The sequence below is a fragment of the Atractosteus spatula genome, chromosome 19 (genome assembly GCF_055471065.1).
Source record: "Atractosteus spatula isolate fAtrSpa1 chromosome 19, fAtrSpa1.hap1, whole genome shotgun sequence".
Classification (NCBI taxonomy): domain Eukaryota; kingdom Metazoa; phylum Chordata; class Actinopteri; order Semionotiformes; family Lepisosteidae; genus Atractosteus; species Atractosteus spatula.
Genome location: NC_142724.1, coordinates 10,701,588 through 10,762,535, shown reverse-complemented (window position 1 = coordinate 10,762,535; position 60,948 = coordinate 10,701,588). Strand labels below are relative to the sequence as shown.

The window sequence follows — 60,948 nt, the reverse complement described above, 5'->3', positions numbered from 1 at the left end:
AACCAAATATTTACATCTTACTCTGTGAGTGTAGCTCTGAGGAGCCTAGCTGGTTTGCAGGAAGTAACATAACAGACTAAAAATTTCCTTTTGTATTATTTATTTTATATAATGTTTATATTATTTACACAACTTGAACCCATCTACTAGTTATGCCTGTTTCGTATACCTATGCAACTAATCTATGATTACTTTTCTTTCAGAAAGTTTCAGAAAAAATAGGCATATGCTAAAATTACATGATGATATTTGATTTTACTTATTTTAACAGCCCTTAGGGTGGTCTTGGACTAAAATGTAAGTCATTATTAATAGCTTCCAGCAGAGGTCAGTGTAGGAAAGAGAAACTTCTGTTTTTCAGCAAAAATGCAGACTGGCAGGCTTAAAGAAATTAAAAGTAAAATTTAAGACTGTAGTTCTGACACTTAATGAGCAATAAGGTATGTGTTCAGAGATTAACCAAAAACAAATCTGTTTCTTAACTAGTAGTTTTTGTGTCATTTTCTGAGAAAAAAAATAACATACTGTGGAAGTAAAAGCTAGCTGAGAAGAACCCTTGTAAACATATTTGAAAAAATGTGTTTGAACAGAGTGTCTTGCTGAGCATGAAAAAGAAATTCACAATTTTTGCAAGAAGCTAAACAGTGAAGAGGTAAAAATAGGTTACTCATGGGTTTTCATGTGTAAACACACAAATCAGTGTTCATTAAAGTTACACAACTCTACCTCCCTTCATACCAAGACTGTGGAGTTTTTTATTAGGGAGCAACTTTATCAGTTGTAGTAGAAAGCTAACTCTTTCATTATGAAAAGGCATATGCAGTATCTCTTTATATGTTCCCTCTGTGAGGTTAACATGTCCTCCCTATGGTATATTCATTGGTGAGATGACCTCCCTATGTTTCTGTGAGAGATCAACATGTCCTCCCCATATTTCTGTGTGAGGTTAACATGTCTTTCCTTTTTTTGTGTTCTTCCCTGTGTTCTGTTCCTCCCATCTTCAGAAGACAAGCTAGTTATGTTGACTGCTGTCTTTAAATCCTCCTTTCAGTAGGTGTTTGTTTGTGTGCCCTGCGATGGGCAGACATCCTGTGCAGGGAGTGATTCCACCTAAGGCTTTACTGTATGTTGCCAGGGTAGACTCCATGTCCCCTGATACTGTAGGAAGAAAATTGGCTGTCTGATGGATAATGAATTACTGGCTTGCTCTTGGATGGTACTGCTGTTCTATCGAGTTTTATTGAGTGATCAAAGAGAAAAGGACAGTTGGGCAGCTGGAAGAATGGTGTTGTTTGGAAATGACCAAGGCAATAGCTAACCAACTGTAAAGCTGATGACTTCTTTTAATTTTGCTGACATATTCAGTCTAGTTAGGAACATAAACCCATCGTGTTCACACCACTGCTAACTCTTTTTGGTCATCTTTAAAGGCCACACTTACGACAAAAGGGTCTCCGACAGCTAGGAGATCAGTCAAAGTAAAATCAAAGGTTCTTTCAGATTTACTTGCTGCTGCCTGTTTCTAATCATGTGACCAGGCTAGCAGGTGCAGCCTTACCCACTTGAGTGGCCAGCAGTGTTTGTCTTGCTACGTACCGGGGGAATTCCGTTGGTCTACAAACTTCAGCCTTCTACCTAAATCTCTATGTTTTATTACCCCTTGGGATATCGGAAATCCCCCCCATTCAATTTATGAATCACCGTGGATTACACCTAACTGTTCTATTTCTCTAACACAAAAGCGCAGGAAAAGCAAAACAAGAGTCACTCTGACGTTCTGTAAACCAAAGTCTACAGCAATTTCCCCTTCTAGGCTTACATATACAGTACAAGGAAGCAAAAAACGTCTTACCATGAACTATGTCGTATCCGATGTTTACCTCAACCGTACTTTCCATTAATGAGTGCAATTTTCTGTTAAAATCTCACATATACAGTACCTAAAAAGAGATGTATGTATTTATTTTCAGTTGTATTAGGCATTCATTCATTCATCCATTTTCTAACCACTTTATCCAATACAAGGCCGTGGGGTAGGCAGAGCGTATCCTGGCAAACAACAGATGCAAAGCCAGGTTTCCCAGAAGTCACTTAACCTTTCAGTATGTCTTTGAACTGTGGGAGGAAACTAGAGCACCTGCTCAGAAAACCCACGTGAACACAGGGAGAACAAAGTCCACGCACATACAGTAGCATCCCAGGTCCAGAATTCAACCCAGGACCCCAGGCTGTGAGGCAGTAATGCTAACCACTCTACCTCCATGTCGACCACATCAGTGATTCGCTTCAGTGTTAATTTGTTCACATTTTAAAGTATTTCTCATTTTCTTAAGATAATGTTCTTAGATTGTGAAGGCCTATACATAAATATAAATGCTCCATGAAGTACAGCTGCAGCAAAATGGATGATTCTTGGGTCTACAATTCTTTAGTGGCAACAAGGCAAGTGGTGTTTGTAAGAAGGCACAAAGAGTACACAGAGTGTGATGGAATACAGAAAGACACAGTAACACAGGGCTAGTGAATAGCAAGGTTTTGGGGTGTTTTTTAAACTAATATCAATAACAAATTAGATTACTGTTATTGGTTGTGGATGTGAAGAGTGCATAAGTGAATAGTCATTTGTGCTTCGCTAATACCCGAAAAGGAAGATGTTACATATTCCTAAAAAAAGCTTAATTGCTAAGTTCCATATTTCAAAATAATCTGAGACAGTGCTAAGAGAAATAAAAAAATAATAATTATCAATGCATTTGCTTTACATATTTCTATTCATGCTGCAGAACTGAATACATGTGTATTAGTAAATAAAATCATTAAAAGTTGCTGTTAAAAGCTAAAACATGTTAGTGTGCATACTTGATTGGGGGGAAATCTAGCATTAATCTTTATTTCTTTTTTTGATAACATTTAAAGTGCAGTGACTGCTTGTGGTGAACCTGAGAACTGCTGTTGGGTTTCCCCTTTTCATACAGTACAAAATCCTTGGCAAAGGTTAAGTAACATGATACTAAATTTGTTTTATTTTTAACACACCCCCTTTCCTTTAGACCCATCTGTATTTTTATCTCTCATGAATTGTAATGTTTGCTGACATTACGGTAAATATTTCTGTGTACTGTATGTACTTTGTGTAAAATTGGTTTATTAGGAAAGCAGTCCTTTATGCGTTACACTGTGTAAAGTAAGAGGGAAATGTTGGTGACATATAAAAACTAGTCTAGGATTCAATGGAACAAATATACAGGTGGTATCAGTTCCTGTTCTTTTTTTCATTTTTTTTTGTGGATGGCTGATAGAGCATTCAAAGTTTGTGCTGGATTTTCAGTTTAATGAACTATTCCTTGCTGATTTGAACTGTAATTTCTGTCGTTTTGTTCAAAATTGCATGGAAAGTTTTCTGTTTGTGCAGATAAACCTGCTGGCTTGCTTGGTCATTGGGTAGGTAGTTTTGGCACAAGAGTACTTCCCTATAAATAAATTAAAGGTGACAGGCCTGTTTGTGAGAAACGTTGCCAAAGACATGGTACTATAATTGTAGACAAGGATTTTCAAACTAAGGAAGACTAAAGCACACAAGTGTAAAACTACCTGAAAGAGAAGCGAGGAAGTAATGTATGGGTGTTTAGGAGGGAGAAAAGAGCAAAAAGTAACTTTTTGAAGAACGGATGCATAGAGACAGAAAGGGAGTGATTGGCCACTATTCTTGTATATACAAATTTACAGTACCTGCCATAGTTACACCCCTAGTGTATTCTCCACTCAGTAATAAGGGCTTTAAAATTTACAAGCAAAAGTAAAAAAAAAATGTTTCAAGTATAAAACATAAAAACATGGATATCTTGTATGTTAAAGCAGTATTACCATCCTGTGGGCCCCATCATGTCAGATATTTAAAGCTCAGCACGGCTGGGCCTGATCAGTACTAGGATGATATAGTGCTCACGAATCAACAAATGTGGCACTATTGTTCATTTTAAACAAGCCCTTTATTGATAGAAAGAAAGCAACTCTTCAATAATCTTATTGTGTAATCTGTGAATTTTGAGTAGATGTCAAATGCATTGAATAAAACCCAGTAATTCCTTGTTACTAAAAAACAAACAAACTTGAGACATTTTTTAGAATGTAATAATTCCAGTCTTTTAAATTATATTTATAAGGCAGAGGAAAAATAAAAATAACTGAAGTTTATGGTCATCAAGACAGTTTTGGGTAATACTGTTCTTTAAAAAATAACTACAAGCAAATTGTGACTGCATAGTAAAGGAATGGCATTAACATTATTATTATTAATAATCATAATAATAATGCTGCAACAATTGCTACAAACAATTAGCTCCATACAGATGAGTAGGTGACTAGGGAAAGTACAGGGTTTCTATAGTGAAGGAACACCCTTCTAGTTAGCATTCACAATAAAACTATTTCAAATTGTGAGAAATATGTTACTGTTTTTAATTAATTAATCATACAGTATGTATTAATATATATATTGATTTAAAGTACCAGATGTGTATCTGACAAAGCTGAAATTAAGACCTTTCAGATGTAACTACTGTATACGATTAGCAATCACAGAAATGTGGAAGTGTTGTTCCCTGTTCATCCTGTACTATACTTCCTCCAGACAACAACTACTCTGCTCACACAGCTTCCTTTAATTACAATACAGCCTTAGTTTAATGCCTTCTTTGAAAACAATACAATAGTACATTTGTTTCTAAGGGGATTCATACTATTACAGACCCAGAATAACTCAACCTTCAATCCACCTGCCACTCACAAATCACAAACCCAGGACTTGATAAACAGTTTTTATTTGTAGAAGGAAAAAGTCTCGGGAAAGGTAAAGCTGTTGAAAGGTAATGGGTTTGCAATTTGTAATTTTGGGTCCGTATTTTTATTTAACACCTCCAGGATGGTGATTTTCCACTCCTAGTAAGCATTGCAGCTAGATCAGACTCTAGGTAAGAGACTATATGTCATGGTCTAAATGGGTGACATAACAAGATAAATGAACACAATTTTACACAATAAAGGAATGATTTTCTACAATTAACAAATATGAATTTCTCAAATGGTATACATTTTATATTGCTATGAAGAGATTGGTTCCTGGGATATTCCCATCTTCTGTTTTTTTTTTCCAGCCTTGTAAGTTCTTAATTACAAGCTAGTCACTTTTAATTTTCTATTTGAGGTACATTACTAAATTTGCTTACAGTTCTTAAAAAAGGTAATTGGAATGGAAATTGGTAAATGGATTGGTAATTGGTATGCACCCTATTTAATTTCCTGTATGTGGAGGCCGAGCATCCACAGAAACATTGCCTTTTCATTCTGTCATTGTGAAGCAGAAATCACCAAGCACTGGCTTGTTCACCCACTAATAGGAAAGTGAGCAAAGATAGCTAGAGGGTCAGGAGACAAGTTAGTTTTACCCTCCTCCGATGTGATGCTCAGTACAAGAGGAACTGCAGGCTCAGAAATTTGTTGTCAGTGCTTCGTTGAAGAGCCAACACTCAGAAATCACATCTTATTCAGGCATATCAAATGAAATGCAACTGATTAAACCTATACAGAAGGAAAAATAAATAACAGTCATTTCAGGAGTGTGTGTGTGATGCATGTCTAGCTGTTAATGTTCGTCATAAATTAAAAAATGTGTTATCTTGTTTGTAATTGAACAAAATTGAATATCATTCAAGGCACAGTGTGTAATATAAAAGTCCTGGAACAGTTTTGTGAGATACTGAGAGAACTAAATCCCCTCCTATTTTCCCTTTTCTGCCACAGTGGAAAACAGGAAACTCTGTAAAACTGAGTCCAACATAGGTGGGGATGTCTTTCCTATTTCACAACCTTACACTATTCATCAAATCCGAAACTTTAAAATTAACTCTCGCCTTTTCAGATTTGGACTTCAAATTTGTACAGAGGTGTGACAATACATCCGGTCAAAAGAAAAAAAAATCTTTTACAATTTCAGAAACCTAATCATTTTGTTTTAGCACAGATCTTATTTAGTGTTTTCGTATTAAGGCAATAAGCTTTTTTTCCCTCTAAATTAGTCATACTGATCATTTCCACTTTAAAGCAGCCAAATTTGACATAAATCCTTGTTTCTCTTCCACAATAACGAGTCCTAGTAGGATGGCTAGAAGAAAAGTGAAACGTATCCCTTCTCCATGAAAATCAGAAAATATGCAGATGCAATGCTGAAGTTTACCACTGGAAGCACTGCCTAGAATCAGAGAAAGTAAATGATTTCCAAGAAGTCACATGAGAGGCCTTGGAAACATCCACAGTCCTAATCCACTTCCACTGTATGTCCCTCACTTTGGCACTTCTCCATGGTGCTTCCTGTAAAAACAATTAAACATGAAAGTGCAGCCACAAGGACTTCAGATCAAGACTATCTGAAAAACTTACACTCTTTATTTGAATAACAACTCTACCTTAACTAATGATCATACTGAAATAACAGTAAAATAACTTTAGCCTGTATCTAGCAGCTGGAAAAGTAAATACAGTGAGCAGGAAGAGGGGTCTAAGAAGGATCTGGTTTTCTTTTCACACACAAAAGTCCTCCACCCAGCTGACTCAGATGCTAAATATTCTTGTAGATAAAATAGAAATACATACAAGTTCTGCTAAATATTTCTAATTTCAACTGAATTCTCTTTGGTGATGATAAACAACATTACAAACCTTATTGTAGTCATACCACCAGACAGGAAATAATAAATCAGTCATCATATATGAAAACATCAGAATGGCACAGTAACCTCTAATTCCTTTATTTTATTGTCACTATTCGATTTAGTGGATAAATAACCAAAGGATCATGACAAGGAGCACATCAGCAAAAATACCCATAGCAGAGGTCTGTGATCACAAGCACAGTATCGTCTTGGAACAGACTTTTGAATTTAATTAATTTTCTACACCAATGGAAACAACTTAATAGGCACATGCACAGGTGAAGGAGAAAATAACTATAATGCAATGTTTAGAAGAGATGTTTAGAACTTGTATCATACATACTGTGTGGCATTAAATGGCACTAAATATCTGTACTTCAGCCAGAACATCATCATAAAACTATCTTTTTTATAATAGATTTAATATAGTCTGATGATGAATTCTTCAAATATGACCTACTGTACAGTATATACACTCTTGGCTTACTATGGGAAACTACCAAGATATGTGTTTCAAGGGATCGATAACTGATATGCTTTACCTATTATTTTCTTAAGGCCACTAGAGATTCCTTTCTTTCTCAAACAGGTGTCATTTCTGAGACTTGCCTTGCAGAGGACAGAGCATTGGTTCATATTAGTTTCACCTGCCACATATAAATTAATCATTTTTGGTCCATCTGCTTTTCAGACTCATTTCAGTTTTGGTTTAATGCACTCACCTGATATTTAAAGTGTTTGGTGACCTGAACAGAATACTGAACAGAACACTAATAAAAATATTGCTGTCTTCTTAAGAGTGGCAGTGGAAATGAGGTGTGAAATGCAGCCTATTGTAGCTGTCAATCAATTCTGCAAATGCAATGGTGGAAATAGATAGGTTAAGGAACTACAATAGTCTTGCACCTGGTGTCTTATGATCTACTTCACAGAAGAGTTCCTATCAAAAGATAATGTATGCCTGATGATGGTTTTCTGGACAACATAATATGAATTGTGTGCTTTTGACATTCGATAACTGTAGACTAAATCTCTTACAGGCAAATAAGGGAACACAAGATTGGACTAAACGTCCATAAAACCATTGACACAATTGACACAGCTTGAGCTAAGAAGCTGAAAAAGGAAAATCTGGAAAACATCAAAAAGAGTGAATACTCCAGAAGCCGTTGGAGCTATTCTGATTGTATGCCTGCCCATCCATCTTATCAGGTATCCAGCTCTTGCTATAATCCAATGAACAGAATCTATTGACAATAGCACATTCCTGAATCCACAAGGATCTTGGTAGGCTCAGGTTGCCTGTGGGTTTTTTTTGGTTAATTCAGTAGATAAAACTTTACAATGACATCTTATGAAAAAAAAACAATGCCAGTGGGATTTTCAATGTAGCATAGTAGCAACTCACAGTATTTTTGGTTGTATCTTCATCTGCGTCTCTGGTTCTCAAGATCCACCGTTTCATTTGGTGTTTATTCTATCTAAATTACTCATTTCATTGTTGGTTGTAAAGCTGTATTTTGGGAGAACTAAGGTAAGAGAACGATGTGGTAGAATGAGGGATATTTTGCTTGTGGTTTCTGAGCAGTGAAAACCTTCACATATCAAAGCTGCTATTGGAAGGCTGAATATCATCGAAAGTCATTAATGTGTGAACTTCATATTGTATAACGTAGTTTCGCACCAGTTTAGCTGTTAATCTCATTTCTTCAGAGTGGCTCACATATAATTCACACGAGAACAGAAATTACGTTTATAGACAAGCTCAGCAATTTGATGTGACTCAAAATGCAATACAACATAGACATACCTATTGTACATTAGTACCTTAAGACAGAAACTGCCAACAAGACACTTTATAAGTATAAAAATGATGAATCAAGTTCCCGAGTTGTAATTTTAAAACAATATGGAATCAGGCTTTGAAAAAACAGGGTTTCCTACCTGACAGCACTATTGATGGGCATCAGTAGTTCTTACTTAAAGAACTACTGTATATGATATATTAAATATTATACTACTACAGTATAAATATTCTATAAAAATACACAAAATACTAACATTTATATATATGTACAGTATATATATTATATAGAATATTTACAGTGCCTTGTAAAACTATTAACACCCTTCCAATGATGTCTCATTTTGTTCAATTACTGTAGATGTACTGTATAAATGCATACACGTGCTTTCAAAGTTAATATTTTTAAACAAGCTTGAAACTCAAACTTTAATAGCTGAAAGTTAAATGTCTACTAAAAACATTTTATAAATTCTGTAGCAAAAGTGAAATATGTCAAGTTTTCTTCCACTTTGCAATGACAAAGTACTTTTGTTTTTAAATTCAGGTGCACTAAATTACTTTTACAAGTCACACAATCAGTTAAATGACATAAGTCAATAATAGTGGTTCACATGATTTCTGAATAAATACACCTGCTCTGTAGTGCCCTTCAGAGCACAGATTCAACCATGAAGACAAATCAACTCAGCTACTGTAACTTCAAAGTTAAGAAAAGCACAAATCAGGATATGAGTTTTTTTAAAAATAGTTTCCATTTGTGTCTTCTGGTTTATGTTTCACTGTTGATTCTAAGGAAGTCCAATAAGCCCAGTGCCTTTAATTAAGTCACTGCTAGACTTCTCTTTTAGAGACAATAAAGATTTCTTTTAGCTAATCAAAATAGGAAATTCCTTTGAGACCTGGAATATACCTTACCCACTCTGGATTGATTCCAAAGCAGCTGTACTGTATCTTTTTTGTAACTTGGTGGTTAAAATTTAACGTTTATTAAAATGAGGTCTTACTAGGGCATTCCACAATTTTAACATAAAATCCCTTAATTTAAAGTATTCGAATTTACTGCATATTATAATATTACGTGCCTATTTTATAGCTTTCACACACTGTCTAGCACATGAAAACTATGTCAACATAAAAATGTTTATGTTTTTTTTCACACATTGCTAATTTCAAGCTCACTGTTTCCTCTTTTGTATTTCTAGTTTATGTTTTTGCTACATGAAGACTCTTCAATTGTCTGCATTAAATATCATCCGGCAGAGGTGTGCCCTGTGTTGAATTCTGAAAAAGATTATTTCTAATTTATTTTGTGGTGTTTTCTAACCTGTTTTTGGTAACACCCATTATCAGCATTAAAGAGTGATCCTAACACAGACCCCTGTGATACTGTTTTGTTTTGCTAATTGCATCACCCCAATCTGAACTCTTTGTTTTATAGTCTTTAAACAATTCCTAATCCAAATACATGATCAATTCTAAATACTGTATATAGATATATTGATCAGTATTATATATATATTATATGTAATATAATGGTATTTATATCCTGATATTATATACAGCAGTACTGCATATACAACCATATTAGTTGGAAGGAGGACAAATAGTTTGACACACTATCTATTCTACCAGCTCAATCTACAAAACTGAATAATTTGTTAGAACGGAAGGAGTTACATGTAACATAAAACAGGAAGAATCTGGAATATTATTGAAAACACAGAAGTGGTTCGTAAAAGAGTCTCTCGGCTTTTCCCACAAAAGTTGTCAAAAGGTCACTATCCCCTGGCTTTAATGACTCCGCATGACGTGAATTGGAGATTTTCATAAACTCCCAACAGACAGATGTTTTACAGTAATTTGAAAAAATAACCAGCCTGTGATGATGGGTTTCCATTTAGGCAGAAGAAAAAAAAAGTCTCTGGCAAAGAAACATTTGTCATCCTGTTCCTGGTTTGTGATTTGCAATTTGGGGGTAGATTAGATCAAAATCAGGTTTGATTCAATCTGAGCTGTAGATGGATTTTTCTGTCCTGGTATAAACTGCAGATCAAAGCTGCACAGGTACACAGTCAGACAGATTGAGTTTAGATTTGCGGTGAGAAAGATAAGACATTACAAGATTAGATAGATAAACTAAACCGATTGTTGTTAATTCATAGTTGAACAGAAAATGTTCTATTCAGAAACAATTAAGATGCATTGAGCATATGTTTGCTTCCCTCACTATACAATTATTTATTTTGTAGCAGCAACTTCAACTCTCTGTGCTAGTTAAACACAATAATGGACTAGCTCATGAATCATGGATTTATATTTGGACAGATATTATGTTTGCTTTTACGAAAATTAATTTATAAACATAAAGTATAAATAAGCATATACCTACTATTAAAGAATCAAGTTCAAAATCACTCTAATTTGTCCATCCATTCATTTTCAAACCACTTTATCCAATACAGGGTTGAGGGGAAGCTAGAATCTACAGTATCTGGGCAAGCAACAGACACAGACATAGACACAGACACTCAATCACACTGGGGTCAATTTTCACAGAAGCCAATTAAATACAGTACCAGCATGTTTGTGGACTGTGGGAGGAAACAAAGGCAACTAGGGGAAGCCCTTGTATTGTAAACAGAACATTGAAGGTGATTTTTATTTTAATTGTGATACTAACAAAGCCTTCCCTTACATTGGTATACAGTACCTAGGTAATAACAATAGGTTGTGGGTTAATGATGATCAATGAGCAGTCCAGAAACACACAGTATAAGATCACATTAAGACCACAGACAGAGGGAGAGACAACGAGAAAAGGAGAAAGTAGAGGTGAGGAAAGGAGGTCAGACCACAAGAGAGAAGTTATAACTTGAAGCTTACACCAGGCGAGAGCCCCTATTCCATGATCATCCAAACAAAAACCTGATTGGAGCTAATTATCTGAGTCCTGCTAGAGAGAGCTTGCGATTCTGTGTTTTTAGGGAACTTGGGTTTCCTGGGTAAAAGATACCTTGCTTAGAGATGTCTTTCCTGCCTGTGAGTGCACTCTTAGAATAGCTCCCATTTAGTTTGTGGCATCCAGGTGCAGAGAGAGAGATTTAACTGCAAGTTGTGTTACATTTATTTAGAAGGCAGCTTATCTTTATTTGGCCTCTGTAGGCATTATTTAAAAGTTTCATACTCAGTAGAAGTCTGGGGGTTTTTCTGAGTGATAAGAATGCTAGGCCTCTGAAATGCCTTGTCTGTAAATATTGTATACATAAAGTAATTTGTGTTTTATATGTTTTGTTGTGTGTAGTATAGTGTTTGTATTGTCATCATTAATAAATATTTGTTTAACCAAGTGTGCCTGTATTATTACTCTTTTCAACAAAGCTGTGCCAGACAATAAAGAATTCAAGTGCCTCTAATTATACCAACTGCTTGGGTATATTCTAGAAAAATCGGTTATGAACAATTCTTTTACTTATTGGCTAAACTGCTCGGTCAATTCCTGATTTTCACCATTTTTGTAACCCCCCATTTTAATAATATCTAAGAAACAGCTCATTAAATTTGATATCTCAATCCATGCCTGCCTTAGCCTGCATGGACATTTAAGAGTTATCAGTGTAACAATATAAGTTAACACAGTAGAGGTCTGGCCGTGATATATATATGCTGAAGAGAAGAGTTCCTAGAACCAAGCTTTGTGGAACACCAAGATTCAGTAAATCGGTGTCAGATGCCATTAGTTCCAGAGCCACACATTTCTTTTCAACAGAAACCTAGATCCAAAACAAATAAGAGCTACCCTGGAGATTCTAACACAAGTCTCTAAAACGGTTTATGAGTATTTCATGATTAACAGTGTCAAAGGCAGCACAAAAGTCCAGCAGAACAGCCAACACTCCTGAATCTGAAGCAGATCATTCAACACCCTCACCAGGGCTGTGCTATGGTGTTGTCTGAAGCCTAATGGAAAAGTATGGAGAAGAGTTTGTTTCTCCTTAAAAAGTTGTGTAAGTTCTGCAAGTTCTAGAAAAGAAAAAGGCACCATAACCAAACACAGAGTTTTGTGAACATAAAAGATATCAACTGGCTTCATCTCCAGCAGCATTCAGTCTGTTAATCCTACTGCTTGGCTACTCTGGATGTACAGTAGTCCGCTAATTCCATTGCACTTATTCAGATGTTAAGGTTTAAGTACCAACCAAAGATGTGATATCTTATCACAAAGTCTAAAGTCTTTACTCTTGAGGTTTTGTAGCTTTTGATTTTCAGTGCTTGGAGGAAAAACTGAAGGTAGTGGCACACTTAATTTAAATAGTATCCAAAGAGGACAGACAAGTGAAATGCATATTTTTTCACTTGTGATGTGATACATGCATTTCAATAAGTGACTATAATATACTGTATTCAAAGTGTCCTACTTGGGGGACCATTCTGCTTTAAGTGGCATTACTCTGAAAAATTATAACCATTTTCTTGAAGTGAAACTGCCATCTCAGAGTCAGACATTGTTAACAAGTTTATGATGCCAAATGAACAATGAGTGAGACATGCCATCACAGTGTGTTGCTGAATTTCCCAAATGAGAAAATATTGCTACTCAGCTTAAATCCCCTTCATCCTATTGAACTCCAGGACAGGATTCTTGTTAAATTTCAGGTGTTTTTCTGGGTATAGATAAGAATGCAACAGATGACCAGTCACTAGCAAGAGCAACAAGTTACAGTACTTGCAACTAGATGAAGTCTATTGTACATACAGTATATCCAGTCTTATAGTTTCTCTTAATATACAGTATGTAAAGTTGTATATAATGTTAGAGGATAGAGGAAGTGTCATTCTGCATATATTGTAGTTATTACAAGGAATATACTGTACTGTATGAGAACCTATGGGCAACCCCATGCAGCAGTTGGTCAAACCAGACTTAAAGGTACAGGATCCTAGTCAATCTGGCAGAATACATTAATGAGCCAAAGGGAGACGTTACATGTTTTCTCAATAAAATGACAATAGTAGGCAATAACAAAACATGAAGGAAGGTATTCACCTGCACACAATGATTTTTTTTTATTATTCACTGCAATGAGCACATAGGATGTTACCAGAATCTCCTTGGGTTTCTATTTTTTTTCCATTGATTCAACTTTTTCCTGTCATCCCTATACTGGTCATACACGGTCCAGCATGGCCATTTGTACAAAATATATCAGTCAATCCAAAATTGTTTGAGATGGTATTTGGATCAATGGACAATAACTGCTGGCAGTGTGGGAAGGAAAATTACTGTCACTTGCATTTGACACAGTTAATTGCTCCAAGTAGGATATCTGTCCCAACTCACATTGCCATGCAGTTTAATGATGGAAAGAAGCAGAAGCATTAGAACAGGTTACAGTATCACAGTGCCTGCAATGTCAGACTCCATTCCAGATACAGACTGCAGCTTCACAGCCTTAATATCCCTGTCCCCAAAATACATTTTCAGTATGTAATATGACAAAATGGCAAACAGTGGCAAGAACAGGAATTAATCCCCAATCCTATCATGTTATTGTTTCCAGAACAGACAATTTGCGATTTGGATATCTATTCACTTACTGTTCAGATAATATCTGTTAAGTACATGAGTGTAGGTTTACAAATACTGTAGGTTTACAAATACTGATAGAAACAAATGTCCTAGCCTCTCTATGTGTATTTTATGAAACAGTTATGCTATGTATTTGCATTAAAATTGTTATAATGTAAAAAAGCTCAACGTCTTTACAGTCTTACAGTACTCTGGAAATCCCCTGTGCACAGTGATTGGCTGAAGCAGCTCGGGGTTTTGGTGTAGCTAGCTTGGAGAACCGCAGTCGACGATATCGAGCAGTCAGTACAGTGCAGTACCCGACTGAGAACAACCAGGAGAACAGTGCAGAAATGAAGATTTTCCATATCATCGTGGTGGTAAGTACCTGGGCGTAGCGATGTACAGTATGTACAGTAGTTCGTAGAACATAGCTAGAGTTTTGACCATTTTAACTGTTGTAAAAACGACATACTTTCATGTACTTTTAAATATGTCAGGGTTCATAGTGCAAATGCGATGTACTGTAGTGTGTTATTACAGTTATGCTTGGTACAGGAGCGCGTAAGGGTTGTACTGTATCTGTTATTTTCTTTTTAAAAATCATTCACCAGTGTCTAGGTGGCAGGGGCAGGCAGGCGAGACACTGCATTATGACGTTAATGTTTTTACTTTCGATTTCTCTGCACGCAGTCCAATTTACAGCTTTATTGAAATGTACAGCACGTAGTCGTTACTACTGCTACTACTACTAGATTGAGAATCTGGAGAAAAGTGGACGCTATTAAGACTTGGTTGTTGTGTTAGGGGTGTCACCTCACAAGAGAGGACCCAACTCCCACCTTCTCCCACCCATGCAGATGATGTGTTGTTATGGCGTAATAGCAAATACAATTTGCTGTATTTTCGCTTTCTTTCTAACAGAAAGACGACGCATTGTTTTAAGAACACAAATCCTCCTGGATATGTCTAGATGTTACTTTTATTGCATTGACCTATACTTTTACCAGTACTTTCCCCTTTGCTTGTATACAGTACGTATACGAATTATCGATATAATTTATTAATATAATTGATGTAATGAAAAAAAACGACAGACTTTATGCTTCAACTATTTATTTTTTTTTTACCGGCACGTGAAATAACGTTAAAATCCGAGACAGTTCTAATAAAACCGAAGAATCTGTGATATTTAGTAGTCGTACATGCCGTAAATGATCATGTCAATTCTTTTGGTATATCTTGGGCATTGCAGTGATGTTTTTCTAACAGTTTTAAAGCATTTCTATGAAAAACAGTGCTTTTCAATTGAACTTCGGGGGGTATGTTGGGGACTTTTGGTTTAACAGCAGAGTTTTAGAGAGGGACTTTCCGTAAAGGAAGCAAGTTTAACCGCTATGGCTTTATGTCTCTGGCCTTGAGAGATAAATCTCTTCATTTTTTAAACATTTAACTTCTGAATGTAAAATGAATACTGACCCGTATAAAAGACACTTTGCCTCCTTGCATGTGCAGCTGATCTTTCCGTTTCTTATTATTCAATGTTTCTTATTTATTTATTCCAAAAGAAAGTCTTGCAAAAATATTATTTAACGCATTTTATAGGGTGTGGTGTTGATTTCAAAATGTCAGATGTCTTTAAAATCAAATCGATCAAATGAAAACGTTTTACTAAACAGGACGACGGATAACTTTCTACAGTAACTACATATAAAGTTTACTGGTATATCATTTTGTTTGTGCTATCCGTGAATGCAACAGTTCCTATTATAAAAAAAAACAAATGTCAGTATTTCTGCACTCGGTAGTTCAGTGTAATGCCCTCTGTTTATGTTAATCATTTTACATCGTGTGCATCAGACAATGTTTTACAACTTATGTTGACGAGGGTTCACGGCTCTTACAACCAGCAGATTTGCGGCGGTGTTGACACCTGCCGACCCCCATCGTTAATTTCACACGCTCTCTGCTAGCTAGCTCAACAGAAATACATACTTTTGGCTGCTGATTTGTTTTTAAGGTCTGTCTGACTAATACAGCGATTGCGATATGAATGTGTACTTTCAGAAGACAGACAATCACAAAGTCATTATTATGTACACAATTATACAATCGCACCGTTATTGCATTTTTTTTCCCTTTAAATATCCCTGTATACAGGTACAGAATTTATGAAGAATAGACATGATCTTCTTCTGTTTATTTAGAATGTTTTATTTAGAAAAAAAAATAGGTTTTCTGTGCCGTTTCGGTCCTAGTAAAAGTTTCGGGTTTTCACACAACAGATAAGGTGTTATCGTTTTGATCTAACCACATATGAACACGTATGCCATACAGGTGTTTTACAAGGAGGCGTAGCTTGTTTCTTTGTGTTTTGTTTGAGGTTACTTTTGTTTGAGGACGAACCGTAACCGTTAAGAACTGCTTTGTCACTAGTAGCAAAATAGACAAAACAATTTGTGTGCACATTCTGTTTGAAATTGAAAGAAGTTACAGCATATATTTTTAATGCACACTACAGGTAACAAAATACTGTGTATTAACACAGTACGAAGTTGATCACACCACCACATCTGGTTTAAATATTTGGATATAATTTTAAATACCACTTAGAAAATGTCACTATACAGCAGTGCTCTTCAACCTTGGCCCCAAAGAGCTTCGATCCAGTTGTTTTTGTACTGTACCTGTTTCTAAAGCTTGGGAACGCCCACTAATTCCTGGCCATATAAACACGTACAGTATACAGTTCAATTAAGAGAATTTTGATTGTCAGAGGACTGAGGGGTACTTAGAATTGTTTTTCAACAGGTGATTAGTAAATTAATTTAGCAAATCCCTTCCTGCTTAATTATTCACAATGAAGTTGCTCAGAGACTTTAGAAATAATTGTAACTGTAAGGTCCGTGTGATGGTTGTTAACACTCTGCCGGTACAGAATGGAACTGGATGGAGATGGATATTCTTTGTCTTGCCAGTTTATTACAGAACAGCCACACTTCCAACTCCGTGTTCCCATCACACTTGTTCTCCCTTTCTCACTGCTTGATCTCCACATTTCCTTATCACGTTCCCCCCCCCCCCATAACCAATCAGAAGGCACAGAGTCACAGTACCGTAAACCTAGCCACCAATTGAACCAAAGGACTCCACACGTCTCAACGGAAGAAAACGCAAATAGGACCTAAGGTTAAATTATGATTTCATGACCATGCATGAAACCTGCTGCATTGGGGTTTTCCAGGACCTGGATTTCCCAACAGGCTTCAGATCAGTTACTATAGGCATGTTGTGACAGAAAGAGCCTTGCATTCATCCATCCTTAATCAGAAGGCAACTCGCTTCCTGTAAGTGATGCAGCAACCTGGAGCCTATCCTAGAAGCACAGGCACAAGGAAGGACTAGGAGTGCCTGTCCATTGTAGGGACTGGCCTGTATATCTTTAGAAGCTGGGACTAAACTGGTGCAAACCCATGCAGACATGGAGAGAGCAGTTCAAACTCCACACAGAAGGTGCTGCAGTCTAGAAGTGAACAAGGAGTGAACACAGACCACAATGACACCATGCCTCCAAGAGCTTTGCGTGAAACCCCCCCTGCTGGAATAGGTGAATGCATCTTTATGTTTACCGAGCGTGCACTGGTCTGAACAGCATCACTACTTCTGTCTTGAGAACAGTCTGCTGGAATATACTAGCAAAAGAATACAAAATCAAACTCCTAGCATGTACTGTAGCTGCTGAATACAGTAGAACCTATAAAATAAAAATATTCTGGTTAGATCTAGTTTGTTTATATAGTGCAACAACAATGTATTTTAATGTGGTCTAACAATTAGCACCAGTTCCAATTTATCTGTCAATTAATGCTAAACTTACAGTATGTACTGTATTGATTTGTTTAAATTTAGAGGCAAGATTAAAAATGGCCTTTAAATAGTTCATCTGAACCCCAACCTAGTCACCTTTTCATGATGGAGAAAAAAATATACATCTATTATACATCTTAGTCTTTAAAATCAGCTATTAGGGTGGAGCAGTATCCCTTTATCACTTTTACAGAATGCATTTTGTTTTTGCTGTTTGTTTCACCCCAGTTGTATGTGCTATTTTAAAAGGGGAAAACTTGGAAGTTTTTCAGGAGATCAATAAAAAACTTCCAGGCCTGCCTTGGATATGTTAGGCCTGGAGATTGGAAGGATTTGTTCTTTTTTCATTTATCTAGTCAGACAATATCTGTCTAGTGCTGCATCTTCTGAAAAGGTTTAGGGTTCACACTGCGCTTGCGAGCCTATTAATCTTTATCTTAATATAAACTAGAAACTATAAATATAAAGAGAGACATTTACCTATAAAGCATTAAGAACTGTGAAAAAGCTGTTTAATAGAAAGCTTAATATTACACTTTCATTCACCTCTTTGGTTTGTTGTACAGAATTCATATCATCCTTAACAGCAGTTTAGGAAAGTCACAAAGTTATGTACAATAACTCGAGTCTGTTCAGTATGAAAACCTAGTGATTCAAAGGTTTGCAAGCAGCCTTAGTTCAGCTCATTAAACAGCCACTTGTTTGTAATATTGGAGTTTAAGAGCAAAACCAGAAAAATATACTGTAAATGTTGGTATGATGATTAGCACTACTGCCTCATAGGGCCTCAGTTGGTGGCTGGGAAGTCTGTCTTTGCAGAGTTTAAGTTCTGCCCATGCTCACATGGGTGCAGGTTATAACTTTGTGATGGATTTCAGTGGAATTTCATACTTGGGGTTGCTTTCTGTACTACCATTTCTGGTTATAGGAATATATAGAACTTTATATTTCAGTACTTGAAATAGAAGCGGATAAGTTTGATGGGTCAGGAATGATGTTCTTAATGATGTTCTGAAAAAAAAAACAGTTTTGTTGCTGTAACATAAACTACTAGCATTGCTTCATATTAAATAAAGCATCTTATATGGTAATACTTCATTACACTGCAATGATCCTTCTGTTGATGTTCAGTTTGTCCACATTGGAGCTTTATTTGAAGGATAGGGTGCCAGGCAGGACTAAGAGCATGTGACTGCTTTCCAACAGACAGAACAGTAGTGTATTGCAGAGCCACGGAGAATGGAACCGTTAGATACAGCCAATCATACCTGGCAAGTCTGAGAAACACATAAAACACATGCATTAGACATAAAATCAGAAAAAATACATTTTGTACTTATTACTATGAGGGATTGCTTCTGGTTAATTTTCATTCCTTGTTTTTAGGTGTCCTTGATTGCCACTGTTTTGACCTGCGATGAGACAACAAACTATTTGAAGAATGGAGAATGCTGTAAAAAATGTGAGCCAGGTGAGATTTAGTTGTACTGTACATCCAAAGTTTTTATACATGGTGCTTTTGCAACACAATTTATTACTTGCAACAAAGTTTAACACATCATTTTATAAGGTGCATGGTAGCAGTGCAACTGAACTCAAACAGTATAAAAGCAATCAATAATTGAGTAGTTTTAGGTTATTTTCTTGCTTAACCAGGTAGATAGTGATGGTCAACAATGTGGCTATAACTAAGAGTACAAATAACTATAAAAGTGTCTGCATCATCTTGCATGTACAGTATACTTTATTCTTTACAATAGTGAATTTGCATCTTAAATGCATTTTTGCAAGTGTTAATATGTTTTGAGATACAGTGCACATAACAAATAGTGCTGGGGAAGGGAGCTGTGGACGAGAATTGAAAGACGAACAAAGAACTGGAAGAAAATGGCTCATGTTCACAAATATGGTTAATAATGATCAGTTATACTATCACTACAATCTTTAGTATAGTTCATGATGAAAGTCAGTTTGACTATGCCAATAAGAGTGTGTGATACTCTTAGTGCAAGTTAAGAACTTCCATTTACTGGAAGAGACATTATCTACGAACACTAGTAGATTATTATATTATATTATATTTTCAGTTTTTAAGCATCATTTTATACATATTTAGTGCTGCAATGAGATTTAAATCACATTATTTATATTTACATAATGATTAAGTATTTTTCATTTGGACATTTTATACTTACATTTAAAAAATGTAACAATATTTTCTTCCTTGTGTGTATTAATAAAAGGGTTGGCAGGGTTATTACCAGATGTTGCAGTTTCAGCTGCCAGTCTTTTAAAGACTTCATTGTTCTCTTGCTTGCATTTTTTGTACTCATGCATTCATGCAATGGATTTGCATGAGACACTGAATTTAGTAAATTAATTCCCAGTTCCCTCTTTTCAACTTTGCTTGACTCCTAGATAAAGTACCTTGAACATGGACAATTCTAGTGCTTTATAATATTAATATTTCTTTATAATATATTTTACAAGATGCTTTAATTAAGTAATATATCCTGTGTACTGTAGGTCCTGACAACAGTTTTCTGTTTTTAGTTGGCTTAATTGTCGTCCATTAATAAAACCTGTTACATGGGAAGCATCCTTCTCAGTCGATCATTTCAAACCATTTCAGACTTTTTTTTATTTTTAATTGTGTATAGCCTTCAAAAACATATGTATCTAAACTAAAAAAATATCCAGTACAGCTAAGACGGATATGCACACCAGTAGTTTTTCCTGTGATGAGACGCTCTTGTCCATCATGTTACTGTACACTATTAATTAATGAGAAAAAGATTAATGTTAATAATGATTGTTGCTCTGTAGAAATACCATACCTGAAAATAACTGACCTAGTTCTCTTCATATCAAATGTATTCTGTTCAAATAACCTATGTGCATTTCTGTATGTCAGGAACGAAGATGAAAGATGAATTCCAACCGTGTGATAAACCGAAGTGCGATCCATGTGGGGATGGTGAATATATGCCCAACTACAACAGCGACACAAAATGCAAAATTCAGCCTAACTGTGATGGAAGTAGGTTTTCATTTCACGCTATTAGTCGAATAAGACGAGTTAATAGAATTCTCGTGTTTGGTCTCCAGATGATGCTTTCTGTTGGTTTGTTATTAACATCCATACACGGCATGCATGTGCAGATCTGAACTTCATCATTGAGGACCCTGGAAGCAAGACGGAGGTTGGAAAATGTGTGTGCAAGGAGGGCTATCATTGCAGCAGTGAGGACTGTGTGACCTGTGCTAAGCACACAGAATGCGAAGTGGGAGAAGGAGTTCGTAGACCAGGTAAACCTTAATCTCTGGTTTGACATAGTAGACTACAGATTTTTGTTTATTCTATTAACCCAAGGACACTCTGTGTTTCAAATAATCTTCAGTGAGTCTAACAGTATGTCATTGTGTTTATTTCTGTATATGTTGAGATAAATGTACTACGTTTCCTTGCACGTGTTTCACTTCTCAGCTTTTGCAGAACTCAGAAAGGATCAATGCAATATCAGTCATTTTGATATTTGTTTTCTTTAATAAATTCTTATCAACCTAAGCAATACTGCACAGGAAAACAAAGCTGTAGATAAAAAAAAAAAACATATGTGAAGATTACGGAGATATACTGTATCATTGCATGTTCTACAGTGGATTTGTGCCTGGGGCTAAACTCAGTCTGCCAGATTTGTTTCTTTCTCTGCTTGTTGTGTTACGATTATTACTAATTGATTTTTTGTCTGCTGCTTTAATTGGAAGAGAGTCACATTTCTACCCCTTTGCACAACAGGGTGTTTTTGTCAAGCAGTCAGAGTGAGGTGGTCAAGGACACAAAAGCAGTGACCCACTTGGAATTTAAACCCACAAACTTCTCAGTCTAGGGTCCTAACCACTACAGCACTGCTGACTAACTTGAACAGTGGTAACCAGTTTCTGCAGTCCTGAATACAGGAAAAGGAATGATGTTTGATCTGTCTCTACAGGTACAAAGGACAGAGACACTGAGTGTGAGTCCTGCCTCTATGAAAGCTTCTCTAACATCACTTCTGCAGTGGAGAAATGTCTCAAATGGACAGAGTAAGAAACAGAGAATTTTCTTACTCTGGAGAGTAATGGAGAAGCAAAAAAGCAGAAGTTCTGAGCAGTCTTTCTTCCTTCCTTTGTAACTTAATCATGACTTCTGCTATCCCATTTTTATACTGAATAAAATATGTAAAATATGAACTCAGCAAAATTATATAATTATAAATACAGTCCCTTGGTATGCTGATTGTTTTAGGAATAAATGGCTGTGTATAAAATAACATGGTTAGGGTTAAAGGGGCATTCTTCATTTTTAGTATCATGTGTTGCTATGTACTGTATTATTATATAGTATTATAGTATAGTATACTGTGTATATATAGTAGTACTGTATATGTGTTATTTTCAATAATGCAAGGATGCTTAACACGACTTTCTTTTCTCTTGATTTAATCCACAGCTCAGAAATGGCACACATTGCCATTTGAAACAGAACCTAAGTAAATAATAGTAACATATTTATTTTTAAATTTAAATAGCAAAACTGTCTTCCTGTCTTAAATCAATTACTGTATATACTGTAGAACTAACTTACATGTCCAGAAATATCAAAAGGCAGATCTATGTGTTGCATACCTCTCAGGTGTACTTAATATTAAATACAGTGTTTATGCATCTTCTATGAAGAAAAGGAAGAACTATAGGGCTGTTTGTAATGACACTGATTACTCACACATATTTTTCCTATCTACATTAAGGTGTACAGGGGACTCAGTAGAAATAAAAGCAGGAACCCCCACATCTGACAGAGTTTGTGGTGAGTATGACTATGAACCTCCTGCAACAATGAAAGAATACTATTTTGCCAATCCAGTTGTTTTTTAGGAAATTGGGTGGCTACTTAAGTCTTGTAAATCATGCTAATTTCCACGCTCAGGTCTAGTCAAAGAGCACCTTTTGTGACATTTGACTGCCTGAAACACCAAATTCGTGCAGACATTTGGGATAGGAAGAATTGCTTTATAGAATTCACATCGTGCATTCTATATTCCCTCACTATTTGCAATGAGATGAGAGGCTGCTGCATGAATGAAGATGGGATGGAGGGAGGGAAGTACAGTGATGAGGAAGGGGAGAAGGCTGGTGTTAGGTATTAGGTGTGGCTAAGGTTTTGACCTTTGCTCTCACACTTCAGTTGTTAATGCATTTCGTTCAGGCATTCTTTCGTCAATCCTCACAAATACACAACTCATCAGTTTGGTTTTAACTTTGTACCGGTCTTATACAGCATAGGCATGCAAGAGGCGCAACGAGTAAAAGTATCAGCTTAGCAGAAGTGGGGCCCTTAGTTCTAGAAAATGCCAGTCTGCCCCTGAGCAGTGTGATCGACCAGCAGGATTGCCTACTGTAGGTTTGATTGAGCAAACCTCACCTTGCTTTGTTACATTGACTTGTAGGACGGGCTAGGTGTCCAGGAAAATGCAGATCAGTCAATGAGAGATACATCACTCCTAGAAATGATGCTAAATCGTTATTGAGTACTGTGGATCTTCCATAGTGTCAAATGGCAAATCGATCAACAGTAGTCATGTCATGATGTGCACTAGTACTAGCTCCCTTCTAGTTCTGTTTTTGGGGGTCAACAAGTGAACATTTCAAAATGAGAGGGCATAAAAGGGAAATGTAATGGGTGATTCCATTTTTAAATATACTGTAAGAGTAAATGAAAGATGTCCTTCATAAGAGGTAGCTCGGCCCCAGGGATATTTTTAACTTTCCAGTGTTGCACTGCTGTCTGGTTTTAATAGCTGTCATGAGTTTTGATGTTCAGTCCTCTTCAGAGGAAGTGAGGTCTACAGAGTAAACATGTGAACAGGAACCTGGAAAGTTAAACGATGGTGGGCGGCTAGATTCACTTCCATTTTTCTGTGAAAAGTTATTTAAAAAAGATAGAAACGAAACAGTGACGAACCAAGGTTTTCCTTATGGGAATACAAGTTCTTCAGCTATTGCTCATTGCTAAGCCTCTCACACATGACTGACTTTCCTTCCTGTTTGAAATATGTTAAGATGATTAGATTCAGTATCATGATTCTTGGGCCAGCTCTTTCCTGAAACAAGACTTCTTTCGCTGTCTACTCCAAGATTCTGAGGAAGCAGGATTTAGAATAGAATTTGACATTTGGGCTTTTCCCCTTAATTAAAAGACTATATGCATGTTAATATCCTTAAGAGTTACGTACCGTATACCGGGTTCTCTTTTGGTGTTTGGCTAAATGTTTTTTTAGTTGTGTTAATTTTCTGTCCATTAACAAATCCTTCTGTTACATGTGAGCATCTTTCTTAGTTGATAATTTCAAACCAATAAAGAGTTCAGACACGGGAGCTCTGAACTACCATTTTTGCTGTGATTGTAATTTTGAACAGTCTTCAAAAACACTCTAACAAAAAGTAAAATAATAGTGAATCCAGTAAAGCTGAGATTGATATGCATGCCACTTTTGTCTCTGTATCTTTTAGGTTGGAGTCACAGAAGAGTTGTTTCAATTGTCATACCAATTATATTACTTCTTGTTGCTGGAGCAATAATGGTGTATCTGCTAAAAAATGGTAATAACCCTTACTGTTACTATATGACTTTGGGTCTATAGACAACCATTTTAAAAGTAGTACAGAAATTGATGACAACAGAAGTGTAGATATTCTTTATAATTTGGCCTGTGTATGGCAAATATTAGTTAAAACTTTAGCTTATAGCCAATTGGATTTATTTCTCCTGCTACAGAGGTCCTTCATTAACTTTAATCATTGTATTGTAGAGAGTCCTTCATTGCCTACTGTACATTTCCTATGTTGTACAGTACAAACTTAGAATTAAGTTTAGTAAATAGAAAATTTGACCTTTATATACAACTCCTTTAAAGTCTCATTTTTATGTACCAATGTCAACAATTAACTTTTTGGCTGAGTTTAAATTTGTGCTACCTTAATTGGCCACATCAGTGCTGTAACATTCATGAGCTTTAATACCAGGAACATACAATGATAGCATGGCAGTGTACTCTATTATATGATGTTTGAAAATGCTTTTAGCTCTCCTGCTATAGGCAGTCTTCACCTTGTCACTTAAGTTACATGCGCAAAATACCTTTGTAGAAAGTAAAAATTGATTTATGTGTTATCTCAAACTTTCTTTGTTGCTTCTTTGATGTTGTTTCAGGTCATCTAAAAAGGTTATATGAAACGGTAAGTCTTTTTTATTTCTTTATGAGTTTGGAAAGAATGATAACTTACTGGATATTGTAGGTCAATATGCAAATGATACCTTTTAACTTCAATGGTTTTCAGTACCATACAACTTACTTACTGTATATTATATTGGTATTATACAACTGACTTATATTAAGCCTAAACAAATTCTACTACTTTTTATTTCAAAATACTGTATTTTACAATGCTGTATTTTAAAAAAATGAAAAAATAAAATGCCGTTGAGTAGATTTAACCCAAAGCTATATCAGAGAAGTACAAAAAACTGAGCTAGAAATTATTTAGAAGCCCCGTACATTTTCATAAAACAATGATTAAGTTTTCAGTTGCTTTACTTAATATTAGTAGACAAAGTAAAATATTCCTGATGCTATAGAAGCATACAAGAATTAGTAAAATAATATGTTTTGTTCTAAACAAAGTCAAATCTAATATACACGTATAACAAAAATGACAGTTGGTCTAAGAAGCTTAATATTAGATACTACTGGCAGATACAAGCAGCACTTAAATGAAAAGCCAGAAGCCAGTATTTCAAACTTTACAATAAAAAAATGATCAACACTGCTGTAATTGTTTTCGGATTTTTCAGTGAGCAATCGCAGAGTATCATACATGTACAGTATATACTGTTAACAGCTTCAGAAAATAGTGTTTGATACATGGTAATCCTTTTAACTGCCAAACTGATTTGCTTATACCCTGTTCTGTTGATTTTTGACTTAATTTAGAAATGCCGTCACCGCCATGAGCAACTTGACCCAACAGATCACTTTTTGCCGGAAACTCCTGATACCGACGCCCGCTCACCTGTTCAGGAGGACCTTCCACAGAGTCCACAGATGACAGAAAACCACAGGCTTGTGGCTCAGGAGCAAGGCAAGGATGCAAATCTGTCTCAGCAGGTTTCACAGAACACTCAATGTTGAAAAAAGAACATCTGTATGGAATGACATGGAATCCCGAGATGAGAGTGAAATGCACCTTTTCATCTGTGCTGTGTGTGGGATGTATTTGTGGACTGCACAGATATATGGCTGAAGATAATCTATCCTACCATGCAAGGTGTACTGTAAGTCTGAATCTCTGTTTTAGGGGAGCAAGTTGCAAGCATTAATTGTAGTTTTGGGGGGATATCCTACATTTTTAGGGTGGATCAACATTCAAGTTCAATGTCTGAGAGGATGGAGGAATAAAGACCCACAAAACCTAATTTCACCTGTAGCAGTATTTTGTAAATGCCACAGAAAATACTGTGTACCATTGTAAAAGAAAAGTGTCTGAAGGCATATTGGCTTTTGTTTAGTTCTCAAGATACTCTCCCTTTATCTGTTCACATTAGCCGTTTACACTACTGCTTGCATGCTTGCATGTAATATGGCATAGACTTTTTTGTTCAGTGGCTAGTGGTTGTTGCATAGAAAATGAGTGAACACTAGCAGAATAAGAATCTCATAATAACTGAACCACATTGCTGTGGCGTTGCATCTGAATTCAGTAAGACTCATTTCAGGCTAGCAAGGCTTGGCCGAATGTAAAACATCGAACTGGGAAGAATGTAACAAAGAGTTGTAAAAAACAAATAAATTGTTGTTGGATGGCAACATTATGTAATGTGTTTAAAGCTTTTGTAATAGCTTTGACATAATCCATCAGACTTGCTTTCCAGACCAATCTGAGCAAAAAGAGAACCTGATGTTTTTCACTGTGTGAAAGAAAATTCTTCAGATGTTCTGAGATTTGATGATGGATTGCTTCTGAGTTTTTTCAAATTTTCATTCCACACAAAATGGACAGCCCCAATTATAGTAATATAAGCTGTAAAATACATACATAACTTGTTTGTAATTGAACAGGATCTAAGGCAAAAATGACTTTTGTTGTATACCTATGAATTAACGTTTAATGATTTATTATTCAAACTATCAAGTAAGTTGGGCAGCTGTCAGTTTTTGGTGGTGTATTTTTTTCTGAAAAAAATAATTCAGTTTTTTAAGTGCTCAACATAATTACAGCATTAGAAGGTCTTTATTAATAAAGCAACTGGTCCAGCACAGTTCATATGTACATTTTCAGGTAGTATCATAACTGTGTAGGTATACACTTTTGTTGTTAAAATTCTATAACTGTTTTTGTGAAGTTGAGCTGTCAGAAGTGCACAACAGCTTTCTAGACATTACAATAGTGAATTCAGTTATTGCTTTCTCGACAGTGCATCCTTTGCTATGGATTCCAATTCTTTTTGATACTGACAGGTAGAAGAAGAAATTAAATGTGTTGAATTCTGTGGACACGGCCCATTACTTCACCCAAGTACAGTACTTACATTCAATGTATTACTTCTTTTGTACAGCTATTAGTGTTTTGTCTCATCTATGAAACATTAAAAGTTTAAATCTATTTTGAATTCAGTGATTTTCTTATTCAAAATTCATAGACAATCAAGTTTAACCTCCTTTATTTTCTGATATGTAATGGTGCTCTTGGCTCTCTTTTACAGTAACTGTGTTGACAATCGCCCATCATTGTGTTTTTTTTAGCTTCACACTGTTGTACTGCAACACTCACTTGATGAAATGCAGCGCTCTTGAGACAGGAGGCCGAATCCACTTTCAGGAGCAGAAGCTGGGCAGACAGTGCACAGGCAGGCGGAAATGAAACCATAACACAGTCCGAAATTGTAGTCACACAGGCAGGAGTCCAAACTCAGAGCAAAAAGGATGATCCAAAGGGGTAGTCCCACTTCACTGTAGCGAAGTGAGCAAGGGTTCAAGCTGGGTAAACGAAGAAGGAAAGTACAGAGGATGATCCATAAGAGAAGTCATGGAAACAGGCCACGTACAGTATAGAAGCACGAAAGACAGTCCAGAGCATACTCAAAACAGGCCGGGTCGAAACTTGTCACCAGGCAAAATACTGTATAGGGGACAGAAAACTAAGTCAAGCAAGCAAGTTACAAAGCTGGAAAAAACAATCACGAGAGCATGTGAATATCTAGACCTGAAAAAAGAGAAGCAGGGAGCACTAATTACTGATTTAAAATATCTGCAAGGATATTTAACAAGGTGAGTGTTGGTTAACTGCACCTGGGTGGAATAGGTCTACGCTCTGCTCTAGTAGTTACAGTGATGAGTTAACAAGGTAAGTGCAGGCTTGTCTGGTAGCAGTGGTGCTTTTTGTGCGCTGACCAGCGTGTCTGCGAAAGCAAGTATGGCGGTGGATAGGCTGAAATGCTTACCATAGATACATCTTTATTTAATAATTTAACAATCAGATCATCGGAGCCCCTCCACTAACTGGAATGAGCCGCAAAGCCAATGCAAGTGTGGGGTGGAGTGAGCAATGCGCACCAGTGAACACTGGGAAACAGGTGTTTATTGTCCTATTTATATTTAGTTGGGCATGGTGGAGGGAAAGTCCTTGGTTTCACCATTTTTGTCAAGCTATTTCAAACTGGATCAATTAAGCAGTTGATAAATGGCTTGTATGAGGAGTTTTGTAAATGTCAGACCCAACGTTAAATTCATGATTCTACTACAGATTTAAGAAAGTCTGGCTAGTCTGGCTTGGTCAGTGTTGTATTACTTTCCCTCATGGTTTGATCTTTTTCCCAGAGAACCACAAAGTCTTGTGGTCTTTATTTTGCCAAAGAACTTTGTGACACAGCTGCGGAAGTCTTAGACATTCCATATGGTTCTCAGCTTTTCATCCAATCTTTTACCCACTTAATGCAACAACATGCAGATTTCTTTTGAAATCTAGTGAAGGTTCAGCCTTTTTTTATTTAAATTAACAGATAACCCTGGAAGCATATATTTTTGCTGTACAAAAAGTAGCCTTTTGGCTTTATGAGGGTGTAGTAAAAAACAAATGATGTTAATGTTGAGGAAGATCCGATAATGATTTGATTTAATTAGATTTGATTGGTAGATGTTTTGAAATGGCCTAATATATAAATGCAAATCTGTCTCATATTTTAAGGAATATACTGTGAAGATGAAGAGAATTGAATATATTGAGGCTTAAAACTGTTTTAGATGGGGGTTTTTAAATAGCAAAAATAGAAAAAAATTTCACCTTACCGGATAAAAAAATAAAAGTGAAAGTAAAAGAAAAAGAAGAAAGGTTAAGCTCTAGGTATTAAATACAAATTCTTTGTTCACGATCAGGGTCCCCGTTAATAATGCTTAAATCTATTTCTTTATTAAAAAAAGGATGTGTTTTTTAAAGAGTTTATGAAAATGATTTCCACTGACAGCAGTCTTCTCCTGCTGTGTACATGTACTGTGTGACAGTGCTCGTTCAATATTGGCCCTCACTGTGTGAGGTACTGGGAAATACCTTAGGGATAGTGGATTGATTGTGACCAGGGATGAACAACACAGTATATGTGATATGTTTAACAGCATGCCAGTTTTGGCTGGTAGTGCTACATCATCAAGGCCACAGTCTACAGAGGTTCACCATAACATAATACTGTACATGTTAAAAATGAGAAGAGTCCATTTGCCCTGTGTTTGTGTGTGTAGCTGAGAGGTCTGAGGATCTCATTCAGTCACTTCTTCAAGGCCTTCAACTTTGCAACATGGCTAGACAACTTGTTTCAGATATTTATAATTTTGATATTATGCAGCTTGCTTACTTTACAATGCTCTAAAACTCAACTTGTAAGAAATACAAGATACTTTATATAAGCACGTCTGAATGTGGAGGAGGCACATTCAGGTTTGCCCTTATCCAGCTGTGCTGTTTTTTCCTGATTGACAATATTCTGAAGACGATTCAAATAGCATCTAACAGGTGAGACATTAAAACACCATAGAAATTGCTGTATTAGTATGTAAGATCACTTTATTGGGAATATACAATTTCTTGTATTAGGAATTTGTCTTTTCTCATACCCCAACTTGCTCTCCATGAGACACACAGACAGGGAGAGAAGCTTGGGATCAGAACGCAGGGTCAGCCATTTATACGGCACCCCTGGATCAGTTGGGGTTCAGGGCCTTGCTCAGGGGCCTTACAGAGTAGTAATACTCTGCTGGCCGCGGGATATGAACAGGCAAGTATCCAGCCACAGGCACAGATCCTTAGCCACAGAGCCACCACACCACCATACATGTACTGTACCTGTCTGTCACAGGCAGAGACTGTGTAAGTCTTTACCTCACCTGAGAAATTCACTCATCTGTGTAAATACACATCAAATACAAATGCATTTACTATAAGTAACTTGTTTTAAAATATATAATTACATCTCATCTTGTAATATTTTAACATTTATACAGCTTAGTGCAATGGAAATTAGATATGTAACCTATTCCAAAATACTTAATTTTTGCCTAAGAAAATGCTTGTTAAAGTTTTTTTTTCACTTTTTGATCTTGAGATGCTTGTTAAGCATTAACAAGTGATTTGAGATATAACATTTGTTTGGGGCTACAATTATGACGCCCTAAACTGTTATTATAACTTTGTGGAATACTGCAGTCTACCACAGTCACTTCTACCATCCAAAATACTTGTGCCGGCTATCTATGAGTGGTTTAAAAAAGAAGTGGATAATTTGACTTCACACCTTTTACAGTTGCATAATAACAGCTTTAAGCAGAGGTGGATATATAAAATATTTACAGAGAGTGAAACTTCTGTAACCTCTGTTCGAAACTTTCAAACCCTTATATACAGTATGTTAATGGTCAAATTGTCATTAAGCGAGCTGCAACAAAGACTGTAGATACTCTGGTTTAAACAGAATTAGAGAAATACTATTTTTCTTTGTCAATAGCTTAGTAAATTATTTTTACTTTGAATTAATATTATGATTTTAACTCTACTTTGTCAAATACACATTAAGGATCCATTTGTTAGAGCCTGGGATATATAATAAGCACATACTGTAATGTACAAGTATATGATGTTTTTATTGTTAGTTGTATGGCACCCTCTATTGGAATAAGAGAGTTTTAGTTACTACTTTGTTGCTCTGTTGTCAATTGACAATTTCCATGCAAAACATTATAATTTTTAAGGATCGGAATGTATATGTTTTAGATTATTTTCTGAGTGCATAAATTGGTACTGTATGTAGTGTATTTACTGTATCCTTTAAACAAATCAATTTATCTTTATAATTAAAAATGCTCCTAAATGCACTTGTCTTCAGTTAAACCCTTGTTGAGAAAACAGAAATAAGGTATCACAGCACAGAAAGGAAGAGGCATGAATGGTGATGAGGAATGTATTGTATTCATGTACAGTGTTGTAGTGTGTATAACCCCCAGAGAAGTGCACATTTCTTTAAAAGAGTGTGTGATGTGTTGGACAAACCTGCCCATTACTTCAGTTGAAACAGATTCTGCTTGATCTTTACTAACATGGTACAGTATATGGGATTCTTGAATCAAAAACCTACTAGAAAGCAAACAAGCAAGCAAAATAAGCAGAATGGCATCCTATCACTTGGATTCTTTTTTCTGTTCAAAATCCAAACGCTAAAAATTGGGGGAACAAAACCATCACTGTCACTTTAAACAGTCTGACTACCTATGCAGAGGATGCATGCCCTGTGAGAAGCAATTTTCTTATCACTGTTACTGCGATAAACACTACTGTATGTTATGTACCCCCAAGGAACTACCGCACCATTGAATCTCTTTTCTGTCCTGCTTACAGCCAAAACTAAGAGAAACACATTTAGTAGGTGGCAAGGAATCACAAATAGAAGCCACAGTTCTCTACAAACCAGGAAGTATAATTAGTAAAAACACATAAATAAGTAATACATTTAATTTTTTTGCCCTGTACAGTTATTTGAAATTCTAATAGAAATTTGAATGGAAGTAATTTGTGAATTTATCAACTTATCTTAGTTATTTATGACTCTTTTTAATTTTTTAAATGTAGAATTATTTGTTATATGATATTAGAAAGCCTACTTTTGTATACACTGTATTTGTGTTGAAATTTGTTACATATGAACTTTTACCATGTGAAGACCTTGAAACTTGTTAATTCCTTTTTTATACTGTATGTACTGTACTGTATATTTCCTGAGAACAGCTCATTGAATATGTAATGTATGAGCTGTCTGGTTATGGGAGCAAGGGAAAGGGTCTGGGGGTTGGAAATGATATATTGGAAAGCTTTAAATGATAATTAAGAAAGAATAAAAAAGAAATTCTAGACACATTGATCTGTCAGCAATTGGGTAGTCATATAACCCAATACCTACATTACTAACAGTGTCTAAAGAAACTGTTTGCTTTAACTAAAGCCATATTTCAAAAAGGTCAAAGGGGCAGTAACCAGAAGAAAAGCAATGTGTTGAGATTATATACATTCTAGGATAACCAAGAAAGTAAATCTCCTTCAGTCTACAGATAGGAGTGAAATTTACTGATTGCTAAGGTTTTTATTTTAAAGTTAAGTGATGTAACAACTTAACGTCTTAGATACAGTAACTCAGGGTCTCCCAATACAATACACCTGTCAATAGGCCACAAAGTTGCTATTTTAAAACACAAGAATGCCCTTTTCTTTATAATTGGAGATTTTTGGCAGAAACAGTCTCCAAATTATGAATTAGAAATTAGTTACTCTTATTTCTTTCTATGATAAAATAAATACATAAACAGCTTGAAATCTGAAGCCTGTAACGAATGAGCAAGCACAAACTATACAGAAGAGCTGGTAAGATTATTGAGATTTAATGTCTACTTCTATTTAATAAGTTTCACGGACATGTGCCATTTTTTAACCAAAATACAAGCCTGAGATGCTAGGAATTAATTTGCTATTATTGCCATGTACTGTTCGGTACACAGCCCTGTAGTGCACTCTAAAAAGTCCATACTGAGTTCCTCAATGCAAACATATAAAGTACACATGAAAAAGTAATAGGTTTATTCCATGCTAAAAAAAAGAAGAAAGAAAAGGTGTGAAGGTGTCACCTGAAGAAGGCTCCATGGCCAAAACATTGTGTTTTCTTTCTTCTTTTTTTTCAGCATGGACTAAACCTATTACTTGTTCCTTTGCAGCCTACGCATGCTGACGCAGCTACCCATCTGAACTATAAAGTACACATGTCATGCATCTACTTTTAAGCATTCTGCTGGCGGCTTGGAACTGCCAAAAGAATCATTGTAGTGGAGAGCCTGGAGAGCCCCAGTCCAGTCAGTCTTATGTTAGTTCTTTTATCAGTGAGCAAGTAAACTGCTTAAATTAAGAGAACTGAAATCTTTGTGGGGTTGAAAAGTACTCAGGAGTTTGGTTCCAGATTATCTCCAAATTCTTCATTTTCAAACTGCATGTGGAATTGATCACAGCAAAGTCATTAAAACTGGTGATTTAATGGGGACCTAATGTCAACCGGAGCTCCAAAGAAGCTTGAATGTAGACCTCCTTTGTGCAGGATACTGCACATTAGTGTTATTAGTTGTGGAATCAAATATGAACATTAGACGTAGCATGAACAAATATGCTATTTATAATAAAATATTACTGTGTATAGCACATCCATCTTTTAACAGAAAACAACATTAGTACATCACAGGGCTCAAACAGGGAAAATTTAGAGAAACGGACCTAGCAAAACATGTCTTTCAAATTTCGGACGGAAGTTAGAGCCCATGCAAGCAAAGAGAGAACATGCACATTCTCCATACTGTATAAAGTCCCAAAGCCTGGAACCCAGGACTCATGAGCCATTAGGCTGTAGCACTAACTGTTACACCACCATGTTGCTTGTGCAGTACAATACCCCATTGCAATCAGAAATCATTATCTGGAAAAATGGGTAATTTCCATTTATTAAAAACAAACCATTTGAATGCAATAACCTTTGGCTTCTATAATAAACTGCAAATATTGCATGTGATAATGATCTACTCACGCCTATACATGCACAGCACTACCACAGGCTCCTTTTCATCAAAACCACATGATAGCTCAGCAGCATTTACACCAAGTTCTTGCTTCCTTTCATTTCTCTCATAATGACAGACACTACTTTCTTAGTATCCAATTCACCAGATTTGTGTAAGGGTACTCCTCAGAAGCAAGTGCATGTCCATAAAATATGACTGGTGAATACTCTTTGTACAATGTCTACATTTTGAATTCCAATTTCTAAAAGCGTAAGTGCTTTATAACTGACTATCGAATAATATATTGCCAAGACAGATTTGACTTCGGTAAAAAGAAAAATTGAATTGAATAACAGGTTGTCAGAGGCATTTTTTTTCAGCTTCAATCCCTTTTAATACAGCACAAAATGAAAATAAAATGAAGTTTTGTATAAGATACATTTTAATTTGCACTTCTTTACAACACAAGTAACTATTTTCACACTAGGCTTTAACAAATTCCACTGACACGAGACACTAAATAAGGAAAATACATGACTAGAAGGCTAAACATTAAGCTCCTGATATTACCAGCAGCACTACAAGCCCTATAATGCATGCTAAAAAGTCCATACTGAGTTCCTCAATTCATACATACAAAGAACACAGGACATGCTTTTATTTTTAAGCATTCTGCTGGCTGCTTGGAAACATAATGAAAAGTGTTTAGTTTAAATCTCTGATATGTTGTGGAATTATCCTAAAAACATACATACAGTATAGAGCAACACAAATCAAAAGTAACACAAAATGTAGTAGAGACTAGGACATCACAGCACAAAACGAAAGAATGAAGTAAGATGCATTTTGATTTGCACTTGTTTTCAGCAATTATTTTCCCACTAGGTGGAGCTGTTAGTTAATCATTTAACGTACTGATAATCATGTTCCTCACATGTTTAAAGAACATTTGATTCTTTAACATGTTTTTTCTTACAGGTTTTCATGTCTATGTCTTGGCAAGAAAGTTGAGGTCAGGGAGATCTTTACTGTTATTTGTCCATTTATAACCTTGCACTTGAATTACTTTCCATTGTTGATAATGGAACCGCTTATTCATGTTCTTGTGCATTTTCTTATATTACAAACAGAAAGCGTAAGAAAAACTGCTCCACTCAGGAACCTTAAAATATAAATCGTCATACAGAAAATTGTCCCACCTGCTTGCATTAAAGACTGATTTCCTTATCTGAAGGACCCACAATGGCTGAAAAATTTCTGTGTAGCGAACAATTATGTAAATAAAAAATGATTGACCGGTTGACTTGCATATGAAAACCTAAAAACTGCACAATTGTCCCTAAAAATGCTACAAGTTTCCTTGTGATCGAACTTAATAATGTGTAATCAAAACTACAACTAACAAAGTGAACTGATTATATAGACTGCTCTAGGCCAGTGGTTCCCTGTAGGGTTTCTGACTGGCCCCTGCTCACCCGTCAACCAGGGGAGGTCTGTCACCTTGCTTCTAAGCAGAAACACATCAACTGAACAATAATCATTTGTTAAATGTGAGATGTTGCTTAATTATCACTTGGCACTACTGAAACTATTATGCAGATCTGGTTGTTGCCCTCTCTTAATTCATACAGAACATCTTCCTAATTTTCCCAGACTCTTTGCAAAAAGTCAGTACTTAGGATCAGATGTTTGGCAATCTGATCAAAATTACTACCTACAGTATTTGTCTATGATGTAGACTACTAAGGCAGTAGGTTAAGATCTCCGACATGCGATCTCCAAACCAATCTTAAGTGACTTGGAAACCAATGAGTTTGGAGGTCCTCAGGACTACACTTGCTAAAGTATGATCTGATTCATATGAATGAACCATCCTTGAGACAGAAACACATCTCTGACATGCCACTAGGTGTAGACATAAGCTCAGTGAATGTGCTAAATGCATTTATTCACAGGAACAAACCCCAAAGTAAGAGGTGCATGCTAAGGACAGAAATGAAAGTTGATTTATCCTCACACCTGAACAGTACTCATCTTTGCTGAACCTTAAATTGCTACTGTAGGTATTACGTTGTCTTACTACCTTAAATTGTTTTTCGTAGCACGCTGCTTTGCATCATGAAGAAGACAAAAAATGTCAATGTATCGCTCAGATTTTTAATATCTACCTGATTGCATTAATCTCTCACAGGTGCTCTTGTTTACACGAACAGGTGCACTTTTTCTAAGCAGATGTATTTCAGATTGCTTTCAGATGTCAAGGGTGCAGCACTGTGGGTTTCCTTGTTTTCAAATCATTAGGCAAAGGCAAATTAACTTTTTGATATTCCTTGCCTTTGTGTTTTCCCTGGGTATTCATAATTTAGCCTGTGCAATATAAACGACTTATTTTTGCACAGGATTACATTTCAGTCTTTCATTTTTTTGAGGCAGAGGCCCTTACTTGTCATCTCTTTACACCTGCACCTGAAATTTCTAACCACTTGATCCAGCACTGCCCTCTGCTGGCCAGAATCAATATTGTGTGAAGTTAATGGAAAATATTAAGAACTCAGAATTCCAAGAGGGCCTCAGAAATATGATTGTTTCTGAGGATGTGTAATGCTCAGTGATAAAAACAGCATACTACAATTTTCATCTACATTGTACAAGCTGAGCTGCTGTTTCTAGCAAAATTGTAGTTGAGTTTTTAAAGTGCCACACCTTGGGTATGATCCCATTTTCAACCAGTTTCCTATAGTACAGTAGGTTCTGTGTTTATTTCCACATTCACAGATCTTTAATGCCTTGATTCAAATTAAGCCTGAATTAATACACACATATTCATGTGTTTGCACTCCTACATTCGAGAGGACTTACATCCTATTTTTTTCATAATATGCTCCACAGACAAAGCTCTCAGTTTACCTTTTCGATCTATGTCACTGTCCTCACCTATTGTCATGAGCTGTGGATAGTGACCGAAAGATCGAGATCGCGGATACAAGCGGCAGAATTGAGGTTTCTCTGCAGGGCTGCTGGGCAGACTCTCCGTGACAGGGCGAGGAGCTCGGCACACTGGGAGAGCCTCAGAGCAGGGCCGCTGCTCCTCCGGACCGAGAGACGGTTGAGGTGGTTTGGGCATTTTATAAAGAAGCCCCCCGGTTGGCTTCTGCTGGAGCTGTTCCGGGCACGTCCCACCGAGGGGAGACCCCGTGGCAAACCTGTTTATATCTCTCGGCTGGCTTGGGAGCGCCTAGGGACCCCCCAGGAGGAGCTGGAATCTGTTGCTGAGGGCAGGGAAGTCTGGGCTGATCTACCCGGCCTGCTGCAACTGCGACCCTCACCAGGAATAGCAGAGTAAAGATGGATGGATGGATTGATGGATGCTCCACGGAGCTCAAGACCCACACTTTGTGAACGAAGAATAAAAACTAATATTTTGGCACTTTTAAAGGAAAATGTTATTCAGTTGAGATAAAAAGCAATTAACATTGTGTCTCCACATCATTTGTTTGTCACATTTTTATATTTGATGACATTTTCACAGACTGTGTCTCTAAACTGTATAATCATGCCTACACACAAACATATTTTGATTAATAGGATAAATTTTGCTTCAGAGAGTATTTTCAGTTTTACAGAGAAAACAATATTTGGATTGCTTTCAGCCTGGTGTACTGCAGCACATATACATACACAAATAATTTATGTTTTGCAACATTGAAACTCAGTCTCAATACCACATAACATAAGGAGCATAGCCCTGCTTAAAATGTTTGCTGTTTGCATATGAACTAACTGAAGTACATAGACATCCTCAGGATTCAAATACAGTATGCTGCTCCTGTCTTGTGGTAAATGCAAGATACCTATGTACAGTATAAGAACAGGTATGGCAAGCAAGCGAGTAAGAATGAAAATGACTGGTTGAAGTTGATGGGAGATGTTACAGGTACTGTCTAGTTAGAACCTGTACAAAGTGTGATTAGGTAGCTCCTGAGAACACACAAGACAACTTTTCATGTACATTTTGAAAGTCATTGGCCACTGTTCTGGACAATATGGTTTTAAGAGAAGTGTGTAATCTAAGTCCTCAAATCCCCTGACCACAGACTTTATGGGACTCGTTTTTTAAAAGTAAGATGTTTCACACTGATATTATCACACAAAAATGTTATGTACTGTACAGTTTGTGCCATTCTTTGCAGAGGGGGAGTTTTATGGAGAGAAGTGGTATACAGTACATCTTACAAGTCATTTTGAAAAGCACCCCACTGGGATGATTACAGATCTGGTTAATTTCAGAGTCATCAAAAATAAAATAAGATTCGCTGTTTTGAGTCCCATAAGCCTTTAAGCAGATTGTGATCAAAGAGATACTTTGTTCAGCTCTAGATTAAGGCTGTATCAGCTGTTACATTGTAGAATTGTAATATATTTTGGTCAATAAATAGATTTCAGAACTCATGGGACAATTAAAGATTTAAAGTAAAATTTTAAAACAATATGGTTTTAATAACATCACATTAATGAAGGCATTAACCTTGCATTGAATCTTAAGAGATTAAATAAAGTAACTCACTCAGTGATAGAAAAGGGATCCTGAGAGACATCTTATTCATATAATGTTATTCAAAAAACATTACAGTTAACAATTACTGAGTTACATGTAGCCTAAAATTGCAGACTGAATTATAGACACTCCCATAACCTCTGTAAGCTATGGCCTGCATGCCCAAGAACAGGTCACTCCAAGGATTTTGAAGCTCAGTTTAACAACTGCAGCTGGAAGGCAGGAGACAGAAGAAATGGTGATGTCACTCAGTGCACAACAACCCTGAGGAACAGTTCAGCAGCTGTAGCTAAAATAAGGGGGTCATTAAAGAACTGATTAGAAGACTCCCTTGGGCTGGTGGTGAGCTTGCCTGCTCTCACTGAATATTCTGCTTCTGTTCTGCTCCGTTCTCTACATGCCATCCAATGGTTATAGCACACCCTTTTCTCTGAGTGTATATAATGTTTCAGCTGTGTTGCACAGGGATAATGAGAATGGACTGACATGCTGCTATGGTTGGCCCATCCAACAGGTCCATCCATCTTTTGACATACTATACAGTCCTGCAAGCTCCACAGTGTCTTACTGGAGACCTAGCACGGACTGAAGGACTAGTATAGTACTGTATATCTTCTAACTGATGTCACTGCTAGCCTGCAGGGACAGATAGGACATGCTGTTTTCCTTGTTGGCTAACATGACTGCCTATGGCCAGAATTAATCCTCACGACACTCAGCCAACAGCATGCTTCCACTTGGGGAATGCCAATTACAGTAGACTCGTCACAACCCGGGTAAGGACCTGCAAAGTCTGGAGCACAGATCTGTGCTTGGATAGTGTGCCTTTACTTGTTTAGTTTACTCAGGGGCCCAACAAGGAAGACATGGAGACACCGAAGTAGTGTTAGAATGCTATTGTGAATACTACACCTTTCCTCGCAGGAATGCTGTGGTGTGCAGCAGCTGGCCACGCCTCTTCCACCTGTCAGTCAGGCTGGTTGCCATAGAAAGTCAATCAGACAGGGAGCTTGCTTCACCTGTGAGTAATCACTTCCTTCACCGCCTCCTTGTGAAAAAGGGTATGTAAGGTCTGACCAAGCACTGCTCTGTGCTCCATTATAGTTTCCCTCTGAGGCCCTGCTGTGTTCCCTATACAGTATATGTCTGCTGTATTCATCTGTGTGTAATTAATTTAGATTAAAAATCATCATTTTAATCCATGCAAATATTAAAATTCTTTTTACTTAAATGCTGTAAGGGATACTGTATATAAAGAAGTGGGGAAATAGCCTGATTTATTAATCAGTTTAGTTGCGCATTTAAAAATAACATGGATTCTTGTTTAGGCCTATTTATTAATAATAGTTTCTACACTTTTTTACTTTTCTTGGCTTTTTCCAATCAGAGATTAATTCCATTATTCTGTGAAAGGCAAAACAAACAACCTTGTTAGTTAGAATTGGGGATTATTATTATTTCAAATCTCTGTTTTGCCTAAAAGCTCCAGGGGAATTTTTGTCTTTCTCTGTGTCATATAGTCAGATCATTTATCGTACAGTACAGTATGTGCACACTTCACTGTGCATTCCACCAGGAAAAGCTGGTTTTGCTAACTGCAGACTCTGCAAGAATAATTAAAATTTTCTTTCTTTGTCATTTTATTATTTAAATACACTTTACTATCAGTAGGACTACTATCACCCTGGGAAATACCTTACGCTGTTAGCAAATGAGGACAACAAAACAAATATTGCCGAGACAGAGCTGCCTCTGATAGCACATTTAGTTTGAGTATTTTCTTCTTTTATCTTCTTTTTCTTCTCAGTAAAGATGTGCAGCTTGTAGAGAAATATCTCTCCGAAAAAGGATAGTAGTTTTGTGCTAGTGCTTGAGTCTCCTTCATTTTGTGGCTGGTGATTAGCCTTATTTGAATTATCTGGCTGTCAAATAGGTGATCTAACATGTCAGGGATCCATGATTTTCTTTTAAAATCATGCAAGAAACAAAAGCTGATCACATTCAATTTCAAGGTAAGATTTGAAAATTTACATTGGAACTTTTAAACAGCAATTTTAATTCAACAAGCTGGAAAAAAACACATTGGACACAATTTAAATCTGAAATTGTCAAAAGGACCATTTTATAGGTAAATGGTAGACAAATTATAGATTTAATCTTTTTATTTTTCTATTTTATTGAATTTCAAAATATACTGTACTGTATATGAATCATTAAATGATTGAATTTTTTTATTTGTTAAGCCAAATAAGAAAAACAAAAACAGTCTGATATTTTACACAAATGTTACACAAATGAATAAACAGCACAAATCATATTAATTATCTGGAAACATATATTTGGTAGACTGAATGTGGTTTTAGAAACTATATTTAAACCAACATTTAGTTTTACTCCCTTTAGACTCAGTTGGTTAATTTAGGTAAGAACATTATTGTTATCATAACTGGTCATTTTGAACAATAACAGGACTCCACCTTTAAGAGAGGGATGGGATACAGGGAGAGATATGAATCCCACAAGCAAGTCAGCAAAAACTGTGATATTTATACACATGTACAGTAGGTGGAAATGGGCAAAATTAGGGTTGGACTTTCTTCTGAACTTTTGTTTTGAGAGGTTAAACTCCATAGTCGTAAGAAATAGTTTGGGAAAATAAATTTGTTTTTATTGCCACTTGAAGAGAGGAAAAGAGAAACATTGGGTTTTCAACACTAAATGGCTTGTCCAGGCTCATTTCTAACACTGGCAACAGAGAAAAAAACAGAGAAAGGGAGAAGCTTCCACTAACCAAGTGAAAGAGTTACTCATAATGGACTGGGACGGTGATATATTATCAGCTCTTAAGCTGCCTGACACCAGAGAAGTCAATTCAGAGGAGGGCTTTGTCAATCAGAATAGGACAAATAATGACAAGAGAAACACACCACAACAGTAAATACGATCCCGAGTAGTCCTGTAAACGGACTTCAGTCTAAACACACTATTTCTGAGAAGTAAAGGAAAATATTTAGAGTAATAAACAGCATAAGCAATTCACCAATCAATCCTTAAAGGTAATTTCTACTGCAACACCTGCACAAGCAAAAGAAAATCACAAACAACTTTTTACTTTGTTGTGCAGAAAGTGAGCAGAGGTTTTCCCAGTAGTTGCCAAACCTTCCTTGAACTTGTGTTATCAAACATGAAAAAACAGACACCAGCTCAATAGCAAAATGTCGTAAAGTGCAACAAGGAAACACACACCTTCACAATACACTGATATGCGGTATCCTAAAAACCAAAACGTAGTCACCAGAAAATTCACAAAATTGAACATCTCCAAAAAAGGTACAGAAGGATTTTTACTACACCATATTATGAGGAATTTTATCTTAAGGGCGACTAAGACATTTACTTGCTTGTTTGAGCATGGGCTACTTTATTCACTAAAACGGAAGCTCCTGGAAATTGCTGGGTTCCTGGTGGGATCTTGGTAACAAACCCCTCTTGCAGTTGGTGCCAGCTCTCTTGTAAGGAACTTGAAACATGGAAAATCAGGAGTGGCTCTGGCAAGTGGGAATATAAGAGGTCTTTGTCACTTCCTTGAGATATAGGGATTGAAGTAATTCCATATTTAAATATACATTAAGTGTACATTTTCACATATCTATGTAAATAGCTCTGTATTGTAGAAAATCTGCAAATCCCAGTATTTACTGTGTTTTTCCTTACAGTACCTCTCTGTTTTGCTGTCATGCATTTTGTTATTTTTGCAGTCCAATCAGTCAGGTTTCTTCTCTCTTTGCAGGACATGTTCCAAAGGAACAGTCAACTTGTTGGAATAGGATACACAATTGAGAACAGAAGGAAGGTTGCAAATGAGATGCCAGTTTTCCAGCCTAGCTTCCTTCCTTGCTGGTATCTAACTGATCAAGCATCATTTCGAGGACAGAAAGAAGTTAGGACATGGACTTCAACAATATGGCTCAGTTGCCTGTCCCACATTTAGAAAACCAATCACATGTTTCTAGAGCAAAGATTTAACCATTTAATACAATATATTCTTAAAAAATAATTAAAATAAACTCAGCAATTAATAATTTTATTTTGTGGTTGTAAAAATTCAAATAAATAATAAACAGCCCTCTTGTTTTTCTGGACATTCCATTCAAAGTGCTTTACAGGTTATGTGGAGGGGAATTGACCACTACTAATGTGGCACCCTCCTGGATGATGTGACAAAGTGCATCAGTATGCTCACCACACCACACACCACACCAGTTCAGATTAGGAGGACATGATTGGTAAAAACCGGGGGGAAGTTTGGGCAGAACACTAAGGTTAACACTCCTATTCTTTTCAGGAAATGCCCTGGGATTTTTAATGACCACAGAGATTCAGGGCCTTGGTTTTACATCTCACCCATAGGATGATGCCTTTTTATCATAAAGAATCCTCATCACTATACTGGTGCATTAGGACCCACACAAACCACAGGGTGAACTCTCCCTACTGGTCCCACTATCACCTCTTCCAACAGCAACCTTAGCTTTCCCAGGAGGTCCCCCACACAGCTAATGGCAAGGCTCACACCTGCTTAGCTTCAGTGAGTTGCCAGTTCTGAGTTGCAGGGTGATATACTGTACCTGCTGCTGTAAAAAAAGTTAAAAAGCTTTATATGAGTCAGGACTGTTAAACCTTAATACTGCTGCTGCATTTATTCACCACAAAAAAAGCTTTTTGGAAAGGCCTGTTTCATAACCATTTCCAACTTTACTTGATGTCTCTTACACAAATTTTCAAACTGTGGAAAGTTGTGCAATATGGCAGGATCAATTCTGTGTTCAATGTGTTCAGGACTGTAACTGAAGCTGCAGTTGTGAACTCCTGCTTTAAATGGGTCATTTATCAAACTATACATAACAAATGCATGTTACTCCGAGAATGTAATTAACTTCTGCTAATGTAATAACACTTGTCATAATAAATTTGCAAGTAAGGGTTATATGGTTTACTGCAGATGATTTTAATTTTTCATATATACCGCATATATCATTTTGCACTGTTAGGTTTGCTTTGTGGTCACAAACATGGAAATGTATTAAGAGATAGCATTGTATCTCAAATGTAGTGTCTTAAATAAACACATTTTTAGTTTTTTTAGTCCACATGTGAATTCGTTTAAAAGTCCAGCTGTTATATTAGTATTTGTTGGTTTTCTGCAAGGTTTCTTATGGGGAAAAAAATAATTAAATGTCTCACATTTTCTACTGCAGTCTGAAGAATGAGTTGTGAAGGTTATAACTTATTTTTCGGGCCCAGGGCACCATATGACCTCTGAACATTAACAAAATGAATCTCATTCATTACCAGAGTAAGAAGTGTTTTAGTCATAATAGACTATAATTCCTTGGTGAATATACTGTATACAGACACCTGAAGAAGGCTCCACGGCCGAAACGTTGTGTTTTCTTTCTTCTCCTTTCAGCAGGGAATAAACCTGTTACTTGTTCCCATACTGTATACAGTACACATCTCTGAAACACGTCAGAAACATATACACTACACAACTCTTGTGAACAATACTTCAAAACAATAGATCTGAATAATATTATAAAGGATAAATTCAGGTTTATTCTATGTTCAAAACTGTTATGCTGTATACAAACTTAATAAAGTGTATTTTATCTTTTGGACCTGAACACAAAAGAAATTGAGATGATTGAATATGAAATATCTTTATACGAAGCATGATTGTTGTCTGGACACATCTGTAAACATTCTTATGTTGTGCCATTGATCTGTCCACCATCAGACAGAACACAAAAATGCAAATAGCACTGTATAGGCTGGGAGAGAACAAAGGTAAGGCAGTCTGTTTCATTTTCCACATCAGTGAAGTTATCTGGCAAAGATGAACTATTGACTAAAGCATCAACCCAAGTCATCATAAAACATGCTTGATCAGGTTAATACAGAGAGTGAAAGGGCCATTGTGGGGCATCTCAAATTGCAGAAAACAGAGTGTATTCAGAAACATTTAGTCAGTGTTACTAAATGTTACTACAATTTTGGGTTCATGGGTCTGCCCTGATGCTCCGTTGTAATAGTAGTGATATTTGTTGCAATGTGTACAGTAGGCGATCCCTAAAGGTACTAGCACATATGATTAAATGAGTCTGGGTTATCCAGTGGTGGTTCCTGCCACATGACAGGGAAGATAGCCCTTAGAGATCGTGAATGGATTGTCCGTGAATGACCTAGTAGCTGCACTTATCAATGTTTTTGCCAGCAGCATTTTTTAGAGTTCTCTGAACCATGACATTGTTGCTTCGATTAATTAATTCATTAATGCTGTTACTAGAATGCCTAAGAAGACATTCTTCTAAAGCTTGGAAAACATTGATGAAGTACTTCATGTAATGTAATAAGGTACAAAGAACAGCAGGATGACCTTGTGGTTCCCCAAAAGAAACATGGGTGGAATAGACATTAGACACGGGCTGAAGATGAAATAGATGATACATGATGACACAATTTCAAACAAATGGTATCCAGCCAATGGTATCACCTAAAGAAAAGAGCCCAGAACCACCAAAAAATTCTATACTGGAAAACATCCCTTCAAAAAAATAAACACAGACTTTACTGTGAGAACTCCAACTAAAACAAACAGAAATTAATCACATAGTCTTAGCACTGACATTGATGGACAGCCACCATCATTATCATCATCATATGAAGAGCTATGCTATTTTGTGCAGCATAGTTTAAGGCATTTTTGCATTCTCTGGAGACATTGACTTCTTGGACCTTGGCCCATCCACCACTAATTACTGCTCCTCTTTCCTTTTAGTTTATAAAGCTCCACATAAAAAGAGTATTGTAATGTGTGAGGACAAAAAAGCAGAGAAACTATACAGGGTCAGGAGTAAACACAGAAGAATTAATAAGGTTAATATCAAAAGCTGTGCATTGTGCGAGTTGTTTTAATTACCTTTTTAAAGCTTTTCCTTCCTGCCTCCTGACAAAAACGTCTGGGACTGAAAGGTTAATAAGGATCTGCCCACTGCAGTTGTGTGCCTGTTTGTTATCACTATCAAACACTGCACAGCGTGTACGCTGAAGGCACGCAGGTTAATTATATAACAAAGAACAAGCTCCAATTTGAATTAATGGAATTTTACCGGGAAGATGGTATTGTTTAATTAAGCTCTAACCTTTGCTTTTGATCAAAACTTTCTCTAGAGTGCTGAAATCCTCGATAAGACCCTAAGAGACCTTATGCACCATTAGAACAGGAACTCTCAGTGTTTGCCCCAGAGGTTCATCACAAGTGTCTTCAGAAATGCTTCAGCACAACCTGGGAAATAGAAACTATGTGTATATTTTCAAATATAAGCCACCTGCTTTTGCGTTCCCAAACAGGTGTACTGCTTTGATTTTAAAACAAGTACATGAAGAAATAAATAGAATTTAAAACTATAAGACAAAATCTATTGCTATATTTAAAATCATGGAAAGTTTGGATAATTGAGCACTGAAGATTAACTTTTCAATGTACTAAGTTTTTATTTAACTCATTTTGCAATTTCAACATGCCATTCTGTTTTAAGGCATGAAGACTTCTGCAGTCTTTAAAAAGTCTAAGAAATTTAAATACAAACATAATGCCATTTTGAGCACATCAAACAGCAAGAACAACCCTGAGCATTCAAGAGCAATTTACACCTACAGTACCTGTTTCCAAACAAAGAAAGCCACAAAATGAAAATATAGAATATCTCATTCGAAATAAGGCAATACTTTGATTAGTGGTCACAAATTACATTTGTAGACAACTTATAAATAAAATATATTAATAAAATATTGCAAGATGGATTGACATTATACAGTAGTAACTTACCTCTACTGCAGATGAATTGCTTAGAACACCATCAATATCATAATATTATAATAGATTGGATACAGTTAAAATTTACTGTAGACTGAAGCTAAAATGTAATGCAAAATGCATATTTAAGAGCCCATGTAGACAGTATAATATATATCCTATTGATTTAGTAACACTGAGAACTATGAAAACATCACTGATGTAGAAAACAAATCATTCATATGGCAAATAATCTTTAAACTGCATTTACCCCAGTAGTTTACTGAAATTTGCACTGAAAACAGTTTTTGTCCTACTATATTGTGTCATGATTGCCCTTTAATTTTTCTTATTAATGTTTTCTTAGTTATTATGATCCAATCATTTATTGCAATTATTGCATCTAGAGGAAACAAAATTCTGACAGTATTGTAGTAAAGCCCTGAGAGGGCTTTATAACTTTCATTTCTGAAAACCAGTTCCTAGGGTTTTTCTACATACAGTAAATGAAAAGCAAAAGGACTTCAGGGCCACTTTGTGGGTTCTGCAAATTACATCTCACTGGTGCAAGCCAACAGAACATAATAGCTTTTTTATCACTAAACCTGAACCGAATAGTAACAAAGTACTTTAAATATCCCATAAAGCTACCAGCAAGGAAGTATAAAGTTTTTTTTTTAAAAACTGCAATTCTTTCCTTTTGGATTTCCCCCTGCGATCTAAAAAAAAACATCCTTTTCTTAATGTTCAAAGATTTGTTTTCTTTTTTATATAATGCAATGCTCCAGAGTTTATATTATAAATATTTTCTTTAAATGTTCATTATAGTTTCAAAGCAAAGGTCCTCAAAGCAAAATTACAGCATATTTAAAAATAAGTTTTATTTATCCCTCTGAAATTGTTAGAATTAAAGAAGACAACAAAGAAGGTATTGTCATGCTTTGCATGGACACTAAACGATTAATGAGCTCACTGACTTTAAAATGTGAAAAGTGAATTGTCCCACCTCCCACAAATGAACAATAAAATATTTTATTTGTCAGTATGATACTGTGTGTACTGTCATAGATAACAATGGTATTTCTAAGTATCAAATGGTTTCGACTAATACATGCACATTTTATGAAAATGTACAGTATAAATACAATGAGCTTCAAAATTACTTTTCCTTTAATACACTGAAACATACCCTGTATGACTTTTTCCTACAACAGATTTGTCTTGCTCAATATGAGGTAGCCTTGAATCTAAAAACAACATGTTTTGGGATTATATTTCTAAGTTAAATTTCTCCAGAACTTTTCCCTTGATCACAGCCAAGAACATGGAAACATCTAGTTTCAAAGATGTTCATTGCGGAAGCATTATGGCCCAGGCAACGTTGTCTCATAAAATAACTTGGATCAGAAAGAGGTCTGTCTTAATCTCTCCGTGTTTTCAGTTCTCGCTCTAAGGGTTTTCCAACATGAGTAATAACAAAAGAGGATGTCTTTTCTGTTTCAATAATTTAGAGCTCTCTTGAATAATGAAGTCTGTGCAAAGCTCTTAACAAGAGAGCTATGCAGACTTTCGACCTACTGTACAATACATTACCACTACTAACATCAGTCTAACTTTTCAGAATTATAAAGAGAGGCTTTTAAAATCTCAAAATGGAGAGAAGTCTTCAGCGTTGACGTTTGATGAGAGTTTGCTAGTGTAACGCATACGGCCGACATTACAGGTTGTGCGAGCCGTACTTAATTTGCCGTCCTTGGTGAAGGGCTATTCCATCCCACTTCTAAAACCATTGTGGCGCTTTTGGGTTCACGTGGGTATGTGCCCTCGCCTCTGCGGCCTCAGGTTGGCCCCCTCTGCTGGGGGCTAAAACCAAGGCTTCCAGCATCACTCAACAAGGAACCAGCCAGCTGAGCTAAAGGGAGATCTCCCGTCAGCCTGGCAGCTGAGGTCCCTGCTATTCACAGGGAAGGGCGGTGACGTCACCGTGCTGGCAAGCCAGCTCGCACAACCTGTAATGTCGACTGTATGCGTTACACTATGAAAGTGTTGATCTTACTATGCAGGACAGAAATACAACAGAAAACATCCTATTTTAAAAGTGTATATTATAATGCACATGATCAATAAAAATAAAAGAGAAGACAACGAAGGTGAGAGGAGAAATTTCTCTGTCAACATAAGAAAAACAACGTTCTCTATGTAATGCAACATAAATGTCATTTTAATATTTTTTATTCTCTTAACTCCCTAGATATGCTTAGGTAAGGAATATAGCCAAATATTGTTTTATTTTTAAAACTCACATATCCAACACCAGATTTTGAAAATACACAGTAAGTACTGATAGAAACAAACACACTTTATAAAACCTTCAACATACAATACGATTGCAAAAAGGTTACACCAGGTGAGAGGCCATTCTGCCAGTCTATCAACTAGCTACTACTGGCAGTGGATATCAATTACTCTGAGTAGCTCACCCAGTAAAAAAACAGTTTCCTCCTCCTTCACACAGATTAAAAATATATGGAGAAATACAGTATAACACCCTAAAATGGGTGTTAGCTGGGGGTCCTAAGGGAGTTACAACTCCCTTAGGACCCCCAAAGTAATTTTCAAAGCATTATGCTCAAAATTCTTCTGAAAACTACTGCATACAAGCAAACTGTTTTGGAAGTTTCTCCTGGATTTCAGCTAGAGACCAGTGTCACAGCGATAATCACATGCCTCATTTTGTTCTTCTGGGTAATCCAGTTTCCTCACACCAACATGCCAGTTGGTTGGGAAATCTTAATCTTCCTTTTCTCTATGGTCCTGTCATGTGCTAACATGATCACAGTCCTGCCTTGCACCTTGGTCTAATAGCTCCCTTTTGTTTCCTGAAAGGATTTTTTAACGAGAAACAACACACTGTTAAGAAGCTGAAATTTGTAACCTTTGTAACTTAAGTTAGAACTACTCCTTCTGTAGTGATCTAGAATGGCTCAATCGGTAAAGATGACCTGTGTCCCAAAGTCTCCTACAGAATGATCTGGTTTTGGAGTTTATGTAGGCTCTTATCAGGAAAGTAGATGTTGTTATCTATTTTGACAGTGTCAAAAGAGTACAAATCTTAGAAGTCTCCAGTCAAAGAAAAAAGTCAATCTTTAAATGTGCTTTGAATACAAAAATATTACAGTAAGGGGTTTGAGAATAAGCTCCTTGGTTGGATAGAAGTGTGAACAAAAAAAACAAAAAAACAAAAAAACTGGTCTTGATTCTGTCCAGAAACGTGATGCAGTACTGGACTCAGTTCACCAACTGGGAGGACAGTTTTTAATTTGAAGGAAGAGCAAAATAGACTGGCATTCAATTTGCTAAGACAAAAGATGGAGAGCTATCAAGACCACATCAGCCTACAAGTATCACAATATTTTTTAAAGATCTTTCCAAACTTTACAGGCAGTCTGGCATGAAACTGTGGCCCCTTGTAAAGAGCAAGCAAGAAAAATCATAATGTCTTTTTCCTATGACATTAATTATTAGGAAAGAAAGGGCTTTGATACCCACTTAAGCGTCTCAAGGGATTATACCACATATGTGGGACATATGATTTCCTTGGATTGTTTCAAAAAGACATTCTTAGGGAACATCTAGTGGATCCTAACTGAGATGCTCTCACACCTTCAGTACAATGTCTTCTTTGAAGCCATTAAGCTAATTTAAAGTGTACAGTAGGTGGTGTGGTGGCACAGTGGCTAGCATTGCTGCCTTATAGTACTGGGGCCCAGGCTTCAATTCTGGACCTGTGGTCCTACCTGTGTGGAGCTTGTATGTTTTCCCCATGTTTGCATGGGTTTCCTCCCCATGCATGTTTGTGTCTGAACTGCAATGGACAGGCATTCCATCTAGGGTGTACCCTACCTTGTGCTCGTTGCTTGCCAGGAGAGGATCCAGGACCCCCATGGCCCTAAATTGGATGAAGGAGTTATACAATGGATGGGATTTAGATGTTTTTTAGGGATGATGGAAGCCCTTGAGAACCATGATTTATCAACAGTGAAAACTGGGTTCCCTTTCTAAAAAAAGCTTAAGACAATAAATGTAAACTGCAGCTTACTTCACAGACACTATGCTTTCCTGTAGTGACATAACAGGGAGAGCTCCCTTGGCTTTCTGATGCACAGTGCTGTTCACTGAGACACTTCATTGTGAGTTAAATCAGGGACCATTGCTATTGTGAAGCAAGACATCAAAACTCAATTGAATGTGACTCCGTATAATAATAAAAAATAATAGGTGATTAAGATATTCCTCAGAACTTGAATTCTGAAATGCTATTATAAAGAAGAGAGGTTTAGTTATGATTAACTCAAAAGACATTTGTGGGCTAACTGGCAAGAATTACCAAGAACTGCTCAGCTTCCGGAGTTGGGGAATTCTAATCAAGAGTTTTGTGTATCTACAGTAATTATTCACACAGTCCGAGTGTATTGATCAGTCTACAAAACTTTTTGATTTCTTCCAGACATAACAGTTTCAAAGTGAAAGCACTTTTCAATGTGGCACCATGCCATACAAGGCTGTAATCATGCAATTGCTTTGTACATCTTAATTACTTCTTGTATCTTTCAGCAGAATGCATTCAGGCACAGCGTAAGCACAGCGCGATCTCTCTGCTAAACTACTCTCTAGAGCCTTTTCTTTTTTTCCCCTCTTTTGCTTTGCTCGATCAACTGAAGTTTAGCAAATTAATAATTTAGATACATGAAAGAATATTTGCTACAGTACTTTTCCCCCAAGTGGTGTTATTTCAAAAGAAAGCTCAACTGAGGTTCAGTACCTTAGAGAAATAGTTAGTTTTTGATGCAGGCAATGCAAAGAAAAACAACAACTAAAAGTTACTTCATAAGAGAACCAATTTTCATAGGCCGGATTCTGTGGTCAAGCATGAGGTATGTTTGAAAACTGGATGCACTTTGTCCCCATGATGTGAGATTTCTTCCCACCCTGCTAAAGGTTTATACCAGACGATAAAGCAGATGTTCTGTCGCAATCTTAGCCAAAACATCTGGCAAAAAGGAAATATTATTTTTTTGTTGCTCTAACAAGACCTTGCATCTGCCTTGCACTATTGTAAGTGAGAAAACAAGCCTTGGCTTTGTCACTACTCTCTCTTGTCACTGCAGTTTAAAGGTGTCAGCTGCTGGCTATGATTTTATAAAGTGCATTGCGCATAAAATACATTTTTAAGAAGTTACAGTAATTAGCTTCTGTTGGTTTATTGTCTATTAACTTTTCCCTGCATTAACAAATATCCATTTTACTTGTACCAATACACTGGCTCTGTAACTTAAATACACACTGTATGGGACTTTAAGCTTATTAAAACACTCATATTGATTATTTTAATGAAAATTCCATTAACTACGATTTGTGTTAGGAAAAAGAAATATTCTTGTATTATGTAAGGACAGTAGAGAACTGTGTTTTCAACAGTCGTGGCTGAAAGGACAGAAAAAAGTAATAGTTCATTGGCTGAGATCAAAAGCTCCCATTCTGTAGTTGTATTCCTTTTCTGAATTTAGAAAAAAAAACTGGAAGAGGAAAAAATGACAATAAAACACCATCAGTGATGTTTATTTTGAGATTTTGTGGTTTTTGTAATGCCAGTAATCTTTCTGCAGTCACAAGCACTCGATAAAACAAATAGGTGATGAAAATATAAGAAATCACAGATATTATTAGACACAGTTGGAGTCTATTTTCCCGGTTAAACAATTGGAAAGAAATGCAACTAAGCCTCTCTCTCCCTCAGGCCAGTATTTTATACAAACACCAGAGAGCTGAGTAGGTGAGCTCCAGAGATTTCATTTGTTTGTCTATTAACACTCAGAGTTATGACAATGCTTTTGTGCCAAAAGAGCCACGGTCCACAAGGTTTGAAAATAATCCATTGTTTTTGTCTACAAATTAGACATTTTAGTTTATAGTCTAAGGCTGGTGTGGAGTTTTAGCAGACTTTTGTGATTCTTGCTTCCTGTGCTAAAAATGCCATTTGATGTACAAAGGACAGTCCAGCCCACTGATGAGATGAAACCTGCATATTTGCTGATTTCTGGAAGCTCAAATTCTAAAGGATATCCATTCAACAATAGTGAGGTAGTAGGCAGTATGAAAGTTGTTTTATATTGTGTGTTTGTAGCTCTCCAATGCGTTTGTCTGCTTGATACCCAAATCCCTCACCTATCTGTTCACCCTTGACCTAGTTTAGTCTCAAAACATTGATGGAGAAGGTAGCTGGAACAGACTCTTCATGTGTTTTCTCAGGAACTGGATGACTGAATGGAATCACGCTCTCCTTGAAGGTAGTCCTTCAGTTTCATGAGACCCTGATAGGTGACATTTAGGATGAGCTACAGTAACTAGCAGGTATTCCCTTCTTTGACAACCCCTTGATCCTGGATATGACTTTATTGGAATTTGTAGGATTAATGGATGCTACATCTCAGTGGCCCTCCTCTGCAAAGTCTTTAAGGCAACATCCTTCACCATCAGGATAACATAGGTTTATACCATCCTATCAGCAGGCAAAATGTGCCTCTTGCCAGAATTGGGCAAACTACCCCAGCTGAGAAGGTGGATGAATTAGAAATCGTGGCTCACACCTGATCAATTTCTCTAAGCACAGTGGCTGCAGAGTGTCTGTGATGACCGTCACACGCTCACATCAAAGTTGAAGGGTAAGCATCCTTATTGAATACACCAGTTACACTGTATACACTTTTGGATTGGATATGCTTTTTAAAGTCTGCTACAGAGTTCATAGAAGGCCAAAGAGTCATCCCGGCACATTGCACCTGCAAAAAGGTAACCAGAATCTAGTGCCACTTAATGTCACCCCTGTTGCTGTGCCTCATGTCAACAGCCGCCAGACCCCTAGGCACCAGGAGCCAAAAGCTAACACCCAAACAGGTTTTTTACCCCAGACTACCATGCTCAGCCACAAATGTTAGCCAACTGTCCACTTGTTCACCTGCACCACTCGTAAAAACTAATTTCATACCACTGCATTCCATGCACCTTGTTGGAAGATTATCATTTACAATTTCCAAGTGTTGCACTGATTCCAAACTGCCCTCTGAAGGTCAAGGAGAACAAATCATACAGTAGGTGTTGCTGTTTGTCCTTCATTGCCTGAGGTGCACATGGTTCTCTAAGCTACTATTCCACTACTGCAGTACTCTTTTAGAAGGTATAATCTCTTATCCCAAACCAGGAGCATCCTCTGACATCCCTTACTGGATGTCTTACAGCACTAGATACAGTCACAGAGTGGAATCCCAGAAAGAGGTTCAATGCTTCTTGGAGTGTCAGACTCTGGAGAGCCTTCAAAGTACTAATGTGCCTTCCATGTTCAGCACAGTACATATACTGTAGTATACAGTATAAGTAGGACACATTTACCAGCTGACTTACAGACAGGAACTTGGATCTCTGTTCCTGCTCCTTCCCCTCCATCCTCTCCTTCCTTCAAAGCTTGGCACTTGCCAAGATGTGATGTCTCTTCCCATCTTCTGTGTTTATTTGGCAGTAATATTGCCACACTGCCACAAAAGGGTTGAGAAGGAAATAATGGGATTAAACCATTTAGCATACCAATTTTTGCTTGGAGCACTCTCACCCACATCTGAGCATATACTGTATTCTGGCACATTATATGGAGATCTTCAGCTCCTGTTCTTGAAGCAACAGCCCATATCAAACAAGTCACTCCTTGTGCCCCATCAAGGCTTTGATTATCAGATCGATCTGTTTAGATTTAGTAGACTAAAAGCAGCACCCTAAGCATTACCTGGCCTAGTGGATTGTGGATATGTGTGGTGTAGAAGAAAGGTGAGCTTAGAGCAACTTTGCAAGTACAGTATTCCCCTTCAGTATCTGTCAAGTTCGACAGACTCAAAGTCATGAATGTACAGTAGGTTCTCTTTAAAGAGTCATGGCTATAGCTATAATCTACTTCCTTTCCATACAAACAAAGGATTTAGCAGAGACTCAAATCTCTTGCTGATTGACCAGAATGTAGATATACCCAGCATCTACCCAAAGATCTCATAATAGTGGTACACCCAAATTCTATCTACCATTAATTGTAAAATGTGTATATATCAAGTCATCTGTAGCCATCTTTAATTCAGGTGTATGTAATATCTTATGTGGTGCTAGAGTAATTGTGTTAATCTATTAAAGGACTTAGTTTTGTGTGTTATTCTATCATTATCAACTTTATTTTTTATTTAATATATTTGGCATTTCTTCTTTGTGTGCAACTTTATTCTCCTGCATCAGTAAATAATGATTTGCTTTTGATGTTTTTGAATCTTCTTCAATGTTCTAACCTTTCCTCATTTCTTGCTGGTAGGTAAACCACCTGCTTGTCTCCAGCGCCATCTTCAGTGTTTGTTGGCAGCATGTGCCAACTGAGAAGTACAGCACATGCTGACCACACAGCCATTGAATTCAGAGTCATATGAATCCTATGCAATTCTCAGATAGGTTTTAATTAGAATGTCATTTGTCACCTACAAGTGTATCTTCTTAAAGTTTTTTGCAGTAAAAGGAAAGGATGTAGAAAAAAATCATGAATAACTGAAGAGTATTATTTTTCAGCTGCAGTATAGGCTCCTGACATTTTTATAGCAGTAATTTACATTCTCTGTACAAATCCTCTTGACTCTGTGGACCTTTTTCTACGAGGTTATTTTTTTTTAGTTGTTTATTTTTCCATAAACAGTTATTTAGTATGTCAAATAGCACTCCTGGAAATAGAACTGTAACAGAAGTCAAAACAGAACACATAATGGGAACAAAATTTAATAAAAGAAAAAGTTTTGACGTATATCAATACATCAGGGTTCCACATTTTTTGTGTATTTTACACACCATGGTTTTAACTAATAGCCTTATATTAATTTTAATTGTCAGTTAATTACAGAGAGTCTGATTGTCATTATCGAAAACTGTGTGTGATTTGTTTTTTTTTAAAGGCACCTGTGGTTTTTAAAGATAGTTCTTAATGAATACTGCTAAATGGTGGTTAATCACTTAACTGGGTCCATCACTTCCAATTTGAGGACAAACTACATTGTTACATTTGTACTTCATGCTTTCTCTTCTATTATAAAATTAACCACAAAGGTAATCATATGGACTTCTTTTGTACTACTGGTTCATTTATTCTGTTTGAAGGTTATAAATATAATAAAAGCCAATGTAACCTTCATAACTGATTCTTCTGTTTTCTTAAATTGACTTAAGCAGATTCTAGTTGCTGAAGAGTGGAAAATTGCCATTTTTAAAGAACCACATTTTACTCCTAGTCTGTTAAGAATCACTACTTCACAGAAGTCTTGTGTTGAATCACAAGATACTTGATATTTTTACAATTATTTTAAAATTGGCAATTGAATTAGGCACCACTGAATGCAACACTTGTGATAAGTCATATGTGAGAAGTGAGAAACAGCCACACACTTTAGTGCTTTAGCCATTAAAAACATAAACTGCTGCCTTCCAAAAGACACATGAAGACTTACAGTAGGGAGGGATTTGAGAAGACACTGCTTTCCTACTCAGTTTTAAATTTGCTTTCTTTTCAGACACACTTTTCCACATAATTTACAGCTTAAAAACAAATGAGTATGTATATTGCTTCCCAAATAACCTGCTGTATGTGTTCAGAAGCCAAATACTTACAGCATTAGTACTGTATATGCCAAAGACCTTGAATAACACATCACCTTTCTGCTGCAAAGCCTAAAATAGACCATTTCATTTGATGTCAGCCATGACTTCTATGACAGTCACATGGCTGCCAGCTAGAAGAACATATTCATGGCAGAACAAACCTCAGTCTGCCGCCAATCATGTCACAATACTAGAGGTTTATGAAAACTACTAAGACCTGCCTCATGATGTGTAGGTACAGATTCCAGAAGGAAATATCTCATTCGATTTCTCAGTGGTATCTGGAAAATCAGCAGGGGAAAACAACATACTCTGCTTTACACAAAGTGAACCATTAAATGAAGGTGTGGGCTTTTTCTCACCTTTATAGAACAATTCCAAGTTAGTACAGAGAATGTTCTTTTATTTGGCCCCGTGGAACAATTTGAATTGACTGATTTGTGAGGCAGACTCGTATCTGTTGCTTTCAGAGTGCAGTGTAATGTAGGTCACGGGAGGTTCAGAGTTAGCAGCCTATGAAGAAGCTAGTACATCTGCCTGATATAGAGAAAATTCTTCATGTGGGACACTTGGCTACCTCAAAAATGACATTTGTGCTCACGTTGTTCACACTGTAGGAAGGATAGAGAGATGTTGAGAACATCACAATTCTAACATAGCCTTAAAGAAGTGGATATATACTGTATGACAATATTTTATTACTTGAACATATGGAGCATTGTCGGTTGTTGGCTTATCCTTTAAAATCTGTCTCAGTAATCTTGTTTTGTGGGGCCTGTTATAAAGTATGCTGTAGCAGGAGTGGGTTGTAATTTCTATAGCTAATATTATTCATCATCTCATTCACTGGCACTGAATTGTGTTTTGAAAAGTGGTATTAATAACTGAAGAATAAACAGGTGCTCCTCTAAACCTACTGAAGCTTCTTAAATATATATAAAAAATATATATCCTACTTCACATAAAATAAATATCTTAGCAAAATGAGTAGATTATCAAAGCTATAACACAGTCATTTTTAACACTTTTAACCTACTTCTATATAGTACAGTGAAAACAGTTTATTTAAAAGATAAACAAACCTCCCTTAAGAAAATAATAGTACGTGCAAGCAATTTCATTCTGTGCAACATACAGGACTCTCATTACTGCAATAGCATGGTTGATCTATTTCTTGTAACAAAGTATTAGACCTGTTACAGAAAGTATTAAAGCCAGAGAGCATACATTTTAACTTCACTCATCTGAAGTTGATCCAATTGTACTCCAGATAAGATGGCAAGCTTGAAATATCCAGTGTACTTACATATCAACTCATAAAACCAAACAGGATGAAACTGCTAGTGGGGGTTCTTGATCTGATCTGATTCTCTGCAAAACTGATGAATTGTGAATACATACAGTGTTTTTTTCCTCCTTTCTTTCTTTAAGCACCTGGTATCCTTGCCTTTACTGACTTTTAAGAAATGAGAAATGAGAGCACATGCTAATGTTTTTATTTATGTTTACGTTCATCAGCAGACGTCAATTAGCTAACTACTGTAGTGGTTAAATTAAGACGAATGAAAAAATGGAAAGGCTTTGCAGAAATTTGATAACCCTATCAAATACACCTTAAAAGCCAAGTAGGTAGCTGTGTCAGCATGCGTAGGCTGCAAAGGAACACATAAAGGTTTATTCCCTGATGAAAGGAAAAGAAAAAAGTAACAATGTTTCAGCTCTGGAGCCTTCTTCAGGTGTGAGGGAGAGAGGAAATTCCAATTGAAAAGCCAAACCTGGTCCCTGCATATGGTTTGAGTAAAGGTTTATATGAGGAAAGAAAATGTTAGACTTCCCCACCCATCGAAAAGATAAAGTCTTCTGTGGTATAATAGAAAATTCATATACTGTACCTCTCCTTTAATCTCCCATCACTGCCCACTGCACAGATACTGATCTTAGAGCAATACGTTTAACCTACACATATTCTTACAATGACCAAAATCGAGTTGAGAAATGAAAAAAAATTGCATATTAGATCTTTTACTTAAAGCAGTTTTAGATTGTTATTGTTGTGACAGTGCCAGTTGCTCCCTTATTAAAAACAAAACACACCAAAAAGATATTAATTCTAAGACAATGGGGTAAAGAAGAAAAAAAAAACAGGAATTAAATTTGGGGTGAGGATTCTTTCTTATTTTTTGCTCTATCTCTAGTTCTATACTGTTGTGAGGAGAAAGAACAAGAGAATAATTACATTCAATTATTCATAGCTTAGGCTGTAAGAAAAAAATGATACTTGATGTTTAATTATATTCCCAGACCGTGAGAGATTTTGTCGAGAGGAGTCAAGACACCAGCAGCTGCTCATTTTGAATATCCTATTCTGATTAAAATGTGAAAATAAGAGGCTGTGCAGAGGTCTGAAAAGAACCAGCTTTTTTGTCTGCCTTCCTTCATTCCCAGTATATCTTTCAGTTCTTTTCCTACAGATCACCCTTCCATGTCATTCTTTTATTCTTTTGCTTTATTTTTAATATGTATCACCCAGTGCATTAGTGCCCCTGTGATGCAGATTTAAGAGACTTCTGCAAGTGCCTAATTATCTGGACAGCCTCACACAGACAACTTGTTAGTCTCTTGCTAGTTGCACTTTTTTATTTTATATTTCAAAGCAGTGTGCACAGAGTCATTATCGATAGCTTTGCACAGAGGCTTTTTGTCACAATATATAGTTTGTTAAACAAATCTTCATAACAGCCAAATGATAAATATTGCAAATCCTGCCCGCTGCATAACAATATTTCATGATCACAAGGAATAAAACAAATAAAACAAAATACTGTCCAATCCGTGGGCTCATTAACATCACCATGGAGCGGTTAATATCAGCTGGGATAGCAAATAAATAAAAAAATCAAGCAGTGAAGCATATTATAGAGAAGGACATTATCTGTTCTTCCAGTTAATGGGATTTTACAAACATATGCTGAAATCTAAAGTTCCAGTGCATCACATTTACGAATTGCATTGTCCCAGTGTTTTATTGTATAAAATTAGCCTTATTCATGAAAGGCATATACTGTAACATCAGAAATCATTACTTGTCTATTCAAATGAGACATTGAACCCTGTGATCCACACATTAACAGTTCAAGTTTTGGCTTTGTCAGTAGTGGAAAAGTAGGATTCCCAAATTGCAGGACTCCTACTTAATAGTGATCTGAATAGCACCCTTGAGCTGGGTGTGTTAGGCTGTGAATCACCTCTCACAGTGTGCAAAATCATGTATGACTTGTTTTTGCGTGTATTAGAGGAAAACATACAAAGTCCTCAACCCTGGTCTGCTGAACAGAGTAGAAATCTCTAAGACTAACATTTCCAGCAAGGTTTTCTCATCTCATTACTTTCTTAATCTACAAGTGTTAAGCACTACTAACTGAATTGTACCTTTTCTGATCTTACAGTATATCCTAGTTTCATTAATCTATCTGGGAATGTACAGTATTCAAGGTAAAAGAAACACAAACATTTCACTAATAACTTGAGTCATTGCTAGTGTTTCTAGGTATTTTGTCTTTTGAATGTAAAAAATGTATTGTCTATGTGCCCAAAAAGACAGAGCACTCACTGACTGGAGAGTATTTTGTAGTCTGTTCTTAATTTCTTTTGTTCTGTGTTCTGCAGCAAATGGCAGTCTGCAACATGCTTGTGTGGGCTGTTCAGCAGGGGAAGGGAGGAAGACAGTGCTGAAGGATGATCCTCCCAGAAGACTGTGAAAAACCTCACAGGTTTCAGCCGTGACATTTAATCAGAAAAAATTACAGCCACATTCATTTTGTATGGATTAAATGGCATTACACAGTACATGCTAGTAAAATACAGTGCTTACTTAACAACAGGAATTTTTATGCCATTACTCCATATTCAAAAAGCAAACAAAAAAGGCAATTTTCATTCATCAGCTGAGACGGTCTGCCAACATCAAACTATTGTGAAACATCGACAAAAATAATGGGCCTGCTGAGACTTCATAAGATGAAACCCCTTATTATTTTAGCAGCTCCTGCTTGCACTACACATTTATTTTCATTGTTGGGAAGTACAGTATTAAATTAGTTGAAATTTAAAATGGCAGACTTTTCCGGTCACAGGTTTCAACTTCAAATGGGCTGTTCTCAAATGTTCTTCACACATTTACATGCACATATAATGAAAAGCTAAATGTACACTTTGCCAGTGGATACTAAGTCAGTTTGAGTGTTGTAAATGGAACTATTTACCTTGGAAATAGCCCATGTTGTGGTCAGGGTCAAGATTAGTACAGTCTGGTTCAGTACCTGATCCATAGTAGGTTTATGAGACTCTTCCATCTGGAAATGATCAGAATCGTTATTCCTATTTTCTTGTTAAGAAAGCTAAGTTTTTGGATGCATCTGCTGCAGTTTAAGACTTGAAAATACCAAGTGGTACTATACCATATAGTAGTGATGCAGTGCTGAAACTTATTATTTACAGACTTATTTTTCAATAGCACAAAATAGTCACAAAACAGCACTGCACCTAGAGTTTAAACTTCTGTTTTTAGCATGTTTAGTTATCCAAAATAAATCCAAAGTAGCACTTAACTATTAACACAGCTGTGATGCTTCGAGACTTGCAAGTTAGAAAAGTATCTGACCATCCCACTCTACATTTTTCTCTAAAGAATCATCTC

At 36.5% G+C, this 60,948-nt stretch overlaps 1 protein-coding gene across 1 annotated transcript; it reads left to right on the top strand.

The window, feature by feature from the left end:
* Nucleotides 1-14,368: 14,368 nt before the first annotated feature.
* cd40 (CD40 molecule, TNF receptor superfamily member 5) lies at nucleotides 14,369-27,649 on the top strand. The gene is made up of 9 exons (XM_088937326.1): nucleotides 14,369-14,460; nucleotides 19,334-19,418; nucleotides 20,862-20,987; nucleotides 21,110-21,256; nucleotides 21,940-22,033; nucleotides 22,738-22,796; nucleotides 24,500-24,589; nucleotides 25,200-25,225; nucleotides 25,981-27,649. Exons 1-9 carry the CDS (start codon nucleotides 14,434-14,436, stop codon nucleotides 26,176-26,178), a joined length of 852 nt encoding a protein of 283 aa, XP_088793452.1. The 5' UTR covers nucleotides 14,369-14,433; the 3' UTR covers nucleotides 26,179-27,649.
* Nucleotides 27,650-60,948: the final 33,299 nt, after the last annotated feature.

Bases quoted from the DNA above. Each gene is read 5' to 3' on its own strand.
- cd40 (XM_088937326.1), top strand. From the start codon at position 14,434: ATGAAGATTTTCCATATCATCGTGGTG. The intron at 14,461-19,333 runs GTAAGTACCTGG...CCTTGTTTTTAG, and splicing joins TTTTCCATATCATCGTGGTG to GTGTCCTTGATTGCCACTGT. The intron at 24,590-25,199 runs GTAATAACCCTT...ATGTTGTTTCAG, and splicing joins GGTGTATCTGCTAAAAAATG to GTCATCTAAAAAGGTTATAT.